Consider the following 58,683-nt stretch of genomic DNA (forward strand, 5'->3'; position numbering starts at 1 on the left):
TGGGGGCAAGATGGGGCTTATCGGAAGTTCCCAAGCTCCATTGTGCTTATGACTCAAAGGGAGAGAAGCATCTCCTTGTCACATGAATCTTAGCTATTATTATTTGCAAATAATCACTGTCTTTCCTAACATCTCAACTAAAGGATTTAGTGATCTTTCCCCAAGGAAGTATCCCTAACTACTCCAGGGGTTTGGCAAGTCTCTTAATTTACTCTGCTATGTCAGTGAATAAAGAAATCTCCTAGGACACAGAGAGCAACACTATTCACCATCCCTACTTCATATGAAGTTATGTTCTCAACACTACCCAAAGGATACATACCTTGGGAGCCCATTTTCACTTCTTCTCAATCAGTTTGTGGACAGTGAGAGGTGGGAACTCAGAATCTTTGCTGTGGCTAAGCAGGGGCACATTGGTAATGACCCTTACATGGGTAGTAAAGATGGGAAGAAGGTGGGGTCTTGTACCTATGGGCCACAGTGTTGGTAGCTTGGATGTTCTAGAGCCATTAGGAGAACGATGGTTGTGCAGAGAATGGGGAAAGGACAATGGTTTTGGAATCAGATGATCTAGGTTCAGATTTGGACTCTGTGTGACCTCAGGCCACTTCCCTTGTTGGACCTTAATTTCTTTCCCTTTAAAAGGAAAGAGATGAATTAGATGACCTCCATGTTCCCTTCAAGTTCAACTGCAAGTTCCATGTTTCTTTGGTTCAAATATTGACTCTTCTCTGTCTCTTTCAACTTGTGTGATCTTGGGCAAATTATTCTGTGCCTCAGTTTCCTTATCTGCAAATGGAAGAGAGTTTAACCAAGTTCCTTCCAGCTCAAAAGTCCTTTGACCCTATGACCTTGTCTTCTCTTAGAGTAGAGGGTTTGCTGGCTCTTTCCACCAATGATGTGATTAGGCTGGAAAGTAGAAGGTCACCTCTCCTGAGCCAGGGACAAGTCAGACATCACAGGGAGAAAGAAGTATTTGTGTGGATGGGTGGTTCTCTTGACTTCTGACTTCTTCCCTTGGCTGAAGTCATCTCGTTTACCTTCCTGTCTAAGTTCTGGGAAGGCCCTTGGCTGTTGGGGGATGAACAATGGCAAAGGCTGGGTGGTGCTTTGGGTGACCTGGGGTCTCTGGATGACCTGCCCGGCCTAGCGTGCAGTATATATTGTTTGGGCTGAGTTTTGAAGTGTTCTTTCCGAGTTTGTTTGTTTAATTCCTGTACTTTTGTATGTTATCCCTTATAAATCTCCTTTTCCTTAAGGACTGTGTTTGACAATTTCATTTCCCTCCAACGGCAGACATTTCCCCTCCTGTGGGTCAGAAAGTCTGATTAACCAATATTAGAGACCCTGTCAGACTGAACCCTACCAAGAGGTGTGATCTCCCAGCAGGCTGAACAGGACACAGGAATGAAATATTTGAGTTGACGTAGATCAGCCAAACTGGATTCCTGTCTGAAAATGAACTCCTGACCCTATCTTTGCTGGATGGACTCTTGGCAACCTTTAGGGAGAGAGGGAGAGAGAGAGAGAATCCATGTTTACAGAGGACAGGAAATAGATAAAAAGAGAATTGAATGGAGCCAGGGAGAGAAGTAGGAGAAAGAGAAGAGTGGGCCACCAGAGTTTCATGGGCCATTCATGGGCAGTGGATAGAATTGTAGCAGTACATGAGAATTTGATGCTCTGGGTGATTCTGAATGGGGTGAGAGGAGTTGGTCAGGAGGAACAGGGGCCATTAAAGGTTTATGAGTGAGTATATAAATGACAAGAAACTTATGGAACAGGGTCCACCGAAGGCTTATGAGTTAGTATGTAGATGACAAGTAACTTATGGCGTAAGAGGGTACTTTACTCCCAGGTCCTCTTCTTCAGTGGAAATTTGCCTCTCTGCTCAGCATCCTCACTGAAGCACTTGTAGGTACTGTTCATAGCTGTCCTGGACAAATCTGACCAACTCTCTTCCAGGGTAGTAGACACATCATTGCTCTGGACTCTCCATGATTTTCTTGTCCTCTGTTCCTGTTCCATTCCTTCCTTGAGGTTTAATTGAAAGGGTTTCTCCTAAGGTGTTCTGTCAAGCCCACTTCATTTTTGTGACTGTTTCCTGTTTATTCCCCCTAGTCCAGCACTTCCTTTAAGAATGACCACATGGGGCTCCTGACATCAAGTCAGGAAACAAACAAGTACATTGGGTTGTATTTTAATGTGAGAACCAATTCCACAAAGGGGACAAAAAGGTCTGTCTTGTAGTCTACTATGGTTGTTGGTCTTGAATTCTTGTGGGTGCCACAGAGCTTGAACTAGGGTGGAGGAGACTGGACCTAAATTTAAGGACACTAAAATTTAAAGGGTGCCTATAATACCTTTATGGGCATTCTTTCTTCCCTTTAGCAGCTGCAACCTGGGTGAATTTCTCCCCATTCAGCCCCACCCTTAGAGACAACTGACCTCATCCCTGTACCTAGTGGCTTCACCTCCTAGTCATAACCCACCCCATCTTCCTGTTTCCCTAGAAAGGATCTTTCTTTCAGCAGGATAGAAACCTTGAGGAGACATGCTTCCTCCCCATGGATCCATGAACCAGGTGAGCCCCCTCCCTCCTGGCCTCTACCCTCTCTGATCTTTCTTGCTTCTGATGAATCATCCCTGTCCCTGATGCTCAAAGTGAGGAGGTCCAGGTTCCAGAGTGGGAGTTCCAGAGAAAGCCCTGATTCTGATATACGCTTTCCTGGAAGCCCCTGGGCTACAAAAGGGAAACTACTTCACTTGGGAAGGGAAGATCTCAGCTAATCTCTTTGTTTTCACTAACCTTAGAAATCAGCAGCACAATTTCTAGTCTTATGCCCAGAAAACCTATCAGGTCATCTGGCTCTATTCTAATCTGTCTTTTCACTTTCTACACACAGAAAATAAACTTTAGTGAAGCCAAGGAAACTGATCATAGAGAGAAGGAAAAATTCTTTTTGGTCTAAGGGTTTCAAAAGTCTCATTCTGCGTACACCTAGCCAATAGCTCATTTCTCTAGGGTGCTCTGAATTTGGAAAGTTCTTTAGAAGCTTGTTCATCCAACGTTGTTTTTCTTGCCTTCTCAATGGGTAGGAGTGGGGGAGAATTTGAAACTGAATACAAAATAAAATAAAATTGCCTTTAAAAATAAATGAAATAAAATCAGTTCCCACTTCCTCCCCTCCCCGCCAAAAGAAACTTCCCCATTAGACAAGTCACTAGATGACTCCTCTTGTCTTCTGTGGGAATGCTCTGACTTTAGTTCATCTCTCAGATATGTCTTAGAATTCTAACAGAGTCAAGAGATTCTGTGACTGTGACTATTTTAATCTGCATGCTATCCACCACACTAAGGCATGTGAAATGACAAGTGAAAATTAATTCAGCATCAGGAAACATAAACATTCATTCAAGAAAATAAAAAATAGTATACTTTAATCTCATATTTTCACTTCCTAAGAGAGTAAGAAAGGGACAGAAAGGGAAAGGTAGAGAGAAAAAAATATTCTAACCTTCCCTAATACCAATACACTCCCAGTTCCAATGGCCCAGATTCACTACCAAGGGTCCTTGGTCCAACAAAGCTGATCTCCATCCCTAAAGCTACTTTTAGCAGCCTTTGTGACAACACAGGTGATGGCACCCTCAGTCCAGAAGGCTCCCTGGCACTTACACATGTAATTTACATACTGATTCTACCCAGGGAATTTGGAATTTCTCCTCCTTTGTTCATGACCACAGCGATTCCCCTCAGATCCTTTCCAACACCTCTCCTTTGTAGTGGGCCTTCCAAGTAGCACATGCTCAATCAACTGTACTACCCAGAGATAAGGTCCTTTCTTACGAGGCTGTATAGGGGCGTGCTGGTAAATGTTAACAACCAGGGGATTGTCTAGGCTTAAGAAAGTAGTGGAGAAAATGCCAATAATACAGATTAAATCTTGGTAAATGGTATAAAATGTTGATCAATGCCTAGTTTCTACCATACTGCTTTCTAGTTTTCCCAATAAATTTTACCAAATAATGAATTCTTATCCCAAAACCTTAAGTCTTTACACTTGTCAAAGACAAGATTATTATGTTTATTTGCTGCTGTACCTTGTATGTCTACTCTATTCTATTGATGTACCTTTCTATTTCTCTGTCCATACCAGATAGTTTTAATAATTACTGCCTTATTAATTAATTTAATAATTTAATTAATTAATTTAATAATTACTGCCACAGTTTAAGATCTAGTATTGCTACTAAATCTCCTCCCTTTTAAAAACTTTCTTCTCCCTTCCATGCCCACCCTTTTATGATTCTTTTAACATGTACAAGTAGATGCAAATATTCAGATACATGAATAAGAGCAAGAGAAAAAATGATTCTAACTAAAAACCATGAATTTCCATTATTTAGTTTTCTTTGTAAGAAGAGCTATTTGTTTAAAAAATAACTTGAAGAAGGTAGTAACAAAATCAGCTTATCTGCTTCCAGTTCCCCTTTTGAACTTCTTTTTTGTGTATTTGTGCAGGGCTTGTCAGGAAGACCTGAGTTCAAATCCCACCTTGAATATTTAGTAACTGCATTACCTGGGCAAGTCATTTAATCTCCTTTAGCCTCAGTTTCCTCATTTGTAAAAATTGGGATAATAATAGCACTTACCTCACAGGTTGTTTTTGAGGACCATATGAAATAACATGTAAAATGCTTTGCAACTCTTAATCTCTGTGTAAATGCTAGAGAATATTATTGTTGGGATTGATGTATATACTGTTCATTTGATTCTGTGTACATTTGCACATAGTCCGATTATTTGTCATTTCTTATGGTCCAATAATATTAAATTACTTTCAAGTATCATAATTTGTCTATCTATTCCGCAGTTGTCGGACATGTAGATTTTGTATAGTGGAGTCTTATCAGATGTAGAGGTTAGGCTCTAAAGTTAATACATAAAGCAAAAGTGAAACTAGTAAAAATAAGCCTTAAATATCCTTTATGTCACCTGCAAAATATAGAGTGTAGTAGATCAAATACATATACAGTGTCATTGAAAAGTTATAGCTAAGTTCTCTTAAAATGTGGTCTGTGTCAAGATTCTGGTGGACTGGACAATGATGACTGTGAAAATAATCAAATACAAATTTTAGTTTAATGTATACCCAAGCTGTATTGATTAGCAGAGAAGTGAGAACCAGAACTTCTACTAAGATAGTATGGGAAGGGACTGGATTGTAATTTGATTGATAAAAGGGTTCTCCATGAGGAAACTCCCTCTACCAATACAGATCACTACCTTCCCTCTGCATCTTATAGTCTTAGAAAGTTACTTAGAAAGTCACTTAGAAAGTGAGTTCATTGATTTCCCCATTGTGACATGGACACACACACACACACACACACACACACACACACATTTTCTGTCACAATGTCAGAAATCAAAAAAGCACCTATCAGGTTGAGTATTTCAAGCAGCCCCTCCAAATTTGCTTCCCACATTCCTGTAAAAAGGTTATGACTGATGGAGGTCCCAAACTCCCCAGAAGTACCTTGTCTCTAATATAAGGTCCTTAAGTATTACCAGCTGGCTGCTGTGTTTCCTTAGGTTGGTTAGGTTTAACCAACAACAAACCAACAAAATAGCTAAAAATACAATTTAATTGACCTCACTGTGGAAGTCGAGTTCGCAGATGCCAATTTCTTGTCTCCTAACTTAAGCCCAAAGTTGAGAGGCACCTGAAACAAGAACCTCGCTTGGTACTAAGGTACGTAATGGTGATTCTTCTCACCTGTAGCATGACTCTTCTTAGCTAGAATTATAACTATAATGTTTTGCTTTTAAATGAAATTTTAGGTGTAATGGATGTACTCAAAAAGGTAATATTACAAAGATACTAACTTATAAGATTTTTAATAAAAAGTAACAAAGAAGCTTCACAATTTTAAAAATATGTACGTGGATAAAGCACACTTATACAAATCTACATTGTAGCCTTAGAGAGTTACAATATGAGTTTAATGACTTTCCCATGATCACATGGCCATTCTGTGTGTCTGTGTTCCTCCTTCATTTTCAAAGAAGACCATGACATCATAGAAATGATGACATGACTTGCACTGGACTTTGTTTTGAGTGAGGGAGGGCTGTGCAAGGTCACCAGCCTCACTTTCTCCTCCTGAGGCATCTGGATCCAGTGACCCGCTATTCATCAGGATGGCTGGAGAAGGCCAAGGATGCAAAGGGACACCTTGGCCTATTCAATTACTCATTTAGAGTGGGGTGAGGCCATCAGTGAATAAGCCTCTCTAAGAAGTAATCAGGGAATGGCCCCTTTAATGAGCAAAAGAAAAAAAAACAAGTAAATCAAGCTGGGAGGGAAAGAGCAACAGTTACTATTGGTAATCACTCTGAGGTCTTGAGCTTGTTCTCATGATTCCGAGGCCAGCCCATTATCCACTATATGATGCTACCTTGTCTCCTCTAGTAGAAGAAAAATGGACAAAGACTTAGTTGACAGGAAAACTGATAATTAGAGAGGAAATACTTTTGAGAGGGCTTCACATATAAGTGGGACTATATTAGGAAGTGATCATATCACCACATTACTTTTCTTCTTGCTCCATCATGAGGCAAGAAAGGAAAAGAGAAAGTCGAAGGGAACACAACAGATACCATCCAAATGATTGGCGATGCTAGGGAGACAAGCTAAGTCAGTCCTTTTCAGCACTACCCGCCTAAGCAGAATGAATACAGATTCTTTGGGGACTGTCCTTTACTTCTTTTTCTATTCCCGGCTCTTAGTACAGAGTCTGGCACACAGTAGGTCTTTAATAAATGTTGACTGACTGACTAGGTGTGATTAAGAGGAAATTCTAGAATCTTACTTAGCTAGGGGATACGATCACACTATGCATGATAGACACAAAGGAACTGAGACTGATGTAAGGAATGGTGTATTTATATCTCCCATCTCACACTCTTTAGCTAATATAAGCTAATTGAATGGAATGCAAGGCAGCTTCAGCTGCACTATTTAAGTCATTCTTTCTCAATCTTTTTTTTCTCCTGAGTGCATGTAGTTGCATTCGCATGAGTTAATTGTGTATTTGACAAGGTTATTATGTGAATAGTGCTGCTAAAAATATTTTTGTATCTCTCCAAAATGCCTTTTTTTATCCTGTTAGTGAACATCTTTAGAGTAAAGCTCTAGTAATAGAATCATTGTGTCAAAGGGCAGGAATGATTTTATATATATATATGTCCATATTGTCTTCGAACAAGATTACACTAATTCATGGCTCTCCAACAATATAATACTGTGCCTGTTTTTTCAAAACCAAGTGAACACTAATTTAATCTTTTTACCTTTTTTGCCAGTTTTATGGGCATAAGGTAACTATTTGAATTTGCTTTTCTTTTATTACTAGAAAATTGGAACATTTTTCATATAACTATTGGTGTTTTATATTTTTCCTTTCAAAAACTGCTTGCTCATAGCCTTTGGCCACTTCTCTACCAGGGAATGGATTTTACCCTTTGAAATTTCCATCTATTCTTTACGGACTTTGGATGTCAGGATTTTACCAGAACTGTTTATTACAAAGATTTTTCTCCCAGTTCTATAACTTCCCTTTTGATTCTAGAAACATTGTTTTCATTGAACAAAAGTCCTTTATTTTAAATAATCAAATTCATCTTTTTGTCTCTTATAATTTCTTCTTTTTTTGGATTGTTAAGAATTTTTCACCTTTCCATAATCACATTATCTTCTAATTTTTAATGATTCTTTTTCAATCATTGATCCATTTCAGATCTGTTATGGTATATCATGAGAGCTGTGTAAATTCTCTCATTTTTCACCATTCTTCTATTCCATGTTCTCAATGATTCTTAAGAAACTGTATCATTAATGTCTGGTGATCGTAACTAACAATGATCTATAGCATGCATTTGCTTAGGGTTCTGAATGATCTCATTTGTGCTGTTTTCCCATTTTTAATTCAGTACCAAATCATTTTAACAATCATAGCGTTATACTACGATTTGAGGGCTGAAACTGCAAGTTCTCCTTCCTCTGCCTCCTGCTTATCTTCCCTTGATATTCTTTTGCTCCATATAAACACTGTTATTATCTAATTTTATGAAGATTCCCTTAGGTATGGAGTATGTGAGGTACCCCCTTCTTGTACATAGTACTCTCTACAAAAGCTAACCCAAGTTTAGGGTACCCTAAAAACCATAGTTCATGAGCCCTTACTTATTATGTTTACTTTTACTAGTCAGCCAAAAGGTAAAAATAAAATAAACTTAATGAATTGCAATAGTTTTTAAAAGTGTCAGTAAGTAAAACATTTCAATCAACCAATCTTCAATAGTTTATTAAGTACCTGTCATGCATCAGGCTCATACTAGGTTCTGAAAATGAAACAGTCCCTGCCCCTCAAAGAGCTTATACTCTATGGGAAGATGATAAGCATATACAAACCATATACAAGATCAATACAAGCCAATTTATTGGGGTAGGGCATTAAAATCAGGGGAACAGGAAAGGAAACAAGCATTTATTAAGTACCGGCTAAGTTCTAGATGTTTTACAATGATTTTCTCCTTTGATCCTCATAACTACCCTGTGTGGTAGGGACTATTTTCCTTCTCATTTTACAGTTGACAGAGGTTATTTGCCAAGAGTCACAAAGCTATTAAGTGTCTGAGGTTGGATTTGAACTTGGGTCTTCCAGACTTCAGATCCAGGAATCACTGTGTAGAAGGGGGCACTTAAACAAAGTCTGAAGGAAACTAGAGATGTTAAAAGATAGAAGTGAGATGAGAATGCCTTCCAGGTATGAAAGACAACCAGTGCAAAGATGGGGGATGGAGTGTTGTTAGTGAGAGATGTCAAGAAGACCATTTGGCTGTATATGTTATAACAAGGTTGTAAAGGTAAGTGGGAGGCATAGGGTGAAGAACTTGAAGAGCCAGAAAGAGGAGTTTGTAGCTAACCCTAGACGTAACAGAGAGCCAATGGAATTTGTTAGTAGAGGAGTGGCATGATCAGATCCAAACTTTTGCAAAATGACTTTGGAAGCTGGGTGGAAGATGGATTGAAGTAGAGACCTGAGGCTAATTGGGAGGCTGTTGCTGAGGTCTGAGAGAGAGGTGATGAGACTTTGAGCTAGGGTGGTGGTCTCATGAGTGGATAGGAGAGGAGAGATCTGGGAGATGTAGATGCAGAAATAAAAAGACTTGGCAACTGATTGTATATGTAGTAGGAGGGAGAATGAGAAGAACTGCCATTATCCCCTGCCTTTATCAATGTATCTCATTGTTTCTCTGCTGGGATTCATTTCCCAGTGTTTTGTATACTCCCACCATCTCCTACTTTCTCCATCCCTGTGACACTGAACATCTAGCTGCCAAAGAATAACCCCCACCCCCACTCCAGCCTCAACTTTCCGTTCCCTAATTCCCATCCCTCTCCAATGCAACGACCCTCTCCTCCCCTCCACGTACACAAAATGTTCTGATACAGACCTGGCCTCCCCTTCCACTGTGCCTTTGGAACTCCTGCTCCCTAATTAACAAGCTTGCTTTCCTCTTAAAACCCTTCTGACTCCTTCCATCTTCTGGCTCTCATGGAGGCCTGGATTCATCCTGATGACTGTGCTGCCCTTTCTAGTATTGGTGGCACCTTAAAACGCTGAACGTTGACGTAGGAATGACATATGAATGTTGAAAAAATAGAATGTTGATATATTGCAAAGAACTGTTGCTTTAAAAAAATTATGAATGTGTATTAAAATGTTGACATTCTAAAATCTGTTACGTAAAAAATAAATACATAAATATATGTAATGTTATAAATAGGTTTTAGCAGAAATAGTCTGTCACTTTTGGCTCCTTAAGAGTTTATGCCGCAGAGAACATGCAGCATAAAGGAAGACTCGGAGTTTGCCCCTTGTTCATAACCAGTGGTCAAGTTTGGATCTAAATGAATGAAGGTGGGCCATGAAAAGCACCTAAGGCTGTCAATCTAAAGTATCCCTAGTAAGCTTGGTAAAGTGTGGGAACCTGGGGCCTCAAGGCCACATGTGGCCCTCTAGGTCCTTAAGTATGGCCCTTTGACTGAATCCAAACTTCACAGAACAAATCCTTTTGTTACCTGCCCTCTACTATTTGTTTTTTACATTCTGATTTTTATATGTCACTTCCCCCATTAAAATATTAGTTTTGTGAGCACAGGAACTATTTTTGCCTTTTGTTTGAATCTACCCTCATGCTTAGTGCCTTGCTGGACACTTAATAACCACTTCATGAATGCTTATTGATTGACTGATTCATGAGTCAAAGACTCAGCTTCTCTATGCTACCAACTCCTGGACTTCATCTTTTGGCCTATTTTGACAAGCTGCCAGTTGCAAAAGCATATAGCTATGTGTATTATATCTGATAGTTTTCTTTATTTCTTCTCCATTTGCTGTGATCTGTCCTTGATCATTTTTAAAAATTTTGATCTCTTTATATTCCTTTGTGAACTATCCATGACAATTCACAAAAATGGTGCCTTGTAATGTATAGAGAGGTTGGCTTTGCTTCAGTAGGGTCTGTGATCACGTAGACGAAATCACATGTCCTTGGAGTACTGAAACTTCTTGAACTTTATCCATAGTATAGAACCATTGTTTTCAAAATCATTAAGCCGAATACCTATTGAGCAATTACTATGTGATCTTTTAAAATTAGAAGTAGATGTGCTCATAGAACTTAAAGTTTTATCATGGGGACAAGATTTTCATTCAAAACAGTTAAATGATAATACAAAGAAACAAATTAACTGTGGTATAGTCAGTCAGTCAATAAGTATTTAATTAAACAATTACTGCGTGCCAGTCACTGTGCTAAGAACCAGAGATACAAAATGAAGCAGAAGGCGGTCCTCAAGGAACGGGGAATCTAATGGGGAAAACAACATGTAAAAAAATGTACAAGCAAACTATGTACAGGATAAGTAGGAAGTAGCAGAGGGAAGGTACTAGAGTTAAAAGGGATTGGAAAATGCTTTCTTCAGAAGATAGAGTTTTAGCTGGGAATGGAAAGCCTCGGAGGTCCATAGGAATGAAAGAGGGAGAGCATTCCAGGCAGGGATGCCAGCCAAGAAAAAAATGCCTGGAGCCGATGAGCATCTTGGGGTATCTAGCTCATAGAATAGCCAGGAGGTTGTTGCCACTAGTTGACTGTTGGTGGGGGGAGTAAGGTGTAAGAAGACAGGAAAGGTAGGGCTGATTTAGCTCAGAGGAAGGAGAGACCAGTGGGGGACTAGAACTGTAGGGGAAAACATAAAGGAAGATATATGTTAGGCTGTGCCTTTGTCTTGCCCTTCCTGCCATGTTTTTCCGCTTCTCCATTTCCACCAGCCAGGTCTAGACCTGCCACACCTAAGGACTGGTTCTTACACACCAGAAAGCAAATAAGAAGCTTCCTGACAGAAATAGAAATGTGCTTAGAGATCTTCTAGGTGTTTATCCTTACCTCTTTTCCAATTCCTTTACTTTTTCTTCAAGCATCAGCTGCTCTAATATGTGTCCAGATCTTACTTTCTGTTCTGGCTTTGACTTAGTTTTCCTCTTTGTTTACCAGTATCTATATCCCAGTGGAAGTGTGGTATCAGGGCCAGGCTTGTCAGGACCTTTGACATTAGCTATGGGCCTTGGGAAAGCCACTTAATCTCTATGGGCCTCAGTTTCCCCATCTGTAAAATAAGGGAAGTTGGACTTCATGACCTCTGATGTCCCATCTAACTCTAAATCTGTGATTCCAAGTCATAGATAGATTATTAGGTCTGTGCATGCTTCTGGCTCTTGAAGGCTTCTCTGGGTTCAAGCCACTGCTTTGCTCAAACTTTTTTAATGTCCAAATTTTGACTCTTCCCCATATCCATGACCCATAATTTCTCAAAGACCCCTTGCTGAAAGTGTTGTTGGCATTGAAGAATTGAGTAGAATTTGGAATTATCAAGAGAGGAAGGAAGGAAGGAAGGAAGGAAGGAAGGAAGGAAGGAAGGAAGGAAGGAAGGGAGGGAGGGAAGGAGGGAGGGAGGAAGGAAGGGAGGGAGAGAGGAAGGAAGGAAGGAAGAAGGAGGGAGGAAGGAAGGATAAAGGGAAGGAAGAAACAAGGGAGGGAGAGAAGAAGGATTTAAATGTTGGGGATACAAAAACAAGCAAAAAGAAAGACATTCTAAATGAGGGAAGACAATCCAAGGAAAGGAACTGAAAAGGGGAAGGAGGCACTTTCCCCACCCCCATGGATTTGAAATCCACAAAATCAGAAATAGAGCCAGGAGGAGAATGAGGCCAGGCTGACCAGGCCCTTCCACAAAACGGAGACTCCAGGAAGAAGTCACCAATGGGAAAAAGGCAGTAGTGGAGGAGTATTCCAGGGTGAGTAGACCCCAGAGTGATAGGCTGTTCCAGTGCAAGGAAGCTCCAGGCACTGAGGGAAGTTCTAGGATCAATTTAGAAGGCCTGGTTTTGAAGTTCAGAAAGTAAGGGTCAGAGTTTTGTGTTCGTCCTTTGTTGCCAAAGAAGATCATGCCATCAGAGAAATGATGACATGACTTACACTTGGCTTTGTTTTGAGTGAGGGAGGGCTGTGCAGGTCACCAGACTCACTTCTCCTCCAGAACCATCTGAATCTAGTGACCAGATATTCATCAGGATGACTGGAGATGACCCAGGATGAGGCAATTAGGGTTAAGTGACTTGCCCAAGGTTACACAGCTAGTGAGTGTTAAGTGTCTGAGGTGAGATTTGAACTCAGGTCCTCCTGACTCCTGCACTGGGGCTCTATCCACTGCACCACCTAGCTGCCCCCAAGGGTCAAAGTTAGGAGCACAACGAAAGGATCAAGAACGGCATTTGCCTGGGAGAAATGACATGAGCAAAGAATACTGAGCTGGCAAGAAGCAGGGTTGGCTCAGGAGGGTGGTGAGAAGGCTAACCTAGCTTGAGCACAGGGCAGGTAATGATGTTAAAATTCAAAGGAGTTGAAATCAGATAGGTAAGCTGAAACCAGATTGTGGAAGGCTTTAGATTCTGTGCAGAGAAATCAGAACAATATCTTCTAGAGGTATAAGTAGCTATTTTTGGCCCTATGGCAGCACAAAATGCACCTGGGGCAGGAGGCGTGACCATGAGGTGCGCCTTCAAAGTCTACTAGTGAAGGCTGGAGCCAGGGAGGAGCTTACCTGGGGAATAGCCAAAGCAGGATGGAGAGGGAGGGCAGAAATGAGCCACCTGGTAGCTTCCTCTTTTATTTTATTTTTCAAAAATGTTTTTCTTATTGATCTCTTGTTTTTCCATTACTTACACTTCTCTATATATCCCTTCTAATTTCCCAAAGGACTCATGCTGAAAAATAATACCCACCTCCAGATAGTGAACTGATGGACTCAAAAGTGCAGGTTTAAGCTTCTTTTTTTTCTGCCTTCCTTCTTTTCTTTTTTTTTTTGGACATGGCTAATGCTGGGATTTGTTTTGCGTGACTATGCATATTTGTAATGGGCTTTGTTTTTTTTTTTGCCTTCTCAGTGAGAAGGAAAGGGGGTTGAGGAAAAGAGTTCAGAACTGACAATAAAATAAAAATGTTTTTAAAGAAAAGAACTACTGAGTGATGTATAGATTGAGCACTGGGCTAGAAGTAAGAAAACATTTTTTTAGACTCACATAGCGCTTCAGAGCTTTTTTATTTTTAGGTCCAAATTCTCTCCCTCCCTTCACTCCTCCCCCACCCATTGAGAAAGTAAGAAATACAATATACATTACATATATGAAGTCATGCAAAACATATTTCCACATTAGTTATGTTACCAGAAAAAGAAAAGGAAAGCAAGAGAAAGAACTAAAGACAAAAATCTGCACACAGAGTTCATCAGTTCTCTCTGTGGGGCTGGACAGTATTTTTCATCAAGGGTCCTTTGGAATTGTCTTGGATCTTTGTATTGATAAAAATAGCTAAGTCTTTCACAGTTGATCAGCGTTAGAATATTGCTGTTCGTGTAGGTTCTTTTCATTCTGTTTGAATTGAGTCCTGATCTGTCTCCTTGTTCCATCTCTTACTGGTTGTGTGATTTTGGTTCACCTGATCTCTCACCCCCACAGTTTTGTTGTAGGGATCAAAGGAGTTAATGTAAGTGAAAGAGCTATGAAAACTCTAAAGCACTGTGCAAAGGCAAGGCATTATTAATAGCACTAGCTAATATTTATACAGTGCTTTGAAGCTGGCAAAGCACTTTAACATATGTTATCTCATCTGTTCCTCACAACAACTCTGGGAGGTAGGTGCTATCATGATCTGCATTTCACAGTTGAGGAAACTGAGACTAACATAGGTTAAATGACTTGCCCAGATAGTAAGTGTCAACTGGTAATTATCTGAGGGTATTTTGAACTTAGGTCTTCCTGACTCTAAATCTAGTGCTCTATTCACTACGCCACCTGGTTATAAAGACAACATAATAATAACAATAATAGCTGCCAAAGGTAGATGGCACAGTGGATAGAATGTAAGACTTGTAACTTAGAAGTTGTTGTTTGGTCACTATAGTCATGTCTGACTCTCCATGATCCCACTGAGGGTTTTCTTGGCAAAGATACTGGAGTGGTTTGTCTTTTCCTTCTCCGCTCATTTTACAGATGAAGAAACTGAGGCAAACAGGTTAAGTGACTTGCCCAAGGTCATATGGCTAGTAAGTGTCTGAGGCTGAATTTGAAATCAGTTTTTCCTTAGTCCAAGCCCAACACTCTATCTGCTGTGCCACCTAACTGCCCCATAACCTATATGACTAGAGCTCAAAATACTTCAGTTACTTACTAGATATATGATCCTGGGCAAGTAATTTAACCCCTTTCAGCCTTAGTTTCCTTATTCATAAAGTGAGAATAATCATAATTAGAATGATGATAAAATAAGATAATATTTGCAAAGCATTTTGTAAACTTTAAGGAGCTATGTAAATGCCAACTAAGATCAATTATTATTAGTATTAGTAAAAGTTACTAAAATGATAACTATGATAGTTTTTTTAAAAAAGAAACCTCTACGATATCTGGGCTTCCTTGGTACCCATAAAACCTACTTATCCTGGGTTGCCTCTGATCCCAACACTGGGCATGCTCTTTTTCTACCTGATACTCTCTCCTGCCATGTTCTGGAAGCTTCCATTCCCTCTACTCCCCCTATTTGATTCTCCTGGGTCTCTTGTAGCAGCCAGTGCTGTTTGAGAGAGAACAAATTCCAAAATCTGAAATGATTTTAGAAGGAAATATATTAGGTCATTTGGTATGTAGAGAGAGAACCAGAAAGAGGTGTGGATCCTTCTCCCAGACTTTAAAAGGTTTACATTATGTAGGATTTTGACAAGAGTACTCTCACATAAACCAAGTGACACAGTTGAGCATTCTTGCTGAGAAGGGCCATTTGTAAACAAAGTAGATTGAAATGGGTATGTCAGTAAGTATAAACATTCAATAAAATTTGAATGGAAGCTAAAACACAGGAGAAGTCCAAGGCACAGATTTGGATGGACCCAAAACAAGACCTGGGTGTGGTGACATAAATATTTTGAGTGAATAAAGAGCCTAAAGGAACCCCAAATTCCTTGTAGCCATCTTTAGCATTCCTAAAGACTTGAGGTCAGTCAGGACTACATTCTGGCTACAAACAAAACTTAGTCACATAAAGTTCAATTTAAACAGTATAATAATAAGTTTTCCAAAAAATATAAAGTGTTTTCCCACACCAGAGCCTAGAAACTGCCTGACTATGACCTGAAAACCAAAAACCCAACCACATATAACTGAGAACTCTCCTTCTCTCTATTAAATCCATGATCTTTGTCTGACTCAGTTTGTAGCTTTTGTCTGAAGATGATCTTGACGCAATTCTCCCACATCAACTAGGAGAGAGAGAGTTTGGGGAAACAAGGTACCTGAGTTGGAAGGGGGCAGAATGTGCTGGTAAATATTTAACAACTTGCTCTCTGAAAAAATGTTCTCTGCATTATAAACATTTTTTCATTACTTTCTTATGTAATAATATAGAGTGGGAATGGCACACATATGTGTATAGAAGGACCACATAGGGCTAAAGTTTGTCTTTATGTGGCCTAGCCTACCTCTTCTTCTCCTGTCCTTCTCCAAGAGAGATTTTCATTCCTGCCAGGAGAAGCCACTACTCTGATCTACTTGAGCTAGAAGTATACCTGCTCCCTTAAATACTGTTTGTCTAGACCAGGGGTAGGGAACCTGCAGCCTAAAGGCCACATGTGGCCTTCTCGGTCCTTGGGTATAGCCTTTCGACTGAGTCCAGTTTTTACAGAACAAATTCTTTTATCAAAGGGATTTGTTCTGTGAAGTTTGGATTCAGTTAAAGGGCCACACTTGAGAACATAAAGGGCCACATGTGGCCTTGAGGCCGCAGGTTCCCCACACCTGCTCCAGACCCACCAGTGTATTCCTGAAGAGAATTTATAATTTCATAAGTAATGTACCAAAGTAAGGTGATTAGAAGTATAAATAAAATGTATTAGAAGTATATAGAACTTATACCCAAAAGTATTAGAAGTACAAATGAAGAGGCTGAGGGGTGATAGGGACCCCAAAATACCGACGGTCCGGGTCGTGCTCAAATGAATTCGACTCAAGCCTTCTTAAAGCCAAAGGAAACAAAGTTTATTAAAGATTTGCCTAATTGGGTTGCCTCTTAAGGAGCCTAAGTATTTGTAATGCTTGTATTCACAAGCAGGCCAGATAGAATCCCAGCTAGACAGAGTCTGAGCTACATTGAATCTGAGCGCCTTCATGGAGGCAAGGTGGGACTTAAATACAGAAAAGAGTATAGGAGAGACCTGGGGGTGGGGGGTGGGGGGTGGTCTGGTAGTCCAGGGTGATGGGAGGAGGGGTTTAGGAAGGGTCTTGAGGACAAGTCCAAGGAGGAAATCCAAGGAGGGTCAAAGGCTGGAAACAGCTGGAGGCTATCAGGAGATCAGACAATGGAGGGTTTGGGTGGGAAGCAGGTGGGGCAATCCAGAGATCTTGATAGGGGCAGTATGGGAATGGATTCAGATCTTGATGGGAGTGGTCGGCAGCCTGGGGAATGAGGTGGGAGGTGCAACAGAGACCTGAGTAGAATGATAATAAAAAGCCCATGGGCTTCCTGAGACTGCCAGAACAAATGGGAAGATTAGATTTAAGTAAGAAAGGCCAGATTAAGTGGGAAGATTCCAGGGAGCTCAAGAAAGTTCCCCAGAGTCTGAACCCCATAACAAATAAAATGATATGGATTTCCTTAAATGGAAATATCTAAACGCTACCATTTTCTAGGTCTAGTTTAGACCTTCTATTCTTGAATTGTATGATTTCCTCTTAACTCTTGAAGAGCAAAGCAACTTTGACCTAGCTCAAAAAGCCACACTCCAATTTGGAATTCACCCAAATCAAAAATGGCATGAGCTGACCCCTTGGGTCCAATTCATTTGCCTGTTTTACCAGTCCAGGTCCATTCTTAGCCAATTAAACAGATCCTAGATTGCACGGCAAATGTTTTGGTACACTCCCAGCTCCACATCACTTGGCTGACAAGGTAGATTGTTCCTTCCCTCTTCAAAGTGAGCAGGGAATAAAAAGAAATATCTCATATAATTTTCCAACAACTTAAAAAAATACAACACTACTCTAAAATTAGACCCACATTGAGAATCTCCAAAACATCTTTATCTCCAGCAGGTACACAATTAGTGGAGACCATATTTTGTATTTTTACAGTTATTTTTCCATTCTTCTGCAAATTATTCTGTGTTCAGCTAGAACTATAACCCATTTAAAAATAAATGTGCTTGATTTTCCTACTCATCACAATCATTTGTAATTTCCTACTAGATCGCTAAGGTGCTACTTTCTTGCTTTGGTTTAATGTAATTGTAAATTTATCACAAACATTCTTCCATCATCCAAGATGACATTGGGACTATATCTGACCAGTGCAGATGCATTCTCCTTGGCTGACGCTGATAACATCTTATTAAGAATGACCTTTAATCAGCAGGGCACTTCCCTAGTTGTCATGCCAAATTGATGACTGGTATGATATAAGACAAGGAGTCCAAAAATCCCCACAAAATGGAAGAAGTCTAAAGGATATTGCAAATCTTGGCAGGAAAAGAGTTAAGTTCAGGGGGTTCAGCTAAGGAAGGGAAGAGTCATTCTAGGAGAGGCATGCAGGGTCCCAGAGAGTCAGGGAGATGCCATAGAACCATCAAGAGAATTACTGGTAAATAAGACTTTCGGTTTTCAACAATCATTTCCATAAATGTTAAAATTTTCTCCCCTTTCTTCCTCATGAGGGCATGCAATCTTATATGAGTTCTACACATACATTTTTAATAAACACATTTTCACATTATGTTTCGTGGTCATGTTGTGTAGAAGAATTAAAATAAATGGGAGAAACCATGAGAAAAACCAAATGAAACCAAAACATAGCAAAACAGAATGTAGTCTGCTTAGTTCTGCATTCCAACTCTATTGTGCTTATATTTTTATCCCAGAACTTAACACAGTACCTATTATATAGCAAGGATTTAATGGATGCTTGTTGGCTACTGACTAGATGAGTTCTAAGATCCTTTCTAACTCTAAATTCTTACGAATCTTGCTTTGGATTTAAGACAGGAACAGTAATAGTGGGATTAATTCATAATAATATTACAGTAAAAGCAGAGAAGCATAAGAAAGATAGTTTGGACTGGGTGTCAGGACAGTTGGCTCCTAGTCCTAATTTGTCAGTCAACATTTATTAAGTGCCTACTATATGACAGGTAGTCTACCAAACACTGGGGATGCAAAAAAGGCAAAAGATAGTTCTTACCCTCAAGGAGCTTACAATCATAGAGGGAGTCAAAATGCAAACAAATATATACAAGGCAATCTATATTCAAGAAAAATAGGAAATAATTAACAGAAGGAAGGCTCTGGAAGTAAAAGAAGTTGGGGAAAACTGTAGAAAGTGGGATTTCAATTGAGACTTAAAGGAAACCAGGGAGGTCAGTAATTGTAGTGGAGGAGGAAAAGTGTGCCAGGCATGAAATACAGCCAGAGAAAATGCCCAGAGCCAAGAGGTGGAGTATCTTCTTCATAGGACAGCCAGGAGGCCAGTGAATTGAAGAGTAAAAATCAGGGAGTAAGGTATAAGAAGACTGGAAAGGTAGAAGGGGCTAGGTTTGGCTTTGATTTCCAGACATAGCATTTTATACTTGATCCTGGGGGTGATAGTTTACTGAGTAGAAGAGTGGCATAATTGGACCTATGCTTTAGGAAAATTACTTTAGTGGCTGAATGATGCATTGGAATGGGGAGACTTGAGGCAAGCTGACCCACCAGCAGCTATTGCAATAATCCAGGAGTGAGGTGATGAGGGCACTAGAGGGGTGGCAGTGTCAGAGGAGAGAAGGGAACGTACTCAAGAAATGTTGCAAAGGTGAAATCAGCAGACCTTGGCAACAGATTGGATATAGGGAGTGAGAGAAAGTGAGGAGTTCAGGATGACTCCTAGGGTGTAAACCCAAAGGATTAGGAGATGTTGCCCTCTACAGTAACAACAGAGATAGGAGGCAGAAGAAAGTTTAGGGTGGAAGATAATAAGTTCAGTTTTTGGATATGTTGAGGTTAAGATGTCTACTGGACATGAATTTCTAATTCAGCCACTAGCTCTGTCGTTTTAAGTAAGTTCCTTAACCTTTCAGGACCTTATCTGTAAAATGAGAAAGTTGGAATAGACAGTCTTTAATATCCCTTCCTGCTCTAATTCAAACTACTGTGTAACCTAGTTTAAGTCAAGTTTCCTTATCTGTAAAATGGGGTCAATGGTAGTCAAAGACAACAAAGAAAGAGGAAAAGGTCTACATGTGCAAAATTACTCATAGCAGCTCTATTTGTGGTGGAAAAGAATTGGAAAGTAAGGAGATGTTTATCACTTGAGGGAAGATGTAGACACTTGCTAGCTGTATGGCCTTGGTCAAGTCACTTAACCCTGTTTGCCTCAGTTCCTATAAAATGAACTAGAGAAGGAAATGGCAAACTACTCCAGTATCTTTGCCAAGAAAACCCCAAATGGGGTCATGAAGAGTTGGGCATGACTGAACAACACCAGCAAGAGATGTAAATGATACATTGAAGTGCATGAAGAAAATATGAGAATTTCTATTTTACCTAAAAAAATAAATTAAACTGTAACAATATTTAATATATGGATTGATATTGGCAGTCTTACTTGATCTCTATGTCAAGACAGTCCCATTTCCCATACAAGATGTGAGGTATCTTGAGGGAATAGTAAGAGTTCCACAAAACAAGATGGCACCAGGTCTCATCCATTATTAGTTATTGCAACATATGGCAGTTTACATGTACAGGTCAAGTGGATTTACAGATTATATTATCTAATTTTCTCTAAATTAGATCTCATAAAATAGATTAGTGGTTTAAAAAGATTGCTACAAAGAAATCTTACGGTGAAGATAACACAGATAATGTGGATATTGAACAATAAGAAAATGGCAGAGCTGTTAATTCCACTAGCAAGTGCAGGCTTTTCCTCAGCCATATTTCAAGATAAAACCAATAGTCTCATCAAATCTATCAAGAACTCAGCCGAAAAAAAATGGACATGATCAAGATCTTTAGAAATGAGAATTTATGTGTACTCTTCTTAACAATAAACTTGAACATGAATGTATATTATGCCTTAAGATATAAGCTATTGATGCCTTAAGATATAAGATATAAGATATTATATGAGGCTATAATGATTTGAGAAAGATTTTTAAATGGAAACTTTTAGGGCACTAAGCCCTGTATCTTAGTATACCCATCTTTCATATTTCCTTCCTGTAGATTTCTTCTGATGTTTTCATTAGTTTTTATTGGTGCAGGAGCTTTTCGATTTTGTGTAATTGAAATTATCAAATTTATTTTTGTCATCTCCTCTATCCCTTATTTTGTAACATTACGGGGCCATCTCCAGCTGTCCTGATCTATATCTGTCCACTGGACCCACATGGCTCCAGAGGAGAAAGTGAGGCTAGTGACTTTGCACACTTAAATAAATTCACTTGCAAATCATGGCATCACCTTTCTGATGCCATGGTCCCCTTTGAGAACGAAGGACAAACTACCACCACTATTTTGTCATTAAATTTTTTAAAACTGTAAGCTTTTGATGCTAAAATTTATATAAGAAGTCACTCTTTAAGATCCTCATTCTGCACATTAGAAAAAATAACTTGGAAACAATATTTTCTAATCCACTTAAAATTTTTCCAAAGAATTTCAGTCAGTGTTGAACTGGTTTATTAAAAATATACAAATAAAAGGCGTTCTGATTAACATTAGGAAAAGTGGAAATTTACTAATCAGATTTCAGTGGAAACCTTTGCATGATTTTTAAATGAGATGGAAAAAATAGCATTGTGATTTAGCAAGGGCAGCCAGTGTTGTACTTCCTCCATTCAGGTCTCCGTCTCTTGGTGATATTTCAGTTATAACAGGCACTAAAATGAAGTCTTTCTCTAGCAAAGAAGCCCTCTGGCAAAAGCCCTGCATTAGTTACATACAATATTTGTAACTTCCATGTGACTTCAATGTCATAATCTTCTGATTTCTCCACTGGTGCATTAGATAAGGAATGCAATCATGTGGAGAGGAGAAGGTTTCTTTACTTCCTTGCTCCTGTGTTCCATTCTTGGATCAAGCTAATGTCCAAGCTCTGAACAGACGGATCTGCCACTTGCATGATTCTCTGTGAGGTCAGTCCATGGATGCGGTTACCTCTGAGAGAAGTGCAGGAAAGTGTCACAGGCAGGGTAGAGGGCAGCTCTTAAATATCCCTGGAAGGATGGCTTTCTGGCAGTGCAAGAGGGCTCATTATTATTGCTGCTTGTGTTAGGGAGATTCTGAGTGGGCTGATGGGTAGGGAACTGACCTTGGAGCCAAGAAGACTTTGGTTTAGTATGTAGTTCTGACAAACGATGGCTGCGTGGCCCTGCCCATTCACTTGCCCTCTCAATGCTCCAGGCAATTCTCTAAGATACTGCATTTTCAAATTTTTTAGTCTCAAGATTCTTTCCATTCTTAAAAATGATTGCGGGCAGTTATTGGGGGCCTTTCCCTCCAAAGGGTTTTGGTTTATGTGGTTTATGTCTAGCATATTTGCCATATTAGAAGTTAAAATGTATTAATATTATAATTACAACATTATTACTTTTATTATTTATAGTTTTGACCTCACAGATCCTTTAAAAGGATTTTGGGGACTGTCAGGGGATACTGCTACTTTAAGATTAGAAATTACACAGTACCTCATGTGGGAGTAACCAGGAAATCCCAGGTCCAATCTCTATCCTTTGTTATTAACGATAGTAGTAATGTCACGAGGCAGATAGGTAGAGACATGGATGGAGCACCACGCTGGAATCAGGATGATCTGAGTTCAAATCCAACCTCAAGCATTTACTAGTTGAGTGATATTGGAGATTAACCTCTGTTTGCCTCAGTTTTCTCATCTATAAGATGGGGATGATGATAACAATATCTGTCTTACAGGTTGTGAGGATCAAATAAGATTGTAATTGCAGAGCACTTCACGCAGTGTCTGGTAGTAAGCACAACATAAATGTTAGCTATTATTATCATTATTAATGGATGTGAAAATACTTTGTAAGCAATGAATGCTTTACAGATATAATGTATCTTTATTATTTGATACACATTATCCCCAACCATCTCTTCCTCTTTGAAGGAAAAATACCACTTTGTTTGAACCTTTCCAGCCCCTACATTACCCAAGAAAGAACTGTGGAGTGGGCACTGAAGACCATACCTCCTCAGCAGCCACAGCTACTAATGTTGCAGTAAAGATAATTTTTCCCATCAAAATCCTTGGCATTGGCAAGTGAGTCAACATCAGAAGCCGATAGGATTTTATCAGTCGATATGACGCTAAAGGAGCTATCGCTAGCTATCACTATCTAGTTTGCCTCTGTACCCTAAGACAACCTTCCTTCTGACTTGTAGCTGTAACCCCCTTCCCCTGTGTGTTATCTCCTCTTATTAGCATGTGACTTCCTTAAGAGCAGCTCAGCTTGGGCAGTGGACTAATTTTGTGACCCTAGACAAGACACTAAACCTCTCAGACTCAGTTTCCCCACCTATGTCTCCCTAAGACTTTGGGAATACCTTTTATACTAGGATAGTGGAAAGGAAATAAGATTTGTAAAGGATCTGAGTTTAAATCCTGGCCTTGCTTCTTTTTACCTGTATGAAGGTAGGCAAATGACTTCCATGGGCCTCAGTTTCCTTATCTGTAAAATTAGGGAATTGAACTAGATTAACCTCTAAGATCTCTCCCATCTCTAATTCGATGATTCTCTGTATGGCTCCTCCTGTTCCTCCTTCAATAAAACATCTTTTTCTCATGGCAATCTGCTTGACCTCTTGATTGTCTTTTGAATCCACATTAAAAAATTAAAAAAGCTTTAATCAGAGTTGCTCCTTCACAGAAACAATCAATTAATATGCATTTATTAAGCACTGCTTGGTGCCAGATACTGCTAAGCACCAGAGAGTTTTAAGCAATAAATATTTCCCTCAGCTCCAACTTCATCCTTTAGTCAAGGGCTAAGGTCAGAGATGACAGCCAAGGATTTGCTTTGGAAAACTGTGAGATGACAGTCTGAACTTCATGAACTTTTCAGGGATCAGGAAGGGATCTATATTGTTTTAACTCCAAGGCTCCCTGGCTGATCTGGTCTACTGCCTAGGCTACAATCACCAGGATGTAGTGAGACAAATAGATATAGACAAATAGATATAAAGCACTTTGCAGACCTTAAGTTGTTGTTGTTTAGCCATTTCATACCCTCTGTGGCCCCATTTGGGATTTTCTTGGCAAAGATGCTGGAGTGATTTGCCATTTCCTTCTTCATCTCATTTGACAGATGAGGAAGCTGAGGCAAACAGAGTTAAGTGACTTGCCCAGGGTCACACAACTAGTAAGTGTCTGAGTCTGAATTGGAACTATGCCCCAAAACTATTAAACTGTGCATACCCTTTGACCCAGAAAAACTGTTACTAAGTCTCTACCACAAAGAGATCAATGAAAGAAGAAAGGATCCACATGTACGAAAACATTTGTAGCAGCTCTTTTTGTTGTGGTGAAGGAATGGAAACTGAGGGGATGCACATCAATTGGAGAACTGCTGAACAGGTTATGGTATATGAATGCGATGGAATACCATTGTGTTATAAGAAATGATGGGGATGGTTTCAGAAAAACCTGAGAAGACTTGTATGAACTGATGCAGAGCGAAAGGAAGCAGAATTAGGTGAACAATTTTTGTAGTAACAGCAATATTGTGAAGATAATCAACCTAGACTTGCAACTCTGATCAGCACAATGACTACCCATAATTCCAAAGGATTCTTGATGAAACATACTATCTATATCCAGATAGAGAGCTGATAGACTAAGTGCAGATTAAAGCATATTTTCTTTCTTTTGTTACTTTTTCTTATTTTTTAAAACATGGTTAATGTGGAAATTGGTCTTGCATGCCCATACATATTTGCAAAGGTTTTATTTTTATTTCTTTCTCAGTGGGTGAGGTATATGGAGAGGAAAGTGAGAGAATTTAAAACTGGAATGAAATAAAATTGAATTTAAAGGAAAAAGAAACCAAAAGCAACGGTAACACTGTCATGGTTACTACTCCCAGAACAAGATTGAAGAGAAGACATACGTGTATCGAGGCAGAACTGATGCCCAGATGAAAGGGGCATGAAGCATGATCTGGGGCCATTTATATAACGGGTCATTCACCAGTCAGGAAGGCTTAGCCCCAGGGCGGGGTTCCAAAGCTCAGTGGATTGACTTGGAGAAGGGAAACTTGGAGAAAGGGGCTGGGGGTGCAAGGTCTCTAGAAACCCTGTCCTCAAGTGCAGGTCTAAATTAAATGCTTTGCATAGGGTCACACAAACCAGTAGGTGCCCAAGGTGGACGCTGAGCCCAGGGCTTGTCCACTCCACACCTAGCACTCTATCCACTATTCCACTGCCTCTCAAAGACTTGATGATTTTAGGATTTGGACTGAGATTTTCTTTGGCTTTGAACTAAAAGAGTGACCTTTTGATACCCTATCTCCCAACCCCAAATTTCAGCTGTTAGAGGGGGAGGGGAAATTATTGACTCCTTTATTTCTCACCAGTTGTTGGCAGCCAGGGTGAGAGGAAACAGAAAGCTGTATTGTCCCTTGTCAGGGCCTCTGTAACCCAGAAGGGAGCCAGCCTGGGGCCTGTCCTCCAAACCTGGGATTGTTGTGTGGCCCAAGGGCTCCTCTGCCAGTCCTGAGGACATAGACCTGCTGAAGGCCCCAGAGAGTTAGAATGCCTGATCAAAGATGACCGAAGGCCCTTGAAATTCAGAGAAGTTATTAACCAGGCAGGTTGGTCTGAACTGCCCCCAGTGGAAAAGACCACAGTTATCACAGCAACAGCCATGCTGCAGGCTGACAGCTAGGGACCCAGGCTTCCAGCAGGCTTCCCTGCTGCCTTCACTGTCTGCCCCAGTTCCTCAGTCAGGGTTCAGACTCCATTGAATAGGGGCCCCTCTCCACCCCCTTGCCATTCTGACTGGCTTTGTCTTGATCCTGACCAGCACTTACCTTCCTGGCATCATGGTTTTCTTCCAGAATGGAGAACAAACAACAATGGCCAGCACTTAGCACATAGTAGGTGCTTTATAAATATTAATTGATTGACCAGTAGGGACCACTGAACTTCTTCATCTCCTCTGGCTTCCAGTGTCTGCCTCAGCCCAGCTGGAACTAGAAAATCTTTTACTTAAGATAAAGATCCCTGGAGGATGAGGGGTAAGAGCAGCAGAACACATGGAGAGGACAGTCTGACTTCAGGTCCAGAGGGAAGGTGATCAATCCTTTACATCAGAGGTGTCAAACTCAAAATCAGCCACATTCTCAAGTGCAGGACTGAACTGGATTAAAATGCAATTGGGAAATATTCAGCAAAATAAATAAAATACAATGGAACACTGATTGTCGTTCAGTTATTTCAGTCATGTCCAACTCCTTGTGACCCCATTTGGGGTTTTCTTGGCAGAGATATTGAAGTGGTTTGCCATTTCCTTCTCCAAAATAGAACATAGAGAATGTTAATACATGGTTTTCTGAGCTAATATACAGCCCACAAGGATCTTTATATAAAGTTTAATTGCCCCCTCTTTGAGTTTGACCTCATAGCTAGATGGCACAGTGGGTAGAGTGTGGGGCCTGGAGTCAGGAACAGTCCTCTTCATGAGATGAAATCTGGCTTCAGATACTTACTAGCTGTGTGACCTTGGGCTAGTCACTTAACCCTGGTTGCCTCAGTTTCCTCATTTGTAAAATGAGCCGGAGGAGGAAATGGCAAACCACTCCAGTATCTTAGTCAAGTCACAGAGATTTGGACATGACTGAATCACAATAATATGTGCCAAACACTGGGCTAAATGCTTTGTAAATATTATCTTGCCCCAGTTTTCTCCTCCTAGTGATGGCTCTGCCCCCTAATTACTGGGACAATCGACCCTGAGCTAGAACACAATTAGATAACTCACATCAGAGTATAATTCTCACTTTATCAAATGCCTAACCACCAGCGAATTGGTTCAGAGCTAGATCTAATAGACACAGGGTTGGGTTGACCTAAGAGACAGGCTTCTATGTCTTTTGGAGGAAGAATGTTTTCTATTCTCAAGGACCCCTTATCTGGCAGGGAAACCAAGGACATTTTTCTCTGCTTATTCGTCCTTCTTTTTCTGACCTTATTTTCCCCAAGTCCTCCCCAGTACCCACACACCTCAAATTCGACCCTGGATTGATATTGGTGGAGGAGCCGAAGCACGGCTTTTACTTTATGTGAGTAGAGAGTCTTTGGTGTGTGAATGAGGATGGTGCTTCCTCTGCACATCTGGTACAAAGAGAAAGAGCAGGTGTATTGCTGGAGTCCCTCCACTAAAAGGAAAGTTAGGCAGTCCTTAGAAAACTGGGGAGGGCGGGGTGGTGATATTGCTGGTGAAGCTGAGGTGCCTGTCTTTCTATTGGGTCATCTTGAACCTTGCGGAAAGCAGAAAGATGCTGTCCCAGACTGGTGCAGCTGCTTCGCTCTGAGGCTTTCACAGAAGCAGGCTGGCAAATGATGATTTAAAAAAAACACAAAAAACAAGAGGCCTTTATTCTGAGTGTGGCTAAACTCCCCCCAAGGGATGGCTTAAGGACTTACTAGAGACAGCTGGGGTAGGAAGGCGTAGGAACAGGGGAAGAGGGTCCTGGGCAAAGAATCCACTCAAGTCTCAAAAGCAGGATGGAGTTGTTGGGCCTTGGGAGCCACAGTGAGAGGAGAAAGAGCTTTGACCAGGCTGCCCTCAGGACTTGGCACTCCTTTTTCAGATCTCGTTGCTCCTCCTAGTTTCATGAGAAGGCCTGGATTATTTTCTTTCCATCAAAGCAATTTAGAGATTCGAGTGAGGGATGGGGGGGGGTGGGTGGGTGGTTCTGTCTATGACCTTAGATGAGTCACTTAACTACCTTTGGCATCAGTTTCTTCATCTGTAAAATCAGAGTTGGACTGGATGGCCTCTGCTAGCTTTGGTTTATGATCCCGTGACTTGCCCGAAGTTACACAGACAATAAACAGTATTCTTTAATTTGAATAATAGTGTTATAGATTATGAGCTAGAAGGGACTTTAGAGGTCATCTAGGTCAACTCACTCATTTTACAGGTGAGGAAAATGAAACTCTCAGGCATTAAGTGATTTGCCCAGGGTCACACAGCTGACAAGCCTCTGAGGGGAGACATAAATTGATGCCCTCCTCACTTCAAGTTCCTTCTGGTTCTAGATCTGTGACCCTGACCTTAAGATCTCAAAGAGGCCTAGAGAGCAAAATCAGTTTTTCAGAACCTCAAATGTTATAATCTGACCTTTAGGGGACTTTGGTTAGAGGCACCATGGGGTTAGGGGAAGGGCAGTGGATTAAGAATGAGGAATCCAGGATTTTAGTACAGGCTCTAATAATGATTTGCTATGTGACTGTAGGCAAATTATTTAACTATTTTGAGCTGAAATTATTTTTATTTAATCAAATAAAAAATAGTAAGTAAAATATTCAAAACCATTACTGACTGACTAAAATAACGTCACCCCATTGCATCCTGGGGTCATCTCTAGTTGTCCTGATGTATATCTGTCCACTGGACCCAGATGGCTCTGGAGAAGAAAGTGAGGCTGGTGACTTTGCAAGCCCTCCCTCACTTAAATCCAATCCATGTGAATGTCACGACATCACCTCCTGGATGTCATGGTCTTCTTCCAGAACAAGGGCAAACATCTAACCAAATGAGGGGAGTGGTCTGGATTGAAGATCCTTTTGTGTTTTTTATTTCTTGATGCCCCTAACACCAAGCTGAGTAATTGATAGTAAGTGGAAACCTCTAGAAAATTTAGAGGCTTTAACTGAAATGGGTATTGTAGGTATAACCCTATTTCTGCATAAGCCTGGGGTGGTTTTCCTGAGGGATAGCCCCATAATTCTGCTTACTTGGAGGGAAATATGACTCCTGATTGGCTGAGAGACCTCTAAGACCGCACAACTTTATGTCTGCTAAACTGTTACCATCCCCTGGAGATTGCTCAGGGAAAGTGACTTTTATTCCAAACCCTTCATCATACACTAGACTGCAGATATTACCTGTGGTAGATACATGTAATTCTGCCCCAATATGCAGACATGGAGATAAGAGAATGGAAGGGAGATCACTCGGTCACTGGGGTTCTCCCTGGCTGCTGGCCCTTGTGAAGGGGCATCTTACTCTCCACAAAAGCCTCCCTCCCTCAGGCAATCCCAGATCAGACACCTATCCATGCCATAGGTGGGGGCAGCTGTGTTTATCAGACAGCTACCAACCACAAACTTATCTTACACAGGAAACTATAGGGTTTCATGAAATGTTAGTGATTTTGTAGTATACTGTCAATAGCATAACTAGGTGGTAATACAGTGTAGGGCTCTGAGTTCAAATCTGGCCTCAACTGTTTGATCCTGGATGTGCTTAAATTTCTGTCTGCTTTAGTTTTCCCCATTTGTAAAATGGGAATAAAAATAGCATTTACCTCTTAGGGTTGTTGTGAGGATAAAATGAGATCATATTTGGAACATACTTTGCAAAACTTAGTTATATATACTTATATACTGATACAATCATTATTATTAGTATAATCCTACTCTAATCTTCCAAGTAAAGGGGACTTGAGCTGAGACCCTCAGTGCTCCTTGAGACAGCAAGCTGGTATGTGTAGAAACAGATCCCTATAGGCTGCCCATGGACTTAGAAAACCATAAATTAACATTATCTATGTTGTGTTATATTCTTATTTATTTTGCTAAATATTTCCCAATTATATTTTAATCTGGTTTTGGCCACACTTGGAAGAACGTGTGGAGGAAGTCAGTTTGATGCCTCTGTAGAGAATAACATACTAGATTTTGAGTTGGGAAGGCCCAAGTTCAAATCCTATCTTAGATTCTTACTAGCATGTGACCCTGGGCAAGTCACCTAAACTCTCTCTGCCTCAGTTTTCTTATCTATTTTTTTTAATAGATAGATTTAATTTAATAGATTTAGTATTTTTTAATTAATTTTTAAATACTTTTTTTAATAAATTTTTTTAAGAGGATGATAATAATAACACCCAATTCACAAGGTTAATCAAATGAGGAAAAATATATGTAAAATATGTTAAAGTTATTAGCTATTATTATTCCTCAAAACTTGTTGATTGTCAACATAAATATAATGTTGGGGGTAAGAAGAATGTGTGTGTGTGTGTGTGTGTATGTGCCTGTGTATATGCGTGTGTGTATGTGTCTGTGTGTGTCTGTGTATCTACGTATGTGTGTATGTATCCGTGTGTCTGTGTTTGTGTGTCTGTGTGTATGTATATGTATCTGTGTCTGTGTATATGTGGGTGTGTGTCTGTGTGTGTGTCTGTGTGTCTGTGGGTGTGTGTGTGTGTGTGTGTGTGTGTGTGTGTGTGTGTGTGTGTGTGTGTGTGTGTGTGTGTAACTGCTGATCCCAGAACAACTGATGGTCATATCACCAATGGGCAGGACTTGGGAGAAAATCTGACGAGTATTCTCATGTCTATATGGAATGGGTCCAGCAAAGCATACTGTACAAATGTTGAAATTCAAGTCAGGCTAAGTTGGAGGGAATGGCTAGACCGCCTTGTCTCCTGTTCTGTTTTTGTAAAACCTGTTCTTTATTTCAAAGTCTTTCTGGGGGTACAGGAGAGGGAGGTGGGAAGTAAGATGACTGTGCTTTGCTTTATTTTTAGGGTATTCTTTTGGGCAAAGGAAGAAGGGGAAAATCAGTAATTAAGCAACTAGACTTTGGGGGTTAAATTTTTTCTCCCATTTTTTCCCGCCATTACCCTTTCTCTCCTAAGAATCAATCTCCCTGTTCATATTGGTAGGCCTGGGTGTTCAAGGGTCAGGCTTTAGTCTGAATGACTCAATCTCTCTGAGCTTAACAAAGAGACTCAATTAGGGTCTCTTTTTCTTAAGTAACTGGAGATCCAAATGAAGGTACCACAAATCTTCACAATCTCCCACAAGTTCTTCAGCCCTTTTCATGACTCCTGTGCTCCAACCAGACTCAACTATTTGCCATTGGAGCTGTTAAGTATCAATTTTGGCTTTCAGCATAGTGGAGCGGTAGGGTGAGGGTAGGGGTGGGGGTAGGGGTGAGAGGGGATACATTTAAGAAGATGATCAGACCTTGTATATAGGTCTGTTGTAGGGAGAGAAAAACTACACACCCCATAGAGGAGATAGGGGACTTGAGCTCATGACAACCTTGCATTATTTTTATTCCCATTTTCCAGATGAGGAAACTGAGGGTGTGGGCAGTTAAGTGACTTCCCTAGGATCATACCCTCCCTACCCTTCCCCCATAGAAAGGGTAGGGGACCTGGGAATCTCCTGAGACATGACAAGGCCCAACTCTTGAGGAGTAAGGAGAGAGCAGAGGAGGGGCATGTTTGGGGGCGGAGCTCACATGGGACTCAAAAGAGTAGTGACAAAGGAACTGAAGCATTTGCATTAAATTATATTTGTGCAGACCTGTGACTTCAGAAGTTAATTACAGTTGAAGAGATGTTTTTATCAATGCAAATAGAAATTATGTAGGGAGCAGCTAGATGGGGTAATGAATAGAAAGCATTGGCCCAGGAGTCAGGAGGACCTGAGTTCAAATCCGACCTCAGACACCTGACATTGGACTAGCTAGGCAAGTCACTTAACCCCAACTGCCTCATCAAAAAAAAAAAAAAGTTATCTGAGATACTGATGGGCTAAGAGACTTGTCTAGGGTTATGCAAAGGCCAAGAAAACACACTTGGACCCAGGTCTTTCTGATCTGAGGCTAGCCTTATATTTATTCATCTATGTTGTCTCTCTTTAATTATTCTTGATAAATAGGTGTCAAATCTACATGCTGTGAACATCCTCTAAATGTTGGTGCTTTGGAGTAGCACTCTAATCACTACACCTTGGTTATGGCTTGGCTTTTTCCTTACCTATAGTATCTTGGCAGCTGCGGAATCAATAACTTTGCTCTTTCTTCCATCTAGAATAACCTCCCCCATCTCCACCCCGACATTCTCTACCTTCATCAGTTGAAATTCTACCAGGTTGAAAATAGCAACTAGAATGGGATGCATAGGGTGTACAAGAAGGACTAACGCCTCTGGTATGAGGGCCAGTGGGGCCCTTTTCAGGGCTGCTCATTCACTTTTGGTATTCACCTGGCACATGACTCTCACCTGTGGCTCCAAGAAGTTGCAGCACGTTACCAGACACACCCTGGCAAAACTACACTGGCAGGCTGGCTAAACCAGGTTGACACTGACTTTTCATGAATCCCTTCAGGGTTTTCTTGGCAAAGATACTGGAGTGGTTTGCCATTTCCTTCTCCAGTTTATTTTACAGATGAGGAAACTGAGGCAATCAGGGTAAAGTGACTTGCCCAGGGTCACACAACTAGTAAGCGTCTGAGGCTGGATTTGAACTCAGGAAGATTAATCTTCCTGAATCCAAGTCCTGTGCTCTATCCATTTTGCTAACCTGGCTGCCCCTCCTTGTATTGTGGTTATTTCTATAGATGTCTCATCTTCTCCACTAGTTTATAAGTTCCTAGAAGACAGGGACTATGTCATAAACAGCGCTCTCCACAGCACCTGGTTCCATGCTTTACATAGTGTAGTCATTCATTAAGTATCTGAGTGCTTGAATGACCAATGTTAGAAATTTGACTAGTGAATTTTTAAATGATCTTACCAAGCTTGATTGTAGAAAGTGGAATTGAAAGAAAATTTTACCATGTGTTCTTTTAAGGTTTCAAAGATATTATGTTACATTTGCAAAAAAACCAAGGGAAGATCACTGGCCCCATTCCCACGTGACTCCCTCCTCCACTAAACTATCATGGTCTCTTGAGCTGGGCACTTTTGGTCCTCATCAATTTTCCTTGTTCGATTCAAGAGTGTTTCAGCCAGAAAAAGAGCAATGAGACCCCGATGACACCTTCTCCTTCATTCAGGTGGTCCTTGAATCTTTCTCCTTCATCCATGTGGTCCTTTACTCTTCTGCAAGGGAAGATGACGTCAATGCTAGAAGCAACTGGTCTGGACCTTGGAAGGCTGATAGGTTGAAACTAAACTGCATGTATAGCCACTTTATGCACCCTCACCTGGTCCTTGAACAAAGGCTACACGAAGGCAATGATTTTCTCCTTTCCTACTGAATTCAAGGGGGTGATACAGTAGACAGAATGCCAGGCCTGAAGTTAGGAAGATTCATCTTCATGAATTCAAATCCAGCTTCAGATACTTATTAACTGTGTGGCCCTGGACAAGTCACTTAACCCTGTTTGCCTCAGTTTCTTCATCTTTAAAATGAGCCGGAGAAGGATATGGCAAAACACTCAAGTATCTTTGCCAAGAAAACCACAAATAGGGTCAAAAAAAAGTCAGACACAACTGAAAGGACTCAACAACCATTCAAGTCAAATCAATTTAGCTAGTGATTTGGAGTTTGCAAAAGGACTTGTTTGTATGACTGATGTAAGCAAGTGCTACAGTTTGGCAAGGGTGCAAAGAGAGGGGGAGGGAAAGAAACAGACTCATCTTAGGATTGGGGTGGAGAATGAGGGGGTGAGGGAATTAGATACCTTCACTCCTAGTCCTTCCCTGAGGAGAAAGCGTGGGCATCAGTCAACCCACTGAATTCACCAAATAAAGTAGAAAAGGAGAGATGAGGGGAAGTGAAGGCAGAAAGCAAATTATGCTTCTTTTCATTTTTCTTACCACAGAGATCTGTGGCTAATGTGCTGATTCTGGTTGGACTGATTCCTTGGACACCCTCTGCTCCGGAACCAAAGTTCACTTCATGATGGAGGACCAAAACTTTCATTTTATTTCCACTGATTCATTCCTAAAGCTGCCAGATCACTAGAAATCAGAGGAAGAAAGTGATTCAGAAAAGAGGTACAGGGAAACATTAGCAGCAGGCACCTGTTGATCCACAATACCAGGGGCCATAACAAGCCATTCCTTTGTTGTGCTTTTAAAAACATATATATGCACACACACAGATGTCCATATATACAAGTCAGGAAGTCTTGTTCCCCACGACACATAGGTATTCCTTTTGTGATGTATCAAGTCACAAATGGCACCTGAGGCCAGTAAAATGGGGGTGGTAAGGGGAGAGGGACAGTAGAACCCAGTGTTCAAATATTGCCTGAGGGCTCACAAATGATTTTTCTGAGCCCCAGTGAGGGCTGAGAGGAAAGCTAGAGGAACACTTCACCTGGGACCATACTGGCAGATCTTTGGAGTCCCCAAATTCACATGCATGTGCACATAGCCATTCTCTTAAGCCGGAGAAGATTGTTCTTAGTTTTCCCTTTTTGTTATTGAGCTTGTAATGACAATAAGCTAAGTTCAGAGAGACTGAGTCATTCTCACTGGAGCCCCACCTTCTCATACGCTGCCTCTACTCCTCATCCTTCTTTTGGGGTTTTGTTTATTTTGCTTTGTTACCTAATCTCTTTAGTGAATTTCCTGCTGGAAGGGGACTCCCCACACTGGTTATCTTCTCTCCCTTTATTCACTCACCCTCAAGATTCAATGTCAATTTGATCAGTGTCTACAACTCTAGCACTGTTGAGTTACCTTCACTCAAATTAGGATTCCACCATCTCTTTGCTGCTTGGTCCTTTGTAGAACTGGGCATACCTCTGGAGGGCTTTTTCAGGTCTCCACATTCCATTGGTTATTTCTTTTCTTTTCATTTTTTTTTTGAGGCAATTGGGAATAAATGACTTGCCCAGGGTGATTCAGTTATAAGTGTCTGAAATCGGATTTGAACGCAGGACCTCCTAACTCCTATCCACTGTGCCCCTCTGTTGGTCATTTTCAAAGCCTCCTGACTAAAAGTCCTTCTTTACTACAGCAAGCATGAATAACTTCTCTTCCTGGCTAGAAAGGTAAGATGGTGTAGGGAAGAGAAAAGCCCATTTAGAGGTAGGAGTCCACATGTGAGCCCCTGCTCTGCTACTGAAGGGCTGTGTGATTGTAGGCAAGTCACAACCTCTCCGAACCTCAGTTTCTGCATTGGTAAAATAAGGCTAGTGCTTATAACAATCCAGCCTTGTGGGACTGGGATTGTTGTGAAGAAGTGACTTTGTATACCTTACAGCATTGTAGAAATGAGTAATTATGATTAGATCTTCCCTGCATTGTAGCACAATGGAAAGAACCTTAGACTCTAGAGTAAAGAGGATCTGGGCTTTATGCTATTTACTACCTGTGTGGTCTTGGGCAAAGGACTTTTTTCTCCTTGAGCCTCTGTTTACTCATCTATTAAGTGAAAATGAAAAGATTGGATTAGATTCTTCAGAGGCTTTCCAATGCCTTCTCAACCAAGGGATGTTTACTGAAAAATAGAACAAACCTTTCCCCTCTAGTGCCTGGGGGCCTGCTTTCTTTCATTCCATCTTAGTCTCTGTGCTTAGACTCAATGCAGTCTATGGACCATTCATCCCAACAGGTTTACTTCCAAATGTGCCATGGACAATAGGTGGATGGACCTTCATCTCCGCTATGGTAGGATTTCACTCCTCACAGTCTGGCTCCTGGCACATCCGAGGATGGACTCTAGCTCCTGGACTCAGCTCTGGTGGCTGACTTTCCCTGACCTTTCAAAGCTCACAAGGTCATAACCACCTTCAATCTCCTTTACCTAAAACAAGAATGAACAAATGCAAAGGGGCACAGTCCACAGGCCAGGATGAAGGGCTGAGGTCTCTCAGCATGGTGCTTCGCACATTGTTGTTGCTCATTCGTTTCAGTCATGTCTGACTCTTTGTGACCCCATCTTGGCAAAGATACCAGAGTGGTTTGCCATTTTCTTCTCCAGCCCATTTTATAGATGAGGAAACTGAGGCAAACAGGGTTAAGTGACTCACCCAAAGTCACATAGCTAGTAAGTATCTGAGGCTGGATTTGAACTCATTAAGATGAGTCTTCTTAACTTCTGGCCCAGCACTCTATCCACTGTAACCTCTGTAGCAGATGCTAAATAAGTATTTATTGACTGAATCCTCTCCTCTCACAGCCTTGTCTCTGACTAGAGAGCAGCTAAGCAGGAAATAGATCTACCTTCTCAGCTCTAAAGTAATGATCTTACCTGATCCTGGTCAAGGAACTTTACCTCAGTTTCCTGATTTTTAAAGTGAGGGATAGATGAATTTCTACAAATCTAAATTATATATTTCCTCCTGAGGCTGGAAAGAATATTTATCCTCTGATCATGATGGACTTTGGCATACAATCTTTTCTGTACCCCAAGCGACCCCAGTTTATGTACTTTTTTAAAAGGATGGTGGATGGAACTTATTATATCTTCTCGCCCTGGTTTAATCACACTTGTGAGCCTGCTGGCAAATGCTAGGTATGGTTTTTGAGATCTAACTAATTTTGTAATTCCCCCACATTCATTACACAATGAGAGACATAACCTTCTTGGTGATGACCCCCAAATCTATATCTCTAGGCCTTGACTTCTTTTGTGAATTCTAGGCATATGAGACTCCTATTTCCCACCATTTCCAGGACATTTCCAACCTCTCAACTTGATAACTTGTGCTTAACTCAAATTCAATATTTCCCTAACTTTTCTTTTCAAGGGGTAGCCTTATGCTCACTTTCCCCATTCTTATCAATGACACCAGCATTATTCTATTTGTTAAATCTTTAAACTATCTCCAGTAGCTTTTGATGTTTTTCTTTCCTTCTTCCCCTGAGTTATACCAAATTACCATGTCTCACTGATTTTTTTCTGCAATGTATATCTTACATTTGTCCTTTCCTAATGGGAATTTCCTCAACTCTTCTACATGCCTCAAAACTTCTCAGCATTGACACCTACTCTGTCCTTCTGCTCTCTTCAAGGAAGAAGAATCCTTATTTTGTTGACACCAATTCAATCCCTTCTTGCTTCCTCCTTGAACCTTGCTCCAGAGATCAACCACACTTTCCCAAGCATCTTCCTCCTTCTTTCAACCTACTGGTTCCTTCCTATCTGCTTATACAAACATTCCCTAATCCTAAAAAAGCTTTCCCTTAATTTATTCTTCATTCAGTTACCATAACATAGTTTTCCTTTCATTTGTCATCAAATTTCTGGAATAAGTTGTCTGTGCTTAATGTCTACACTGCCTCACTTCCCTCAACCCCTTGCAATCTGGTTTCTTCTCCCTCTCCTGCTGAAACTACCCCAAAGTCACCTAGCTGTCATGTCGGGTCCTCATCCCATCTTTATTGACCATCTCTTCTTTTTGGATATTCTTCTTCCTTGAATTCTGTTTTCCTTTTGCTTTATCTGAAATCAGGATTGCTACCCTTGCTTTTTTTTTTTTTACTTCAGCTGATGCAAAATATATTTTATCTTTGTGTGTTTCTCTCTGCTTCAAATGTGTTTCTTGCAAGCAATGTATTGTAGGATTATGGCTTTTAATCCACTCTGCTATCTGCTTTGATTTTATAGGGGAATTCATCCTATTCACATTCACAGTTATCTTCCTTGGCTTCTAAGACAATGCATTTCCCTGGTTTTCCTTCTACCTCTCTGACCAATCTTCTCTTTCTCTAATACTCTTCCTGACCTATTAAGGAATGTTTCCCAAGGTTCCATATTTGCCTCTCTTTATACCCTTGCCTCTGACAATGTCATTTATTCAGCAGCTTCAATTCTCACTTTTTCATAGAGGACCCCAAATTTGCTTCTTTAGGGCTCCAGATCCATACTTCTAGATGTCTCCAGAATAGCTCAACCTGGGTGTCTCAATGACACCCCAAACTCACCATGTCTCAAACCAAGATTACCTCTCCCTACAGTCCCTAAACCTGCTTCTTGTGACTTCACTATTTCTGTCATTGATACCCTTCACCCAGTTTCCTATATTAAAACTTCACGTTTTACCTAACTCTTCCCTCTCCCTTAATTCTTGTATCTAATCTGTTACCAAGTCTGATGGATTTTATATGTGCAGTATTGCTATCATTCCCCTTCCCCTCACCTCCCACTTCCATCATTCTACTACCACCCTGATAACATCTCATCTGGAAAGTGGCCCTAGCCTCCCAATGGCTATTAGAGGAGTCTTCCTGAATTATTTCCATGATTTTGCTTTCCTACAGAAGAATCCATCCCATGAAATCCAAAGTCAGTCTGACCTTCACAACACAATGTCCACTCCTTCATTTCATCAAGAGAATCTCCCTTTCTTTGTTGACATTCTCTGAGTACAGCTTGCTTGTTCCCAACTCTTCATTTGGATCACACCATTGTTGCCCAAAGTCTGAGAAGTCATCATTGTTAATCCATTAAACCCAGCTTGGAACCACTACAGCGGCAGGCATCACCCAGAGGTGAAGCTTACCTCTTAAATGAAGAATTATGTTGGAGATATTAAGGGCAGGGCTCCTGTCCCACACCCAATTAGAGCTTTCAACTGTTGGCTGCAAGGGGAAAACCCTCAGTGACTCATCAGTTTCTTTATTCCAGATTTCCAGAGCCTCTTAGTGGGCAGCAGGCTTTGCATATCAAGAGATTACCACTCTTGGTGGGTGGTAAACCAGAGATCCTTCTTTCATGTGTGTGTACTGATAGGGTTGATTTTTGTTAATTTTTATTCACGTGCCACAGTAAAAGTGTCAGTGGTCCACAACTCTGGGAGTTGGTTTGATTCTAGGCCAACTCTGGGAGGCTCATAATCTCAAGAGGTTCAGCCTCCTACCAATTTGTAGTGGACTAGAAGACATCGGGAAGGAAAGATCATTCTGAGGGCAGATATTCACTCCTCAATCCCTCTTCAGTCCCCTGTATGGATTCCTCTTCCTCCTTCCATGTCTTGGAACTGTGGGCATCCTCGAAGATTCTCAGGTCTCTTGCCTTTCACTATACACTTTCTTCAGAGAGCTCCTAATTTTTTTTTTTTTGCCTCAGTGATTATTTCTGTGTAAATGATTCTACAACCTTATCTCTAGCCCTGACCTTCCACCTATTCTTGAGTCATATATATACTACAACGCCCTGCTTTTATCTCAAACTCAGTGTGGCTGTTCACAAATTCATCATCTTGTCCTAGAAACTGGCTTCCCATCATAACTTCCTCAATGTTGTCAATGGTGCAGATTCTTCCCACCATTCAGGTTAGAGATCTCCAAGTTCTCTATGACTTTCCCCCTCCCTCATACCCTGTGTTAATTTGTCATCCAGCAAGTCTTTATTGAACATACGCACAAAATTTGGAATTAGCTGCTGGAGGGGGGAATGTGAGAAGTAGGAGACAATTCTTGTTCTTAATTGAGTTGAAGACAATACCCAGATGAAATAAGTAAATAATGAGGCAAGGCACTGATCGGGATTGAATGCCCAAATAAGACTAATCCATCATCAAAACCTGTTAATTTTTCCTTCAAAGTCTTTTTGGAATAGTCTCTCCTGAATCATTGCAACAGTGCCCTAGTCAAAGTTTCTTCCATTCTGATCCATCTTGTATCATACTCCCCGATCAACGTTCCCAAAATATTTTCATCATGTCACTCCTTGCTCAAGAAGCTACAATTGCTGCTTAACGATCGTCAAGTCTAAACTGCCCTGCCCTAGCTTTCAAGTTTCTTCATAATCAGGCCTCACCCTACAATAACATAATAGCTGTCTTGAAATATTATATTTGAAGGGCTCTCACATGGAAGAGAGTGTACTTACTGTGTGATTCAAGAGAACAAAAATAGGAACAATTGGTGTGAATTACAGGGAGGTGGATTTTGGCCCAATATTAGAAATAATTTTGTAATAATGATAGATGGCCACTGGAAGACACTACCTTTTAAAAAGTAGGGATCTCTCTATCACAGAAAGTAGAAACAGAGGCTGAATGACTATTTTTTAGCAATACTGTTGTTATTGTTGTCTAGTCATTTCTGACTTTTCATGACTTTTCCGTCCATGAGATTTTCTTGGCAAAGATACTGGAGTGGTTTGCCATTTCCTTCTCCAGTGGCAGTGACTTACCCAGGAAGTTTCTGAGTCTAGACATGAACTCAGGCCTTCCTGACTCAGTCTATCCACTGCACCACCTAGCTGCCTTTTAACAATGTTACAGAAGGGATTCTTGCATTGGAAGGGAAGTAGATATAAATGGCCTCTGGGGCTTATTTTAACACTGATTCCATGTTTCTGTAATCAATCTAAAATTCTATGTAGCTACACTTACCCACAACTTCCCAACAAGGAAGATAATTAAGCTGGTTCCCTGAGGAGAATGTATTAATTCTAGCCTCTGTACCTCTATTCCCACCATTCTCTTTATGTATCTCCCTCCCTCACCTTTCTCCCTTGTACCCTTCATCTTCTCTGTCTCTCCAAGTCTTCTCCACCCTTCAAGGCCCAGCTAAAATCCTGCCTTCTCCAATGAGGTCTTTTCTAACTAGCCCACCTTCTCTTCACCTCTCCTTCTCTAAAACTCTTTTATTATTTAGCCTTCTATTGCTCTGCAATACTGTAAAGAATGTTGGTCTGATCCACTCCTCAGGAGCATGAATTGGGACTCATTCTTATCTTTGATTCTCCACTGCAAGATCTTGGCTATGTAGAAGGCACTCGCTAACTATCTGTTGACTGACTGGTATTGGACACCCAAAAACCTCCATGACTAATACGGCTTCCCAGGAAAAGCTCAGTTCTGGGGACAACCTAGAGCTAACAAGACACTTTTTGGTTGAGGTAAACCTATGTCCCAGTGGTAGGCCAGAACTAAACTTCGTTCTGAAGTTGTTACTCACCTTTAAAAATAATCCCAACAATAACAGTTCACCTTCTTGCATCCCACCCTTCTTTTAGGGGAGGGCTGGGGAGGTTGTGGGTCTGGATCTAAAATTTCACTGGTATAGAGAATACCCAGTATGGAAACTCAGAAAATACTTTCACCAATGCAAATAGGCAACTGTTCTGAAAAAGAGATTTGCTTAGAGCTCTGTAAGGTTAAATGACTTGCCCAGGTCACTCAGCCAGTATGTATCAGAAGAGGGACTTGAAGTTCTTGACACTGAGACTTTCTGCACCATTATTTCATGCTATCCCTTAGCCTTTGTGATACCATCATATTCTGGATATGGACACAGTAGTGCCGCGGCCCAAAAGCACATAAGCTGGTTTCCTATTCAAAACTTTAATGCATGAATCCCTCAACAACTGAAGGTTACAGGGTCACTTCTGAACCTAGAAAAAGAGTTCTGTGACCATTTTTTTTTTGCTTGTTGAAACTAAGATGTTAACTTAAATATATAATTTATATATATATATACATAATTAATGTATATATTTTTAAATAAGCTGTTCATAATAGAGACTCATGGATTTAGGTACAATCCTTTTTCTTCTGTGTATCTAGAAATGTTCATGTTTGTTGATGTTTGGCAAGTTCACAATAACAAAAAATTTGATTATAGATCCATTTTAAAAATCATTTGAACACAATACTTCATATTTTGTCTGACCAGGGTAGAATATGATTGAACTTATTAGCAGAGCCAGCATGGTGTAGATAATAGGGCACCAGACTTGGAGTTCTTGGAAGATCTGTATTCAAATCCTGCCTTTAACTTACTGTGTGACCCTCGGTAGATCACTTAACCTCTCTGCCCCTCAGTTTCCTTACCTGTAAAATAAGGAGGTTGGTCCTTTCCAGTTAAAAATCTAGGATACTATGATCTCCCCAAACTCACCCTCTTCCTAATACATAACAATATGTGAAGGGTAGTACCTAGGTTTTCAACCTCAAGTCATACATAATTCCTCACTCTTCCTCGTCCAACCAGTTTTCAAGTTTTCACTAATTCTACCTCCACAATCTTTCTGTAACCACCCCTCTAAACTCACATTATATACTAGGCACAGGATGAATCTCTACCTTTTTTAAGGGTAGGGACAAATAAAGTTGAGTCCCTCTAGACTAGGAGTTCTCCAGAACTGGGGCCCATGAACTTAACTGATAACTATTCCAATATTATTGGTTTCCTTTTTAGTTGTGTCTTTTTATGCATTCAAAAACCATATTCTAAGAGGGGCTCCGTAGATTTTATAAAGTGCCAAAGGGATCCATGGCATAAAAAAGGTTAAGATCCCCTTCTCTAAAACAAAGAATCCCATTTTTTTTTCATTTTCCAATTTGATCATATGCTCACACAGCCACTTGGGACTAGGTACCTGGTGCTCCCTTGGCACCATCCCCATGGCAAATCCTCAAGAGTCACCTCTCAGGTCTCTAGCATCACATTCTTGTCAACACATAAATAAGTAAAACTCCTGTGGCCACTTATTGGAGTTTTTATCATCTTCTCTTCCCTTTTCACTTAAATTTATGGGGAGAATATGCCTTAAATTAAGCTTTGGAAGGATATCAAAAGAATGCCCTTAGGACAAATAGGTCCTTTTCATCTTCGTCCATAGAGTGAGTCAGGATAGGCAGAAAACCCTTTCTCCTGGTTGACAGGGCCAAATATAGTGAATTTGAAAGAACTAAGCCAAGAGTTTGGCTCCTCAAATTTCCCACATCCTATATAGCTGGACTCCAGAAGGCAGGTCAAATATTTAATTTGCGTTACCAAGCATCCAGGTCAGAATATAACAAGAACTGAGGAACTACCTGATGGCACTTAGGTATTATCTGAATTAAAAAGTTCAGCTCCTCCCAGGCTGGGTACTACATAAAAGTATGTGGATGTAAATACACAAAGCCCCTGTTACTGTACAACTCTCTTCCCAGAGAAACTTCCAAGTTTCATTATAAAATTTAAGTTCTTGCAAATACCTTAACATGAAAGACAAAATGAAACTTTTATTGCAGGAGTTGTGAAGGACTAAAAATCAGACCCGCCAAGCCCCAGGAACTCTCCAGCGTCACACTATTCCTCTAGGGATGGGAGACAAGTGGTAAGGCCTGCACACAGTTCTCCCCTCCAAACCAACAACAACCCGAGGAAGAAGAGAATGCTAGGAAGATTCAAGGCCCCTTTAAATCACTGCTTTTTACTTCCTTCTGTAAGACAAACCCAACAAAACCACTTAATTTAAAGAAGCCTCTTTATTGGGAACCAGGAGAAGGAGCTCGACTTTTTGCTCTCTGATCTGGAGCGAGACACCTGGCCAAAGATGACGAACGAGACATTGTGGATGTTGTGCGGCTGTGTGCAGCACTGCCCTTCCTTGAGGGGAGCTCTGTGGGCAAGGAAAGGCAGGAGAGCTGCAACAGGTACTGGCAAGAAGTGGCGTTGGCGACAACACCCACGGCCTCAGAAAAGCCTTTTCCACCTCCCCTCTGACGTGAGCCGGAAGTGGTGACAGGGCAGAAGGAGCAGGGCAGTACTGAGCCCTGGGATGACGCCACCTCATTTCCCAGCCCTTCGCTCCTCCTGGTGCTTGGTGATCAGGTATTTGAAGAACTCATACACAGACCATGCAATGGCCGTGGAGGGGATCTGGTAAATGACTCTGGCCTGCACCCCTCGGAAGTAGGCGGTCACCCCGCCTACCTGGTACACCGTCCTGAAGGCACTAGCCATGCCTGTGATATGTCCACTAATATTTGAGTTCAAAGCCAAGGATTCCTGGGTGTTGAGCAGTGTTTTGCAAACGTCCAAAGGGGTAGTAAGGGCAGCAGCTACAGCTCCTGCACAAGCTCCAGAGATGACGTGGGAGCTGGGGTCGTACTGTCTGTGTGGGTTAAAGTGCTCTTGCAGGAATTCGTAGGTCATGAAGTGAATGGCTTGGAAAGGGACATTCATGGTTAACTGGGTGGTGTAGCTGCGGTAAAAGGCGCCAGCCCCTTCATTCTGCCACACTGCACGAACACAGTCTGTCACTCGATGATATGGTGAGTTGTACATCTGCATCCTCTGTTTGACCACTGGTGATGGCCAAAGAAGAAGGGAGGTGACCAACCCAGGAGTGGCGGTGTCCAGGTTCAGATTCCCAAGCCAGCAGATCAGCCAATGAAAGAGAAGAAAAACAGAGATGGATAAGCTACCAATTCTGGAAAGATAGACTGAGAGTGGGGGATGAGGACAGGATAGATCCTTCACTCAGTTCTAACTGGATGTCTTACAGATACTTATAGGTCAATTAAAACATCCTTAATGTTCATGGACTTTATGTCTTAAGACTAAGCTGCCTTGCGGAGAACAATTCCTGTTCTCCCTGATATTTACCCACATCCAAAGTGGAAATGTAGGGGAAGCATGGTCCCAGAGGCAACAAAGGCTTTGCAGTGAAGGATCACTGGACCTGGGCTCAGGACCTAGCTCCATCTCTTACTAGCTTGGGTATATCATAGTCTCTGAGCTTCAGTTTTCTCAGCTGCAAAATGGGGTTACTACTTAACTACCTACCTCAGAGCACTGTTGTAAGGATCAATGGCAAACAGTAAGTAAAGAGCTTTGTAATAATTAAGTGCTATATAAGATATTATTATTATTGGCAACAATAATAATAATAAACACAGACCTAACATTCCCAATCCCTTCTCCAGATACAAGAACGGCTAACTCTGAATACAGAGACTACTTCCCTCCTGGAGAAGCTGCATGAAGGAACACTGGTACCAAAAGGAAAAGAGCAGTTAGCCAGAGAACTTAACTCTGATATCAGAGCACCTCCCCCTGCCCAGGGAGAGAATGCCAGGGGAGCTATGTCTCTGTGTGGCTTCTGACCTTTCATCAGTTGCTGAGCTCTGCAGATTCCCACCACCTAGCTTTGGCCCAAGCAAGTAAGGAGCTACAGCAACACAAGGTAAACCCAAATGTGACAAAGACAAGCCCCATTTATTTATAGTTACATGGTTGCCTCTGTTCCCTACTGACCCCCTGACTGAGGGGTTAAAGCATATTCCTCTAAGAAAAGGAATCCAGACTTTATCTTTACTTTTCATTGGAAAAAAATAGCAGGATACTCCTGGAGTTCCAAGGATGCTCGAACCTGGGCCTGTTCCCCACACATGTAAGTAGGCTCTACAAAGCCCAGCCCTTTTCCTATTGAAGATCCCCACCCCCTTAATGATGCAGGGAAACACATCGTGTAATGGCCCCACCAAGCAGAGAACATGAGGGAGTGGTCCCTTTGGGACCTAAGGTGCAATTAGGGTGTGGAAGACTGAGATCCCACCAGCTCTCTTCCCCTTAAGAAACCAAGGGAGTCCAGAAGAGCAGAGACCAACTCCCTATTCAGGGAGAAAGGTGGGAAAATTGTTACCTTCTGCTGGATTCATGGCCGCATCATGGAGTAATGTTGCTACACACCCTGCTGCACCTGTAAATAAGAAAATAACTGCCACATGTGAGGCCAGGAGAGGGTGAGCAGAGTGCTGGAGCTGGAGTCAGGAGGACCTGGTTTTAAACCCCACCTCTGACTCTTACTAACTTTGTGGCCCTGAGTAATTGACTTAACCCTTCTAGTCATAAAATGAGGGGAATAACAAAAGTGCTCTGCAAACTTTAAAAAGAACTATCTATACATATAACTATATGTTGCTGTGAGCTATCATTATTACTGAGGTCCTAAGATGAAGTAGGACCCACCAAACACCAATCACTGTGTCCCAAAAGTCATCCAGTGTGCTGATCAGAGGAGAGAAAAATGAAATCAAGGCTATACCAAGGCAAGAAATCAGAAATCAACAGCCTTTAAAATTTAGATTTGGATGATCCTACCAACTTAACAAGAACATGCCAATGTATACTATGGGAAGGATACCTCTGGGCATTGCCAAAAGTCTAGAGGCCCAGAGAGAGTCAATGAATACTACCCAAAAATGTGCCAGGAAAAGACCTTTTTAAGAACTGAAGCAGCTTGTGACCCCTGCAGACAGCTACAAGAGCTGCCCGAGAGCTGGTTCCATTGTCTGAACAAGGATAGAGGGAGGTGAGTCATGCAGGGATGTGACCTTACAGGGTCACCGTGAGTTCACAAAGGAAAAGGACTCACCTTGCAGCTTCCTGAGCATGTAGCCCCCATTTCTAGATCTCCTTCACCCCTCAAACCACAACCTCCTTAGCATATGCCACAATCAACTCTTAAACTGGGGGCACACGCTAAAGCTCCAGCCTAACCTGCCTCATCCCCTTCATGCCCCACAGTTCTTGCTTTCACACAACTTGCATGCCTCTTACTACCTTACCCGTCCTATAAACTGTTTTGACACCTGTTCCAAAAACTTGAAGACTCATCTCATTGTTCAGGACATTTAACCTCTAGTCTTTCTGTTCCTCTGAATATCTAATAGGAAGTAGCTTCTACTTCCTAGTCACAGTCAATAAATATCTATTGAGGACCTGCTCTGTGTGCTAGGCACTGTGCCCATGAGACATGACAACTGCCTATCTAAGGAATGATGTGGAGATAGGTCATTCCATGAATGTCCCCCATGAGCATGACTCCATGACAAAGGAACATGGAGTGCAGGGAAGAGGAAGGAATACTAGGAGTGCTGTTGAAGCCAATGGGGCATCTGGTCTAATCTTGCCCAAAGCTTCAGTTCAAAAATGTTTTGAAGCAGTTAAATGTAGAGAGCAGCAAAAAGACCAAAGAAAAGGTTGGGGGTGGGGTGGGATTGCAGCACAGGAAGGATCAATACCATTGGCAATATGGCTATTGCCCCCAGGATGGATTACATCACTCAATGTCTTTTTTAACTTTTCATAGCAGGCAAAATACAGGGCATGGGCAGGCCCGGCACCCGTTGCAGTGATGTTCAGCCCCCGCATGGGCCTCCACAGGCCTTCGGTTCGCACAATTCTCCACAGGGCCTCCAACACATTTCGGTATCGAGCAGCTGGGTCTGGCTGTAGGCTCTGCATCCGCGTCTGAAATCACAGAAGAATGACGTTAATGATGTCAGAGAATTAGGAATCCTCCCCCAGCCCCAAAACACACAAAGGTTCCCTGAAAATAGAAGGGCCTTCCACATGACATCATGCCATGCCCATCACTACTGATCTTCAGGAGTGAAATTTGGCTCCTGTGTCCACTCTTGCACTAGCCAGTTGTAAGCCAGAGGGTGGAATACCATTACTCCCCTTGAACACAGCATGGCTCTAGATTTATAGATTCGTCCCTTAGGGGAATCTCAAAATGAACTATACACATGAGAGCAAAAAGAGACTCCCTGCAATTCAGAGAGGGAAGTTTCCTCCAGCCTCCACTGAATTAGATACTTGATATCCAAATAAACTCAAGTTATCTGAGAGCTCTTCTACAAAACGGGTTTCCAGTTCAATCTGACAAATACTTATCTAGCACCTAGTTCCTGCCCACACATTAAGCCATAAAATGACAGAATGGCTAATAGTTTTCACAAGCAGCAAGATGTCTTAGATTCTCTGGGGTTGGAACCATGGGCTCAAGCTGGCAATCTGGTTTACAAGGAACTGTTCTGGCAGATATGGAAGTCCTACCTTGTTTTATAGAAGGAGAAAGGACACGTAGGACTATGGTTTACTTGGAAACCACGCTTTCCTGAAACTCTAAAAGTGGTTTACATTTACCTAGAAACCAATTCTAGACAGTAAAGTATCTCATACCATTCTCACAGAGAAGAAGATGGAGAAACATGGATTAGACCAGAATCAGATTCTGACGTGGTTGGATGGCTGGACTCAAAGATGAGTTAAGTCTCCGACAGAGTACCCAAGGGATCTGTGTGTGGTCCTGTTGAACATTTTTATCAGTGATATAGGTGGCATGCTCATCACATTTTCAGATCACACAAAGCTAAAAAGGATGACTAGACAAAGTCAGGATTCAACAGGTGGGAGTACTGGACTGGCTCCACCAAGAGGAAATATGGATAAATGTAAAGTCTTATCCTTGAGGATAAAAAATCAGCTTCACCAGTACAGGTTGGAAGAGGTTTAGAGGGTAGTTATTCTGAAAAAGATCTGGGGGTTCTAGTGGACTGTGAGCTTGATGAGCCAGTATTGTGATGAAGGAGACAAAAAGATGTGATCTCAGGCTGCATTAAAAGAGGCTGAGCTTCCAAGAAGAGGGAGGTGATGGCCCCACTGTACTCTAGGCCTTTATCAGCCAGGGTATTAATTTAGTTCTAGTTACCACAGCTGAAGAACATTTATAAGATGGAGACACTCCAGAGAAGGGCATCCCATGTTGGCAAAGTGCCTCAGGTCCATGTCACCTGAAGATCAGTTGCAGGAACTGGGCATATTTGGCCTAAAAAAGCCTCAGAGAGGCCATGACAACTGTCTTCAATCATCTGAAGAGGTGTTGTGTGGGGGAGGGATTCCACTTAATCTGCCTGGTCCCAGAAGACAGAATCAGGAGCAATGGGGAAAAGTTGCCTAAAAGGCATCCTGGAGCTGGATCTCAGGAGGGGCTATGGTCTCTTTTCTTGAATTCTTTCAAGTAGAGGCTGACTGAGCCTCTGTTGGGTGTGTTAGTGTGGGGATGCCTGTGGTGTACAGTTGGACTAGATGGCCTCTCAGATCCTTCCCAGCTCTCACATTCTAGGATTTTGTGCAATGAAGGTTGAACTGAAGTTTCTGTTACTAGCTGGCCATATGCCAAAGTGGTCTCAGGAGACAGAATAAGCCCTGGAAAACAAGGATTCCAATAGTTGTCATATGGGCCATTACTGAACCAAAAATGTGGTAGAAAATGCCATTCACCATTGGTAAGAATCCATTGGTAAGTATAAGTTAAGAAGTTAATCTTACTTGAAAAACCCTTGCAGACCACAATATCCTCTTGGCAGGTACTCTTCTGAAGAGCATTCTGTAACCCAAACCACTGCCTGTTCATCTGTGTGTTATAAGTAAATGCCTGGAGGCCAGGAACCATATCTCGATCACCTTCTATTCCCCTCAGGGCCCAACACACGGAAGTCATTAAATAAATGTTTGTGGTGTTGACTTGAAAACATGAAATAATATGTGGACCTGGCATCAACATAATTCTTTCATTGTATAATTGTGGCAATACTGATTCAAAAGGTACCAGTTACATTTATCAGTAAGTCAAATTATGCCTGAATATGGTACTCTGTTTAAAGCTGCAACATCTTAAAATCTAGCTCCTTTTCCCTATTCTTCAAATCCCTGGACTCAGCTGGATCCAAAGAGCTGACCCTTTGTGTGAGTTCAGTGTAATCCAAAAGTTCTATCACCACAGTAAGCAACTGGAGTCCATGGGAGGCTAGATTAACTGGTCACTAATGAGAGCACTCAGCAATCCACGTTCCTCTGCAGTCCTTTCCAATGGATAGTCACTACAGATATGGCTGAAAGCTAGAGGGGTGGAATCCCAGAGGATTATATAAAGATATACTGACCTATCTACCACAATAAGTCATTGTTATTTTCCAAGGAAAACACAAATAAACATATTTACCAATCTTTCAGACCACCCAAAGGAAGAACTATTAGCAGCCTAAATAGCTAACTGGCACAGAGGAAACATGGTTACTGGTGAACAAGATGAAAAAGGATGATCAAAATCTGACACCTACCCAAAAATAAGTATAAAATAGTGTTAATGGAAATAAGAGGTCACTGGATCACTGGATAAGATAGAGAGCTGGAAGGGAACCTGGAATTCACCAGGTCTAGCCTTTTCACTTTACAGATGAAGAACCCAAGTGTCACACAGGTTAAGTGCTCAGAACTGGCTTCCACATTCAGTACTCCTTCCATTATATCCCCTCTCTGCAGGTCATGAGCTGAGGGGTGGGGAGGGGAAGATTTCTAAAACTCATTAATTCTTGCTGGAGTCAATCTTTCACTTGGGTAATCTATCTTTGAGGAATTTTTACCAATAAAACAGAGGAAAAGAAATCAGAGTATAAGTAAACTGATTTATTTCAATAACTCTAAATCTGCACCTAAACCCCATTCAAAAGGCTCATTCTGATGAATGTAGACACTTGCTCAGTAGACTCATTTAGAATCTAAGAAAACTGCTCAATGAATGTGGCTATGCAAACTAGTGGCTAAAAAAGACCAAGCTCTCATGAAAATGAAGGAAGGCCTCTCCAAGCAAAGGCTTTGACAGAGCTTTAAAGAGTTCAATGTGGAAGTGGTTCCTGGCCCCTCAGAGGAAAACCACCTTGGTTAGTACTGTACTCAAAGCCACTACATGGAACCCTAACCCAGGTGAGGCCCCATTAGTGTGAGTAATGAATCTCCTGAAACGGTGACATATATTTAAATTTTCATTCCTCAAAGTTTTAGTTATGTAAAATATGGTGACTGGTTCAAGCCCAATGGGACTATGAAGTGATCATTTCAGTAATTCGAACGCTGCAGGGAAAGTTTCCTTATTCTCACCAATTGGGATCTCCCTGGGGCTGAAATTTGCATAGTATTTTTAAGATTTACAAAGTGCCTTACATGTTATCCCATTAAGGGCTCACAGTTACTCTAAGACGCAGTTACCACTACTATTCTCACTTCACAGATGAGAAAGTCAGACCTCAGAGAATTTAACTGATTTGCCTATGGTCACACAAATAGTTATACTGAGTGGAATCTGAACCCAGATTTTCCTAACTCCAGTTTGCCCCCCTGCTTCTTAATCTCAGAATGAACAGATTCAGACAATGGACTCAATCATATTTATGATGACTTGAAGTAATTTCATTGGATATCTTCAGACTATGAATGAATAACCTTGTTATTTAACTTAATAACCCTGCTGCTGAATTTAACTGGATTTGTTCTTTTGTTAAAAGAACAAGTATTTTTTTAGACTGAATAAGACATGTAAAAATTTTGAATGCCTAGAATACCACGAGTAGAAAGCCAAATTCTTAGGACTTTAAGTACATATTATGTATATTTGGAGTCAGGAGGAACTTGTCAGCTTCTGCCTCCAGGCACACCACTATATCAACCTTCAGTATATACAGGGGAGATTTTTGTGTCTTCCTTCTTAACCTGTTAGCACAATTATAAGAGAATCCAGGATTTGGACAGGATGGGTCCTAAGATCATAGATTTAGTGCTAGAAGAACCTTTGAGATGATCTAGTCTAAGTGAGGAAACTGACACCTAGAGAGTAACCTAGGCACATGGGTACAAGTGACTTGCTCATGATCATACAAGTCATAGTGATAAAATTAGAACTTGGGCTCTTAGATTCTACATCCACTATCTTTCTGTCTCACCATGATGCCTCTCCCTCCTCTAGCTAATCTTTGCACAGGTCTTTCCCCATGCTATTGGACAACATTTTTGGTGTATGTTCATCTAAACTGAGATCGATTCTTAGCAGGCTGATGAACAACCTCTATGAATGCTACTTCCATTAGAGGTCATTTCATCCAGTACTAAGGGGCAGGGAAGACATGGTTACACAGAACAGTAGGATTTGAACTCAGGCTTTCTTACTCTAAGCCAGTGTTCATTTCCCTAGAACTCCCAAAAGCAGGAAGATGGGGTAAGCATTTGCCCAGATGATGTTAGGGAGGCTATGGGGCTAGGATGAACATCTGGGGCCCCACTAATCAAATGTATACCGATTCTGGAGACAGAGATGGAAACCAGCGCTTCTTAGGCCAAAAGGCTTATAGGATTTGGAGGCCAAGTAGTCTGACCTCCCCATTTGGTTTCTACACCCAAATCACACACCCTTTAACTGTTAAATTACAGGGTTGTAAGTGGTATGTCTGGTTCTGCCCTGCTATGACTGTGGCACAACAAGGCTGGGTATCTCTGGTTCATGACCCTCCTAAGGAGATTTCAAGCTGTCCTGATCTTGATAAGGCATCTATCTGAGGGTTGTGCAGGTTTGGATGCCAAGAGGAAGTGACAACTTTCAGTTACAGAGTTGCTGCGAATGTCTTCTATCGTTGTGGGGTAAGGATGTGTGGGCAGAGGGCTGTTCCCCTTCTGCTTTTCCCTTTCCATTTGTAATGAATCTTCTGGGAGAGTTGTCAGGGCAAGCTTCTAAGAGAAAGGAAGAGAACTGCATTTCCATGTCTGTAATAGGATCTAACACCCGCTCACAAAATGTTATCTATGTTTAACCTACTTCTCTCCAGTAACTTAAGATCTAGCACTAGTGGAAAAGAAAAAAAATGAATCTACTTAAAATAGCCTTTGTCTGCTTGAAGACAGTAAACTTTCCTGAGGACTTTTCTCCAAACCAACCAGATAAAAGTATCGAGTAGTGAGACTTTTTTTAAATTCTAGAATCCATCCATCTGAACAAGCGCACTCTCCTTCAGCAATCACCTTGCGCTCTATACCCTTATTCCACAGGTCCTGTCATTGCTTAAAGCTTTCAGGGACCTCCGCCTGGAAGCTGTCTTCAGGGTTGGTTTCTGGGCTGTACAAGAAAACCAACTTCATTACTGTTATCATCTTCAAACAGTCTTACTCAGCCCTAATAGCTACAATGGTGACCAGGTTTCCCTCGAATGACAGGACAACCTCTCAGTTCCCAGATTTTGCACCCAGGAGGGCGTTCCAAAGGACAGAGGGATCTGACAGCTATTCTTGGAGAAGTCTGTTCTGAGCAGTGGCAACATTAACTGGCAGCACTACTCTTGCAAGGTGACACCTCATTTGAAGCAGGCTCAGTTTGCTTGTGAAAAACTAATCTCATTTCAGAGTCATTCATTTTAGTAATTTTCTGAATCATGCAACGATTTTCGCTGCCCTTCCTTGGCCTGTTTCTTAATTTCCTGACACTTTCCTTACAGTATAGAGAACACTTTCAGCTAGATGAAGTAGTCTAAGTATAGTACAATTTTTTTACCGTTGGACCATGCCAACTTTTTCACATTCAATTACTGACTTCTTTAGTCTAAATATACTTCATTGTAGGTTTGAATCTTTTTTTCAACTGGACCCTTATCTGCTCTGTCCTTCTGTAGTTCCCTGTTTGATACTCCTGAATTTCCTAGGCTCATAGAATGTTGGAAAGGATTTTGAAGATCACTTCATCCTTTACAGATAAAGATAATAAGTACTCATTTAGGGTCACACAACTAGTTAGTGGTATAAATAGATTAGGTCTGGGCCTAGCACCCAGGTTTCCCAGGACAATGTTCAACACATTCATTTCTATTTCTCCAGTTTATTGAGCTTATATAAAATATTTAACATTTGTAGCATCATAAGATCATATAATTTGAGCTGGAAGTTACCTCAAATGATCATCTAGTCTAACAATCTCATTTTACAGAGGGGGAAACTGAGACCCAGACAGGTTACATAACTTGTTCAAGTTCACAGAAGTAAGAATCTGCAGAGAATCTTTTCCACCAAAGTTACATTCAGTATCTTCTGTTTCACACTTGATACCACTTTCCAAAGTGCTAGCTACTCCTGTTCACTTACTGTCATCCATACAACTTTAACAAGCATGTTCTTTATTTCTCTATCCAGATTACAAATGAAAATATGAAACCCTATTGGAGCAAGAGAAGATCCCAGGAGAAGACTATTTACCATGCATCCTCCACAATATAAACTTTTAAAATGCAATTCTCCACTTAAGCAGAAGAAAAGTGTACTCTTAATCATATTTTCATATTTGGAAAAGAATATTACACAGGGAAAAGAGCTTGTCAGCTACTGTGAAATTTTTCATTATGTATTTGGGCCTCAAGACCCTGCTGTTTTGGCATTATGACTCTTCCCCCACATTGTTTCCTCCAATTCTGCCCTCATTTTATTCATCACCTGGACTGCTGCTTCAGCAGCCATAACCAATAAATAGGAGGAATCTACTCACTTCCATAGCCTCTTTTCTACATGATATCTAACTTTTCAATTCATTAGATTGCTTTGTAATGAACTGCATCTGACTGGGGCTGACTTTGCCTTCAAGTGAATCAGACCAGATCTCCATCTACATGCTTCAAACACACTAATTTTCCCCTCATCTTCACCCTGGCTTTTGGACAGTGGCTGGTGGCCACAGAAATTCACTGCCAGTTTAAGGCTCTGCCCACCTCCCCTGTTGGAGCTGCACCTATCAATGTTCTGGTTCCAGCTCAGTTTTCATGTTCAGGACATCACATCAATGCATTAAGGCAAGGGACACCTTCCTCCTCAGACTATGCCTAGGGGAACTCCAGAGTTCTGGCTGCATTTCTCATTCCCGTCCCTACAGGGGGGTAAAAGCATGCCACCTCAAGAGTTTCTGCTGCAGCCAAGTCCCAGACTCTGGTTCCTGCTCCCATCATCTGGAATGGCAGAGATGGCAAAGGGCTTCCCAGGACACATCGGGGACACCCACTCCCCACCCAATGACTGGGAAGACCCCCAACCACCAGCACCTGGTGATGCGGGTAGGGAGACACCTCCCCCCACTTACGCGCTTCTGGCTGCCCCTCCTTCCCTCCTTCTCCATCCACCTGGAGATCCCAGGTCCGACCTCGGGCCTTTTAACCGATGGTCTCCTTTTAGAGTGGACCTCTGTCCCGGGCCCGGTTCCGATGTCAGCCCCAGTTCGAATCAGGTCCCTGCATCAGGTCTCGGTTCGAATGGGATCTCGGAGGCGGGTCCCGGCCAGGAGGGTGGCTCGGACCCGGCCCGAGATTCCGGTCAGGACCAGATGGTGTTGGTGGGGGATCCCGGTCCGGGGCTCACCTTGACACAGTCGACAGGGTACATCACGCAGTGCTCCAGGATCCCGGCCACGGCGCCCGCCACCATGTGGGTGGTGACAGTGGCTCCGGCGGGCAGCGCCTCGTAGTCCGGGTCGGGCTCCGGTTCCTGCCGGACAGGGGGCCTACAGGCCCCGGCCTCCCCGCCGCCGGCCCCCCGGCCCACGCCCCGCTGCAGCCACCCGTCCAGCAGCGCCGACTCCCCGGGGCTCCGCCCCGGCCCAGTCGTCGGCCCCCCCGCCACGCCGCCGGCCCCCCGCCCCTCCAGCTCCATCCACCCGGGCCAGCTGCGGCTCCCAACCCTGCCGCCACCGCCGCCGTCGCCGCCGCTGCAGCCACCTCCCCCCGGCACCGCCGTGTCGGCTCCAGCCGCGGCCCAGCGAGTGCGGGGCCTCCGGCTCCCGCTTGGCCCCCGCGGACATGCCCCCCAGCCAACCATTGGTGCAGCCGCCTTAATGGCCCCACCCCCGCCCTCGCGTCCCGGAATTGTGCGCGTTCCATTGGTGAATCTACCCGTCGCTCCTTCATCCTGAGGCGTTGCTAGCATTTGGGATCCGCCCCTTCCCCTTTGATCTTCAGAGCTTCTTGTTTATTAGCCATTGATTGGATCCTTTCCGCAAGTGACCCTCCTCGGTCCCCTTTGGAGGGCGGGAGAACTTCACGTTGAGCACTGATAGGCTAAATACTCCAGGAGGTTAGGTAGCGGCCATTGGACCCCACCACCTCGATATCTGATTGGCCACAGAAAGAGAGGGAAGCCTCGCAAAGGGGAAATAGCGTCGGGCGCGGGCTTCTTATTGGCTCCTTCTCGGACCGGCGCTGCGGGCGGGATGACGTAGGGGGCGGGGCGAGGGCTTCAAGGTCAAACTGCCTGGGGATGCCGTTACAGCAGTAGCTCGAGCTGTTCCCTGGGCTGTGCGGTTGCCTCACGACTCCCCTGGCTTTCGCAGCTCTGCTGGAGCTGCCCTTTTTTTTGTTCCTCGGGACTGGGGATAAGGGGTGGAGAGGAGGCCCTGCCCTGCCCCCAGGACTGCGGGGAGCCTCCCGGCTCTCCCCGCCGGAGGCGTTCGCCCGCGTAGATCCAGTCCTGGCCGGCCGTGCCCGTGAGCCGCCACCTTAGAGATCACGTTTCCCTGGTGATTCGGTGCCCGCTGTGGGCCCGGCGTTGGGGATACGGAGGCAAAAGTGGACCCAGGCCTCAAGGAGCTTACGGTCCGGTGGGCAGCCTTGGGCCTGGAAGGCGCCCCCTTTCCCAGAGCCAGCTCTGATCTTGACTTTTGCCCGAGGCCTTCTCGGATGCCCCTTTCAGCGAGGGCCTCGAGAGGACCTCCAGTAGCCTCCAACATCTGTCTTGTATGGACGGCGTTACTTTCGTGTGGTCTCTCTTAGATCGTGAACTCCTAGAGGGCAGGGACCACGTGTTTTCAGGTGTCGCAGGGCCTGGCTCTTTTCGGGGTTTTCTTAGCAAAGTGAATGGAGTGGTTTGCCATTTCCTTCCCCGGTGGATTAAGGCAAATAGGTTTAAGTAACTTGCCCAGGGTCACACAATTAGTGAGTGTCTAAAGCAGGATTTGAGCTCAGATCTCACTGAGCCACCTAGGTGCTTTAATCAGTGCTTGATAAGGATGTCAAATGTAATATCTCCAATAAGGTAATTTCAGGAAATTGGGTACTTGGACCTGGAGCATCAGGAAAGGCTTGTAGGAGGTAGCACTTGGGCTGATCTCTGAAGAAAGCTAGGGATTCTATGAGGTAAGAGAGTGAGGAGTGCATTTGAGGCATGGAGGACAGTATAGGAGGCGTAAGACTAGCATTCCCAGTTTATCTTTCACTGGAAAGTACTGAGTTGCTAAATTCCATATGCATGCAAAAGCATGAAGTTAGAATGTATCGTGTATTTAAGTGAAATGCTGTAAAAGTATCAACTGTTGTTTGCTCAGTGGCACTGATCTGTGTTGGCCAGCTCTTCCCCTAAGGAAACATTGGTCTTCCAGATACTTCTTAGTGAAGTGTAGCCTTAGTTACTGTAACCTTTGCTGTTTAGAGAACAGCGTAAATGGACAGTTTTCACCTGGGTTGTGAAACTATGTAACTGCCTGTAGAACTTAATTGGTGCAGTCTTCTGAGGAAGGAGGATGGATGTTCAGAAAAGAGAGAGGAAAGACTGGGTGGAATAATCAGAAGGCAGAGAGGCAGGAGATTGGGCCTTTGTCTCTGAACTTAGTGTAATATTTCCAAAAGTCAGAAATCTGTAGGGATGGGATAGGGACTTGACCTCTGATTTTCTTGGTATAGGGAACTCCTAGGTAAAGCATCAGATGACACATCTGGCCTGACTCTTCTTAAAGGAAGGATTTGGAAGGAACCAGATAATCAGAGAGAGGGGGCACAAAGAGGATACCTAGTACTCCACATACAGAGGTTCCCTCCTCATCTCAGGTCTGCTTTTTAATTTTCTACTAACAATAGCAAGCATATATTCATCCTATCTGTCTCTCTCAGCATCCCCTTCCCTGTTGTTAATAAATGGAAAAAAGGGAGGAATGATAGGGACCCGACAACAACACATTTAAGCAAAGGCAGTAAATGGAGTTGCCCTCCTCTTAGGAGTGACCTTGGTCAGTGACAATGCATTTTTTAACTTAGTTGGGTCAAGTTGACACATAACTTTCGAAAGCAGTGTTAATTTGGGACCTTTGGGGGATTTATGGAGCAGGAAGACACTATCTTTAAGGCCCTAGGTCATTTCCCTCTCTTGCTAACATTGAACTGAGTGCCTCAAATGTAGAAGTTATTGTGTTAGATATTGGGGAAGATGAATAAGGCTGTCTTTTATAGTTTAATAGGAGAGATGAGACATGTAGACGAATTAACTATGAGGCATAATGGTGAATTGCAGTACAGGTGTTGACTGCTATGAGAGCTCAGAGGAGGGATCGATATCTATTGGTTAAGAACATTACTCATTGATAGCTACTGGACATGTGATTTCATTGGTCAGAAAATACCTGGTGAGGAAATTCTGTGCCAATGCGAATTGGCACCTTCTCTAGTTCTCTCAGTACCAGTGCAAATTGGCACCTTATAGTCTTAGCCTAGAGCATTGAGAGGGTAAGTAGCTTGCAGAATCACACAGCCAGCATGTGTCATTCAGTACTTGAACTCGGAGCCTCCTAACTTTGAGACTGGCTCTCTTTCAACTTGCTACACTGTCTCTGAATGTTAGGTGTTTTTTTAATAAATCAGGATGATTGAATCACAGGATTTAGTTAGAAGAGACCTTTGATATTACTGGGTTCAACTCCATCATTTTATAGATGGAGAGTGCCCAGAAAAATGTTAGCGATTTGCCTAAGGTCACAAATGTCCTAAGCAGCAAAGCTGAGGTTCTGACCCAGGTCTTTTGACTCCACAACCAACACTCTTTCCACTACTTTTGCTGCCCTTTCAATTCCATTCTACTCAAAGAACAATAAGTACCTATTATGTTCATTCCGTCTTGACTCTCTGTGGTGTTACACTAGCTGCCTCCCATGCTTGGAATGTACTGCCTCCTACCCATCTCCTCTCAAAATCTTTTGTTTCCTCCAAACTCAGTTCAAATGCTCTTTTCTGTATGAAGCCTTTGCTGCTCTTTCAACTGATACTTCTCCCCAAATTTCCCTTGTATTAATTTTGTATATAACTATATGTGTACATGTCTTTCCCTAATAGGATGTAAGTTTCTTGTGTTATATGTTTGTCTTCATATCATTAGCATCTAGCACAGTGCCTGGAACAGTATACAACTAATAAATGCTTGCTTGATTAATAGACCACCTCCCATGGGAACCAGAGGCAGTCCAAAACCATTTGATTAATACTTGTTTTCACAAAACAACCAGAAGCTTACAAGCAATGACTTTTCCTATGGGACCTAAACTGTCATCTCTTCTGGCTGTTGGTGGCAAGAGCATGTCTATTTTAACTAATATAGTATCTTCTACCCCTGCTCCCAACATCTCTCTTATGCATTCTTTAGTAGCTAGGGCTAAACCCAGAATTTATGTGGCTGGATCCTAGCTAGCATGGAAGTAGACTGACTCACCACCTTACATAATGAAAGATGACTGAAGGAGATTTCCCCAACCCTTATTGGAAAATCCATCTCATTTCTTAGATAAGCTTCCTGGGGGAGCTGGCATTGGTATAGGTTCAAAGCCACATATGTAGCAGCTAGCAGCATTGAATAAGTCAAGGAAACAGTAAGACTACCTTTGACCAATATAGTAAAAAGAACC

The 58,683-nt window shown here is 42.0% G+C and overlaps 1 protein-coding gene and 1 long non-coding RNA gene across 6 annotated transcripts; one reads left to right on the forward strand and one right to left on the reverse strand.

The window, feature by feature from the left end:
- The first annotated feature begins 5,485 nt into the window (after nucleotides 1–5,485).
- On the forward strand, nucleotides 5,486–46,326 carry LOC140516117 (uncharacterized). Its single transcript, XR_011971294.1, has 3 exons — nucleotides 5,486–5,759; nucleotides 33,524–33,698; nucleotides 44,309–46,326. It is a non-coding gene; the product is annotated as an uncharacterized lncRNA (long non-coding RNA).
- Nucleotides 42,847–55,135, reverse strand: SLC25A28 (solute carrier family 25 member 28). Of its 5 annotated transcripts, none has more exons than XM_072627079.1 (5): nucleotides 54,917–55,131; nucleotides 47,355–47,481; nucleotides 46,409–46,637; nucleotides 45,028–45,084; nucleotides 42,847–43,687 (listed from the first exon to the last, which is right to left on the reverse strand). In XM_072627079.1, the coding sequence occupies exons 2-5, from the start codon at nucleotides 47,355–47,357 to the stop codon at nucleotides 43,170–43,172; spliced, it is 807 nt and encodes a 268-aa protein (XP_072483180.1). In that variant the 5' UTR covers nucleotides 47,358–47,481; nucleotides 54,917–55,131; the 3' UTR covers nucleotides 42,847–43,169. The 5 variants fall into 5 exon arrangements, with proteins under 5 accessions (XP_072483180.1, XP_072483172.1, XP_072483164.1 ...); XM_072627071.1 differs by lacking the exon at nucleotides 54,917–55,131 and adding an exon at nucleotides 54,387–54,459; XM_072627063.1 differs by lacking the exon at nucleotides 47,355–47,481 and having other exon boundaries at nucleotides 54,917–55,135.
- Nucleotides 55,136–58,683: the final 3,548 nt, after the last annotated feature.

The sequence above is a fragment of the Notamacropus eugenii genome, chromosome 1 (assembly GCF_028372415.1).
Source record: "Notamacropus eugenii isolate mMacEug1 chromosome 1, mMacEug1.pri_v2, whole genome shotgun sequence".
Lineage (NCBI taxonomy): Eukaryota > Metazoa > Chordata > Mammalia > Diprotodontia > Macropodidae > Notamacropus > Notamacropus eugenii.

Coding starts and splice junctions, on each gene's coding strand:
- SLC25A28 (XM_072627046.1), bottom strand. CDS start 54,677: ATGGAGCTGGAGGGGCGGGGGGCCGGCGGCGTGGCGGGGGGGCCGACG. Junction 45,085..46,408: donor CAATAGCCATATTGCCAATG/GTATTGATCCTT, acceptor TCTTATTTACAG/GTGCAGCAGGGTGTGTAGCA. Junction 43,688..45,027: donor GGCCATGAATCCAGCAGAAG/GTAACAATTTTC, acceptor GGCCATCACCAG/TGGTCAAACAGAGGATGCAG.